This window comes from Bos javanicus, chromosome 6 (assembly GCF_032452875.1).
Source record: "Bos javanicus breed banteng chromosome 6, ARS-OSU_banteng_1.0, whole genome shotgun sequence".
In the NCBI taxonomy this organism is placed as follows: Eukaryota; Metazoa; Chordata; class Mammalia; order Artiodactyla; family Bovidae; genus Bos; species Bos javanicus.
The window spans coordinates 89,159,894-89,227,722 of record NC_083873.1 but is presented as its reverse complement, the minus strand read 5'-3'; the positions used below and the strand labels follow the sequence as shown (position 1 = coordinate 89,227,722).

The following is a 67,829-nucleotide window of genomic DNA, read 5'->3' as shown; positions in this document are numbered from 1 at the left end:
ATCCACACAGTCAAAGGCTTTGGCATAGTCAATAAAGCAGAAATAGATGTTTTTCTGGAACTCTCTTGCTTTTTCCATGATCCAGCAGATGTTGGCAGTTTGATCTCTGGTTCCTCTGCCTTTTCTAAAACCAGCTTGAACATCAGGAAGTTCACGGTTCACATATTGCTGAAGCCTGGCTTGGAGAATTTTGAGTATTACTTTACTAGCGTGTGAGATGAGTGCAATTGTGCGGTAGTTTGAGCATTCTTTGGCATTGCCTTTCTTTGGGATTGGAATGAAAACTGACCTTTTCCAGTCCTGTGGCCACTGCTGAGTTTTCCAAATTTGCTGGCATACTGAGTGCAGCACTTTCACAGCATCATCTTTCAGGATTCGAAATAGCTCAACTGGAATTCCATCACCTCCACTAGCTTTGTTCGTAGTGATGCTTTCTAAGGCCCACTTGACTTCACATTCCAGGATGTCTGGCTCTAAGTCAGTGATCACACCATCGTGATTATCTGGGTCGTGAACATCTTTTTTGTACAGTTCTTCTGTGTATTCTTGCCACCTCTTCTTGATATCTTCTGCTTCTGTTAGGTCCATACCATTTCTGTCCTTTATCGAGCTCATCTTTGCATGCAATATTCCTTTGGTATCTCTGATTTTCTTGAAGAGATCCCTAGTCTTTCCCATTCTGTTGTTTTCCTCTATTTCTTTGTATTGATCACTGAAGAAGGCTTTCTTATCTCTTCTTGCTATTCTTTGGAACTCTGCATTCAGATGATTATATCTTTCCTTTTCTCCTTTGCTTTTCGCTTCTCTTCTTTTCACAGCTATTTGTAAGGCCTCCCCAGACAGCCAATTTGCTTTTTTGCTTTTCTTTTCTATGGGAATGGTCTTGATCCCTGTCTCCTGTACAATGTCACGAACCTCATTCCATAATTCATCAGGTACTCTATCTATCAGATCTAGGCCCTTAAATCTATTTCTCACTTCCACTGTATAATCATAAGGGATTTGATTTAGGTCGTACCTGAATGGTCTAGTGGTTTTCCCTACTTTCTTCAATTTCGGTCTGAATTTGGCAATAGGGAGTTTATGATCTGAGCCACAGTCAGCTCCTGGTCTTGTTTTTGCTGACTGTATAGAGCTTCTCCATCTTTGGCTGCAAAGAATATAATCAATCTGATTTCGGTGTTGACCATCTGGTGATGTCCATGTATAGAGTCTTCTCTTGTGTTGTTGGAAGAGAGTGTTTGTTATGACCAGTGCATTTTCTTGGCAAAACTCTATCAGTCTTTGCCCTGCTTCATTCCGTATTCCAAGGCCAAATTTGCCTGTTACTCCAGGTGTTTCTTGACTTCCTACTTTTGCATTCCAGTCCCCTATAATGAAAAGGACATCTTTTTTGGGTGTTAGTTCTAAAAGGTCTTGGAGGTCTTCATAGAACCGTTCAACTTCAGCTTCTTCAGCGTTACTGGTTGGGGCATAGACTTGGATTACTGTGATATTGAATGGTTTGCCTTGGAAATGAACAGAGATCATTCTGTCATTTTTGAGATTGCATCCAAGTACTGCATTTTGGACTCTTTTGTTGACCATGGTAGCCACTCCATTTCTTCTGAGGGATTCCTGCCCGCACTAGTAGATATAATGGTCATCTGAGTTAAATTCACCCATTCCAGTCCATTTCAGTTCGCTGATTCCTAGAATGTCGACATTCACTCTTGCCATCTCCTGTTTGACCACTTCCAATTTGCCTTGATTCATGGACCTGACATTCCAGGTTCCTATGCAATATTGCTCTTTACAGCATCGGGCCTTGCTTCTATCACCAGTCACATCCACAGCTGGGTATTGTTTTTGCTTTGGCTCCATCACTTCATTCTTTCTGGAGTTATTTCTCCACTGATCTCCAGTAGCATATTGGGCACCTACTGTCCTGGGGAGTTTCTCTTTCAGTATCCTATCATTTTGCCTTTTCATACTGTTCATGGGGTTCTCAAGGCAAGAATACTGAAGTGGTTTGCCATTCCCTTCTCCAGTGGACCACATTCCTGTTGGCAAAGTAATGTTTCTGCTTTTTAATATGCTGTCTAGGTTGGTCATAGCTTTTCTTCCAAGGATCAAGTGTCTTTTAATTTCATGGCTACAGTCATCATCCGCAGTGATTTTGTAGCCCAGAAAAATAAAGTCTGACACTGTTTCCACTGTTTCCCCATCTATTTCCCATGAAGTGATGGGACCAGATGCTATGATCTTAGTTTTCTGAATGTGGAGTTTAAGCCAACTTTTTCACTCTCCTCTTTCACTTTCATCAAGAGGCTTTTTAGTTCCTCTTCACTTTCTGCCATAAGAGTGGTATCATCTGCATATCTGAGGTTATTGATATTTCTTCTGGAAATCTTGATTCCATCTTGTGCTTCCTCCAGCCCCGGGTTTCTCATGATGTACTCTGCATAGAAGTTAAATAAGTAGGGTGACAATATACAGCCTTGACATACTCCTTTTCCTATTTGGAACCAGTCTGTCCCAAGTCCAGTTCTAACTGTTGCCTCCTGACCTGCATACAGATTTCTCAAGAGGCAGGTCAGGTCATCTGGTATTTCCATCTCTTTAAGAATTTTCCAGAGTTTGTTGTGGTCCACACAGTCAAAGTCTGCAATAGTAGATCATTTATTTTTCTGTCAGTGGCATGATTATCTGATGTTATGATCAGTCTATAAATATTTAAAATCATTTAGTTAACACTGAAAACTATTCAATATATTAACTTTTGGCAGGGATTTTTTTTTGGAGGTTTATTCGGTTTTAAGAAAGTTTTTGTAAATTTCTTTTTATCTCTATTTTCTTAAAATTGTTTCCTGAGCTTTCTGAAAGTAGTACTCACTAAATAAATGACAATAGGATTGCCAAAATTGCAAAAGAATAAGGAAATGAGAAAACTTTTCTTAGAAAGAATCACATAAGAAATTTATTTTGGAAACGAAATCATCATTATGACATTAACGTATAAACGGAAACAAAACTTAGGAAGCCAGAAGATGAATGTAAGTAAATTGCAAAAGAAAATAGCACGCATAGCAGAAAGATTTCAACTAGGAAAATTACGACTCATCATAAAAACTTGACATTGAGAATAATGTCCATGGTATTTTCCAGTGTTCATTATTTTCCAATTTTTTAGCCAGAAATATTTTTGCTTTTATTTTCACTTTCCAGGCTTCTTCCATATACTCAGGTAATCTTGGAGACAGAGGATTCTGAATGATATTTATTTCACAGAGGTGGCTCTGCTACTGTATGATCTAGCTAGTTCATTGATTGACATTTCTGAAGTGGTTGACGGTATTAAAGAAATATGAGACCCAACTAGGTATGGTGGAAATTATGGCAGATGTAGAGAAAGTATGGCTTTGCTGTATTTTAAATATGTGTATATTACATATATGTATGTTACATATGTTTATCTTATGCATCAAATGTGAATATCAATGATCAATAATGTCTAATAGCACATATTATAGCATCTGTGTGTTATTGAACCATGTAGATGTACAGATGAGGGGAACTCTTAAAAGTTTCTCTAACAGTTATAAGTGCAACTAACAAAAAAATTTTATAAATCATTTACTGGGCAAATGCATGAGTGTGTTATGATGTCTGTGGATAGTTTAGTGAAATCTCTGAGGTTAACAAGGTCAGGAGTTGGGAAGATTCAGCCAACTCTCTATTGGAAGGTGCCTTATCCAGCACCCCGCTGCACCATTACACAATAGTACTAACTGTGCTTTTGTTTCCTCCATGCAGTTAATATCTGACAATCATTTATTTAGCACCAACACAGTCAGGCATTTTTCTGGAAGTGGGAATGAAGAGAGGTTAATGGGCATGACCCTTACTCCTTAATCTAAAAAAGGGAAACAGATAAATAATCACAGTGCAGTCTGGTTGTAATTCTAATGAGAGTGTACATAAATTGCTTTACTTCTTTTTGCCCAGAAGATCCTATCATCATCCCTAGAATTACCAGAAAAAGAAGACTTTTTCCCCAAACAGCTGATAAGTGCGACCTGATTGTCCCCATGCAGCTCATTCACTGCCCTCCTTGCAAGTTTATTACCTCTCACCGTAACACAGGCTAGTAATACCATAATCTCTTTTTTATGTTTGCCTCAGCAAGGAAATAAATATTTGACAAGGTTGTATCCAAAGTTTATTCCTTTACCTTGCTTTCTTTACTAAATAGACAGTGAAGCCAGATTCCCAATCAATAGATGTCCTGTGGATTTTATAATCTTGTAGATATGCTGGTTGATAAACATTATGGTTTTATTATTTGATTTTCTTTTAGTTGTTACCACACAGGGAAAACACAACTTGTGCCTATCATATTAACAGGTTGCTATGCTATACTGCAAGGAGATCCAACCAGTCCTTTCTGAAGGAGATCAGCCCTGGGATTTCCTTGGAAGGAATGATGCTAAAGCTGAAACTCCAGTACTTTGGCCACCTCATGCGAAGAGTTGACTCATTGGAAAAGACTCTGATGCTGGGAGGGATTGGGGGCAGGAGGAGAAGGGGATGACAGAGGATGAGATGGCTGGATGGCGTCACTGACTTGATGGACGTGAGTCTGAGTGAACTCCGGGAGTTGATGATGGACAGGGAGGCCTGGCGTGCTGCGATTCACGGGGTCCCAAAGAGTCAGACACAACTGAGCGACTGATCTGATCTGATCTGATGCTATGCTAAGTCACTTCAGTTGTGTCCGACTCTGTGTGACCCCATAGACGGCAGCCCACCAGGCTCCCCCATTCCTGGGATTCTCCAGGCAAGAACACTGGAGTGGGTTGCCATTTCCTTCTCCAGTGTATGAAAGTGAAAGTGAAGTCGCTCAGTCGTGTCCGACTCTTAGCGACCCCATGGACTGCAGCCTACCAGTCCATGGGATTTTCCAGGCAAGATCTGCACTCAAATTTTGGATTATGGTTCTGTGGGGGAGGGGCGGGCAGTTACAGCTTTTTGACCACATTCTTAATGGGTTGCTTCTTAGTTCAAGGATTGTGGCCACCACTGTTTGCAAATGATATGTGCTCTAGGGGTAAAACTCTAAAGAAAGGGAAGAAAAGTAGCTTTTACTTATTAAGTTCCAATTTTGACTCAGGCCTGGGATGGTCCTTTCCAGAGTCCTATGGGGTGGACATTACTACCCTTGTTTGGCAGGTGAGAAAACTGGGGAAACTCAGGGTCACACAGAGTCAAAAGATGTAACCCAGACTGTCTTATTCAGAAGCTTGCTGGGTTAAAACCAGCAACCACAAAAATAAAGAAGAATCACACAGGATGAAGAAATAAGTATGAAACCACTAATTAAATTCAGTGAATGTCTTTGCTTCTTTCCCAACATGTTCTAGAAAGCAGGTACTTTTGGCCCTCAATTCAGTTTTCATTAGACCCCCAAACCAAGATGCATGTGGCTGAAGCAGAATGGACAAGGGATATAAGTAGAAGCTGTAAAGGACATAGAATCTCTACAATACAGAAAATTACCTACTTGGTGCTACATCTTCCCCTCAAATACTGGCATTCTCATGGGCTTCTCTGGTGGCTCAGATGGTAAACTTATCTGCCTGCAATGCAGGAGACTCATGTTCGATCCCTGGGTTGGTGAGATCCCATGGAGAAGAAATGCAACCCACTCCAACATCCTTGCCTGGAGAATTCCATGGACAGAGGAGCCTAGCGGGCTACAGTCCATGCGGTTGCAAAGAGTTGGACATGACTGAATGACTAAACTAATACTTTCACTTTCATGGCATTCCCAAAGACTTCATTACCAGATCCGGCCTGGAGACAGAGATTGAAGGCAGATGAGGCAAGGAGATTTAACAGTTCTGCTGATTCTGAGCTTTCTTGACCCTACTGACTTGCCAAGCATCTTGAGAAGCACAAATTAGAGTGTGGAATGTTAAAACTTGACTGTTTAATCAAAGATCTAGACAATGTTTTTCGGAGAAGGCAATGGCACCCCACTCCAGTACTTTTGCCTGGAAAATCCCATGGACGGAGGAGCCTGGTGGGCTGCAGTCCATGGGGTCGCACAGAGTCGGACACGACTGAGTGACTTCACTTTCACTTTTCACTTTCATGTGTTGGAGAAGGAAATGGCAACCCACTCCAGTGTTCTTGCCTGGAGAATCCCAGGGGCGGCGGAGCCTGGTGGGCTGCCATCTATGGGGTCGCACAGAGTCGGACACGACTGAAGCGACTTAGCAGTAGCAGCAGACAATGTTTTTAAACTACAAGTTATGATCCATCAGTGGATTATGAAATCATTCTATAGGCTTGTGACCAACATTTTTTTAAGTGGATAAAATAGGATAGGGGTTTCAAAGAGCAAGACATGAGGTCCTCCAAAGCACAAATCCTTTTTGTGCCCCCTATTCTTGTTTGTAGGAAATAGGTTTCATTCAGCCTCCTAGACCTTCCCTGAGTTCCAAAGTTCAGATTCCAACAAATGTTTACGGGCATGGGAGGGGATGCAGAAACAAAGGAGGAGCAGTCAAGAAACAATAATGCAGTCATGGGGCAGGGTCCTGGTTCCTCTTCAAGTAATATATATATATAAATACCTTTGAGTTCTTCTGCAGGAACTAAGGCCCCCACCCAGGTGGAGGATGGTAACTTCATACTGAACCCAAGATTCCTGGAACACCACCATGCTAACTCACCACTGACCAATTGGAAGAAAGTCCGCACACAGGGGAAGATAATGAAGACTTTGACCTCCTTCCTCAAATGATTCCTCCTCCCTTTAGAATCTTCAGAGCTGATTTTTGAACACAAGTTCACCTTCTCTGCAGGTTGCCAGACTCTTGAATGAAGAACCTTTCCTTTTCCAACCAACACTCGACTCTCAAATATTGGCTTTTGAGCAGTTAGCAGCCAAACCTGAGTTTGGTGAGAAGTATAGAAAATAAAACATCAAAATACAATACTTGTACAAAACAAGTATAAGTATTTTAATGTAAACTTATTTTAGGCACTTGTGTCTAACACTGAATACATGCATATACAGTCTGCATGTGTGTAAATATAGTGAAAGTGAAAGTGTTAGTCACTTAGTTGTGTCCTACTCTTTGCACACCCATGGACTGCAACCCCATCCTCTGTCCATGGAATTCTTCAGGCAAGAATACTGGAGTGGGTTGCCATTCCCTTCTCTGGGGATCCTCCTGACCCAGGGATCAAACCCAGGTCTCCCAGATTGCAGGCAGATTCTTTACCGATTGTCTGAGCCACGAGCATTGCCCCATTTGTATATAAATCGATGCCAGATCACATAGGTTTATTATTTCCCTGGCCATGTAAAAACTTATTTTATTACCCCAAATTGAAATAAGAATACTTCCTAACAAATTTCAACATGATGAAGTAATTATTGTGTTCCTTTTATGATTGTGTACAATAGTATTTTATTGAAAATTAACATTTTACGTTATAACAGTATCAAATAACTAATATTTTGAAAAATAGAAAGAGCATCTTTGAGTAGTGAAATTACATAAAAAATTTTTTTTCTCCTTATTTCCTCTGTATTTCTATGTTATCTACAGTGAGCATGCATTCATTGCCTTTTATAATGATAAAAAAATATGAGTATATCTTTATAACCAACTAAGACCTCAATACTCCGTGCACTCAAGAGGAAGTATTTTTTACCACAAAGGCCTTAAAAGGGAAAAAAATGCAAAAGAATATCCCAGAGCCAAATACCCTTTGGTGGCTTTGTTTGTTGATAGGGTCTATGGCTGTAGTAAGCGCCTAGTTTGTGGACAGTTTCTGCTGACTAATTCCTGTCAGAAAAAAAAGAAAGAAAGAAAAAAGTTCAAGTCCATTCAATCTTTATCACTCCACGAATGTTTGAACAGCAGGTAGCTACAGTAAATTGTTACCTGATTGCCACTTCCTGGCAGGAAAGCCCTCTCTCAGCACCATTGTTGATAAAGGCGGCAGCTTGAAAGTATTCTCAGGATGGTTAGCCACAGTGATTCTGAAGGGAGGATTAACTAGACCCCAGAACTGGAGGACTTTGTAAAACTGTTTTGGTCCTTTGGCCCTTTGAGTCATACTTAGGAATTACTGAATCCAACTATCTATGTTTTTTGACGCAAGCAGTAAAAGAAAAACAGGCAAAAAAAAAAAAAGTATTTTACCATGAACACCTCATTTCCAATGTATCCTCTCCCAAAGTTCATTTAGCTTCAGAAACATGTTGCTCTTACAACTTGTTTTTTTTTTTTTTTATAATTATCACCAAGAATCACTCTGTTAAATGCCTTATTCGGCACTCCAAGCTGACGGGAATTGTGTGTTAAGAGCAATGTTGATAGAAATAATAATATCTGTAATAGTTGCTAATTTTTAAGTACAGACTACATAAGAGGAGTTATGCCAAGTGTTCGCATCATCTATTTGGTCCCCACAATAATCTATGAATTAGACATTCACCCCATTTCATAAATGGGGAAACTAAGGCCTAGAGGGCAAGTGAGTATAGCACATCCTGTGGACCGTGCTAAGGACTTTGGACCTGGAAGATAATTTGGGTGAAGATGCACAAGGTGGACCAAAAATGAAAAGCACCAAATGAGTGAAACTAGTTGAAAGACCTCTCCTTGTGGACACTCTAGTTCTGCAGAATGATAAACATGCTGAGGACCTAATGGTCCTGTGTCTTTTTTATTTTGTCATCTTGTGACTGTTTCATTCTTCCTTTTTCCCCTTGGCAAATACCTATACCACCTCCAAGAGCTGGTTCTGGGGTCAGTTCCTCTCTGAAAAATGTGCTTGTGTGAAAGACAGCCCACCATGAAAGCAAGAGCACAGAGTTGGAAGTCTGACCTGCTCAGACTTCAGCAAAGTGGTCTTGAGAGACTCAGTCTTTCTGAGACTGTTACCACAACTCTAAGATGGAAATAATATTACCTAGCATGCAAAGTGGATATGGAAATTTAGATGATACTCTGAAATACTTTATAAACCTCTGTAAATAGTATCATTTGTGCTAAATTGCTTCAGTCGTGTCCAACTCTTTGAGACCCTTTAGCCCCCTAGGATCCTCTGTCCATAGGATTCTCCAGGCAAGAATATGGAGTGGGTTTCCATGCCCTCCTCCAAGGGATCTTCCCAACCCAGGGACTGAGCCTAACTTTCTTGCTTTTCCTGCATTGGCAGGTGGATTCTTTACCCCTTGCACCACCTGGGAAACCCAGTGTCTGTTTAAGGAGGTTGATATCTCAAAGCCTTCTCACTTCCCGCACCTCAAGAAGACTGAATAGGGCATTCTCCACTTTCTCTTAGCAGTCTAAGCCTGCCTCTACACAAACACTACCACCTTAGGTTGAAATGGCATTAGGTCATGAGGCAGAGGAACCAGAGATCAAATTGCCAACATCTGCTGGATCATCAAAAAGCAAGAGTGTTCCAGAAAAACATCTATTTCTGCTTTATTGACTATGCCAAAGCCTTTGACTGTGTGGATCACAATAAACTGTGGGAAATTCTGAAAGAGATGGGAATACCAGACCATCTGATCTGCCTCTTGAGAAACCTATATGCAGGTCAGGAAGCAACAGTTAGAACTGGACTTGGAACAACAGACTGGTTCCAGATAGGAAAAGGAGTACGTCAAGGCTGTATATTGTCACCCTGCTTATTTAACTTATATGCAGAGTACATCATGAGAAATGCTGGACTGGATGAAGCACAAGCTGGAATCATGATTGCTGGGAGAAATATCAATAACCTCAGATATGTAGATGACACGTACAGAGTTTTACCCACTGGGCTCCCAGGGAAGACCCCAAGAACTGTTTTTTAACATTTCATTTTTGTGAAATGTCAACATTATCAAAGGACCAATACTGAGTAAAATATCTTAATTTCATGCTCTGAAATATATTTCCATTAAGTAGTAGAGAATTCTAGTTTCATTTTTATCAATTTTCTATCCTAGAGTGCAGTATAAATTTTAAGGGGATAAAAGCAGAGTCCACTATATTTAAATTTTTTTAGAAAAGCAGCCCAGAAAGTTTAACTGCAATTAATATTTATTGGCAAAGTTAATTGTGACATTAATAGGTAAATAAGTAGTTATTAAGAAATATAATCATGGAAATATGCAAATTGTATCAGCCAACATATACTAAGTAAAATCAGTCTTTATTAAACCAAATCTTCTTTCAAAATATATTTTTGCTTAAAATTCTGGAGATTTTTCTTCATATGAAATTGTGATGTCAACGTTATTTCTTTGCTCTATTGAGGCATGCTATCAAAACTTCATTTCTTTTATTTATGTAGAGTTTCAAGGACAATAAAAACATTAGATGATTTGTTTTCCACAAGTAGATTGAAAATTTAAAAAAGAAGAAGAAGAAACATTTTCTATAGCAAAAGTAGAGATTTAGGCAACTAACTCTTCAAAAGCCTCTTGATTATTTTCTTATACAGAGGATTCTGCTGGTCCAGGCAAATTTTCCTTCCCGTCTTCAGCGTAGCTCTGTCAGAGAAAGAAGAGAGGTGCGTTTCAGTCCTCGGGGTTTGAATTTAGAATTAGACTGGCGGGGAGGCGGCGGGGTTTAGAGGGACGGTAGGGAAGGGGAGAGCAGAGGGTGGGCACGAAAGCAACAAGTTCCAGGACTCACATCAGTTGGGGGCTGGGGCAGTGGAGCCCGGCCCCGATCACTTCCAGGCTGGAGATGTGCCTGGGGTTAATCCCCGAAGTGGTCTTCAGGCACACGCATTGGAGGTCCTCAGACTCTCCACCTTCAGAGTCCGCTGGGAGCGGGACGAAGGTGGCAGGGAATGACGACTCTGTGAATAGTCAGAGGGACCTTGGGGATCTTCTCACTGCCTTGGACCTTCATTTCCTCACCCACAAACCACATCCCTCTGAAAGAGTGTTGCCGGCTAGGTGATCGAGCGCACCGGCCAGCACGTGGCACCGCGCCTTCACACGTAGCAAGCGCTCGGGAAATCCTAGCTGGGATCCGGAGATTACGGACTCCGTTCCTGGGACTTCCCGGACTCTCTGCTGCCCTGGACCTCTCCCCGCCCTGCTTCCATCAGCGCTCACCTTGGGCCAGGGCGATGGCCGGCAGAAGCAGCAGCCCCAGGAGCAGCAGCCCCGGGCTGGACCGCGGGCGGGAGGCGCGGGGTCCGACTGCCTGGTTCATCGCGCTCAGGAGTGCCAGCCGGAGCCGAGAGCCAGCGCAGGGGCTGCAGGGCTGGAGCTCCGCAGACTCGTGGTTCCCCACCCTCTCCAGACCCGTTTTATCCCCGCCATCTGCACGCTTCTTCGGAAGCTTGGGGTGGAGGGTGGGGAACCGCGGTGCGGAAACAGACACTTCTGCAGAATTCGGCTCTGGACAGACAAGATTAAGCAAGAAAAAAGAAAAAAAGCCAGAGACCAGCAGTCTTACTGGGAGCTGGTGGCAGGATCCGACCCCCACCCTGAATTCACATACATTCGTACAGTCAGAAACAGTACTTCAACCTTATAAAAATGTCTTTATTATTCATCTATTTATTGGCTGTGCTAGATCTTCCCTTGCTATGTAGGGGCTTTTGCCAGTTGAGAGCAGGGGCTACTCTTCCTTGCAGTGCTGGGGGAGCCTCTCATTACAGTGGCTGCTCTTGTTGGAAAGCACCAGCCCTAGACACAGGGGGCCGAGTAGCTGCAGTGCACTGTGCCCTGCAGCATGTGGAATCTTCCTAGATCAGGGATGGAACCTGTGCCCCCTGCATTGGCAGGTGGATTCTTAACCGCTGGATGACCAGAGAAGTCCCTAAAAGAGTCTGTTTTCTTTGTTATGCGCAATAGTAGAGTCACTCTGCAGTCACTGTTTTGCAATTTGTGCAGCAGGAGTTTCTGTTTCCTTCTCCCAACTGCCTCCTCAAAAACTGCTCCTTCACTTCTGTTTCTTGTGGATGACCATTGAGTTGAACCTGGCAGTTGTATGTCTGCAAGATGTGCGTTTTGTCATGGTATTCTGCTGCTAAAAAGTTGAATTTGGTCTCTAGGTGAGGACTTGGTTCCAGAAGTTAGGTGGATGTGGAAAACTTCCTCAGACTCTTGAATGGGATCTCCCCAGCTTTATCAACCATCAGCCAATACATCCTAGGAAGCAAAATCTGTTGTTCTCATAAGTCCTCTTATTCTAAGAAGAATTGTAACATGACTATTTGGATTCATTCTTTATGTAAAAACTTTACTGCCCAGGTATTTCATCATTTTGCTCACCCTGAAAGAGAGACCAAGGAGAGTGTTCAGGTTTTCCAGCTCCTGCTGCCCCCAGGGACAGGGTGAGGTAGGCTGCACCATTGGCGGGAGTAGTGGTGCTCTCAGGAGGACACAGAGCATCTGGGAGCTGACTGTGGAAAAGAATGCACCAGAATCCTGCACAGAAAAGTTCAGGGATCCATGCGGACTGATCTCTGCTGGCCTCAGCCTGCAGCAGCTTGAAGTAGGGTTTCAGTTCCTGGCCAGAGATTAATCAGGTGGTGGTGGGGAGAGCATCAAATACTTGGTCAGTGACAAGGCACTGGCTTTTCAGCTTTGCACAAAAAAATTCCCACAAAGAGGAAAAGTAGTGAAACAAGTGAAGTGTTTCTTAGGAAGAAAAAAAGAGTAGAGTATATGTGGATAGACACACGGGTGGACTCAGTGAGAGGGTCTTGCTCTCCTGGTAGTTTAAATCACTTACATGGGGCATTTCTTCCAGGTTTCTTTTGGCCAATCATTTTTATTTTCCTGGTTCAGAGTCTGTATTTGGTATATCTCACAATCCTCCCATGTGTATGCATGCATCAATTAACCAAGATGGATTCTGCTGAAGATGTCTATGGGTAGTTAGCATCACTTAATATGGAAGGGCACCTCCTCCCTTTTTGACTTCCAAGGAGCCTTTCTGTATATGCTGCTGCTGCTAAGTCACTTCAGTCGTGTCCGACTCTGTGTGACTCCATAGAAGGCAGCCCACCAGTCTCCCCCGTCCGTGGGATTCTCCAGGCAAGAACACTGGAGTGGGTTGCCATTTCCTTCTCCAATGCATGAAAGTGAAAAGTGAAAGTGAAGTCGCTCAGTCATGTCCAACTCTTTGGGACCCCATGGACTGCAGCCTACCAGGCTCCTCTGTCCTTGGGATTTTCCAGGCAAGAGTACTGGAGTGGGGTGCCATCGCCTTTTCCTTCTGTATATGACTGTAGCTCAAATCATAAACTCTTATTGCAAAATTCAGACTGAAATTGAAGAAAGTAGGAAAAACCACCAGACCATTCAGGTATGACCTAAATCAAATCCCTTATAATTATACAGTGGAAGTGACAAATAGATTCAAGGGATTAGACACAGTGCCTGAAGAACTATGGATGGAGGTTCATGACATTGTCCAGGAGGCTGTGATCAAAATCATCCTCAAGAAAAAGAAATGCAAAAAGGCAAAATAGTTGTTTGAGGAGGACTTAAAAATAGCTGAGAAAAGAAGAGAAGTGAAAGGCAAAGGAGAAAAGGAAAGATATATCCATCTGAATGTGGAGTTCTAAAGAATAGCAAGGAAAGATAAGAAAAACTTCCTAAGTGAAGAAATAGAAAGGAAAACAATAGAAAGAAATAGAGGAAATGCAAAGAAATAGAGGAAAACAATAGAATGGGAAAGACTAGAGATCTCTTCATGAAAATTAGAGATAACAAGGGAACATTTCATGCAAAGATGGGCACAATAAAGGACAGAAATGGTAGGAACCTAACAAAAGCAGAAGATATTAAGAAGAGGTGGCAAGAATACATAGAAGAATTATACAAAATAAGATCTTAATGACCCAGATAGCCATGATGCTGTGACCAGTCACCTAGAGCTAGACATCCTGGACTGCAAAGTCAAGGCATCACTATGAACAAAGCTAGTGGAGGTGATGGAATTCCAGTTGAGCTATTTCAAATCCTCAAAGATGATGCTGTGAAAGTGTTGCACTCAATATGCCAGAAAATTTGGAAAATTCAGCAGGGGCCACGGGACTGGAAGAAGTCGGTTTTCTTTCCAATCCCAAAGAAAGGCAATGCCAAAGAATGTTCAAACTACTGCACAGTTGAGCTCATTTCACATGCTAACAAAATAATGCTCAAAATTTTCCAAGAAAGGTTTCAACAGTAAGAGAACTGAGAACTCCCAGATGTATAAGCTGGATTTAGAAAAGGCAGAGGAACCAGAGATCAAATTGCCAATATCCATTGGATCATAGAAAAAGCAAGAGAATTCCAGAAAAGCATCTACTTTGCTTCACTGACTATGCCAAAGGCTTTGACTGTGTAGATCACAACAACCTGTGGAAAATTTTTCAAGAGATGGGAATATCAGACCACCTTACTTGCTTCCTGAGAAATCTGTATGCAGGTGAAGAAGCAGCAGTTAGAACTGGACATGGAAAAACTGACTGGTTCCAAATTGGGAAAGGAGTACCTCAAAACAGTATATTGTCACCTTCCTTATTTAATTTATATGCAGAATACATCATGCATAATGCCAGACTAAATGAAGCACAAGCTGGGATCAAGATTGCTGGGAGAAATATCAATAACCTCAGATATGCAGATGACACCACCCTTATGGCAGAAAGAGAAGTGGAACTAAAGAGTCTCTAGATGAAAGTAAAAGAGGAGAGTGAAAAAGCTGGCTTAAAACTCAACATTCCAAAAATGAAAATCATGGCATCCAGTCCCATCACTTCATGGAAAATAAATGGGGAAAAAATGGAAACTGAGAGACTTTATTTTCTTGGGCTCCAAAATCACTGCAGATAGTGCCTGCAGCTATGAAATTAAAAGACACTTGCTCCTTGGAAGAAAAGCTATGACCAACTTAGATAGCATATTAAAAAGCAGAGACATTACTTTGCTGACAAAGGTTCGTCTAGTCAAAGCTATGGTTTTTCACATGTATAGATGTGAGAGTTGGACCATAAAGAAAGCTGAGTGCCAAAGAATTGGTACTTTTGAACTGTGGTGTTGGAGAAGACTCTTGAGAGTCCGTTCAACAGCAAGGAGATCAAACCAGTTAATCCTAAAGGAAATCAGTCCTGAATATTCATTGGAAGGACTGATGTTGAAGCTGAAGCTCCAATACTTTGGCCAGCTGAAGCAAAGAACTGACTCATTGGAAAAGACCCTGATGCTGGGAAAGATTGAAGACAGGAGGAGAAGGAGACCCGAGAGGATGAGATGGTTGGATGTTATCACCGACTCAATGAACATGAGTTTAAGCAAGCTCCGGGAGTTGGTGATGGACAGGGAAGCCTGGTGTGCTGCAGTCCATGGGGTTGCAAAGAGTTAGACACGACTGAGCGACTAAACTGAACTGAGTTCAGGCAGGGCTCCTGACTTAGAGAATGAGAAATATGTGGCCTCTCATCTTCTATGTGGGCAGGGCCCAGCCTCCTCCCTTCAGCCTTCTTGCTATTTTTGTCTTGGGGTATCAGTCCACAGAAAACAAACTCCAATTGTTTGCTCCAGGGCTTTTCTATCTCCTGCCTCAAGACCATCTTCCCTTCCCTTAGAAAGAATGACTTTGGTTTTGATTAGGGAAAAACACACCCTCATCTCAAAGCCAGAGGCTCTCTGTCATACTGATTAACTGTGGTGAACGGCCTTGGAAGCCCACTGCATGGACCAAGCTGACCTCCTAAGGCTCAGCAGGACCTGACCTCTGCAGGGATGTGCGCTTGAATTCCTAGACCTGGAATGTGCTTTCTCTTACTCTCTCTCTTACTCTCTCATCTAGCTAAGTTCTACTCATATTTCTAATGTCAGCTGAAATATTACCTCCCCAGAGGGATCTTCCCTGACAGCTAAGCAACTCATGTTCCCTTTTGTTGTCATGTAGCACCCACTGCTTCTCCTGTTTGTCACAGCTCGTATAAACACAGACACATGATACTCACACAAGATATGCATATATATTTAAATGTGTTTAAAATGGTTTCTCTTCCTAGATGAAAAGTTCCATGAGCTGTGAGATAGTATTGTCTATCACTATTCTAACTCCCTGTTAAAAGGAAAAGTGAAGTGTTTTTTGCTCCGTCATGTCAAATTCTTTGAGACCCCCCTGGACTATAGCCCACCAGGCTCCTCTGTCCATGGGATTCTCCAGGCAGGCATACTAGAGTGGGTTGCCTTTCTCTTCTCCAGCTCCCTGGTAGGGAATCAATATAAAGCACTGCATTAGTGAAGATGATGAATGTTGAAAACGATAATGATGAGGCTTTGACATATTCAAGTGCCATTTCTTTGTGCAGTAGGAGCATACCTCTATACGAACGTGTGGTTGTAATGATTTGTCAGCCTGTCTGCATCTCCCACCAGACAGTTATCTCTTCAAGGACAATTCTCCGTAACTTATAGGTCTTTGAATACCCAGCATCTTCACAATGGCTAGTACAGCAAGTGGTGTAAGTCATATGTATTTATGGAACTGAAACTTGAGATCCCATTTGGGTTAGCACAGAGGGAATGGATAGAAGAGTGTTTAGCATACGGATGGGCAACATACTGGATTTGTACAATCTGACCCCCAGGTTTCAATATGTGCAGTGTAAAGAAACTCAGGGAGTAATCGCAGTTAACTCATTCTTTCTCTGCATCTAAATAGAATAATTCAATATGTGCACACAAAAATAAAAGACATATGCACAATGAAGAGGTATTAGCATAGTGTAAAAACTGTGTCATGTCCCAGAAGGTGGCCCTCCTGGATTTCAGTAGGAGATCCTAGAGAAATGAATGAGTTGCTGAGCTATTTTAAATTATTGGTGAAAAACTGATGACTGTGAGTGCTTTATTTATTAAATGTTTATTTATGTGTATTATTTGTTAACTATTATTTAATAAATGTGTTTATTTTGTACACAAAACATTTAAGGCATTAAATCTATAATGATGAGAACATAATAAAAAGAAACCTAATAATGCATAGACTGTGAACTAAATGCTTCATACATGGGTGCTCCCTAAACTCCATGTGCAGGTTGGGGTAGATGAGCTGATGTCTTCTATAATAATCATAGGATGTTTAGTATGCTATTTATGTATCAAGTCTTATTTTCTGTGTCAATACCATTATGTGAAACATAATATAATCTCTTCATTAGAGAAAGAAAAATCAAGCAAAGTGTTAAGATGTTGTGGTTAATAGCACAGTTTCAAATCGCCCCTCTGTCACCTATTTAGTTATTAGATTCTGAGGCAAATTTCCTAATTTCTTTGAACTTCGATTTTCTTCTCTGTAGCACTGCTGCTGCTGCTGCTGCTAAGTCGCTTCAGTCGTGTCCGACTCTGTGCGACCACATAGATGGCAGCCCACCAGGCTGCCCCATTCCTGGGATTCTCCAGGCAAGAACACTGGAGTGGGTCGCCATTTCCTTCGCCAATGCATGAAAGTGAAAAGTGAAAGTGAAGTCGCTCAGTTGTGTCCGACTCTTAGAGACCCCATGGACTGCAACCTACCAGGCTCCTCCATCCATGGGATTTTCCAGGCAGGAGTACTGGAGTGGGTTGCCTTTGCCTTCTCCCTGTAGCACTGGGGATGCTAATTATAATAATAATAAATACTAACATTGGCCTATGGATTATTGTGTGACATGGATTATTTTCAGCACTTTGAATTTATTAGCTCTTAATTTTCACATCAACTCCATGAGATAAGCAATATTATTATGCCATTTTAGAAATGAAGAAACAAGGCACGGAGAGTTTATGCAATCTGACCAAAGTTACACAGCTAGTAAGTGGTGGACTAAGTTACCCCGTTATTCTGTCTTTAGAGGATGTGCTCTTAACCACATCATAGCTATATTGTAAGAATTATATAATTCTTTACAATTATTTAATTATAATGCATGCAAAACAATTATTTTATCTGGCATATTAATATTGTTATTAATATTATAATATTAATAGCTGTTAATAAAGTTTTGCTATTACTATAGTACATTAAAAACAGCACAAATCATAAACTAGTGAATTTTGTTGTTCATATTGTTAAATACCAAAGTTTTTAAAAAAGATGTCTTTTCCCCCTAACAATTCTGTTAAAAGTAATAATATAAGACAACAAAGCAATAATAAGTTTGATTTTATGTTAATATTTCTGTAAGAATAGTATATTTTAAGGGATTAGAGTGAAAGAAATTCTGTTGATTATAAAATAATAATTATAGTCTGGTAAAGTTTAAATCCTCTCTTGTCCTTATTTGCAAGGCTGATTCTAATACAGAAAATGTAACCATGTAGATATTAAGTAAACAAAAATATACAAACATGTTGGGATAAAACATTCAACACCAAGGAGAATCTGCTGTTATTATTGAAAATATTGTATCACTGAAGATATATATGATATCATATGTCATCACATATTGTTTGCTCTACTGGTATTAAATGTGTCTACTTTAAAGTAAATAACCACTGCTCACAAAACTCACATTCTACAATTTTATTATTGTTAGGATTTGAAGGCTAAAGTAAACACTGGAAAAATCTTTCAGCTAATGTTTTGAAACAAGACATCCTAGGACTAACACAATGAAAAATCTATTAAATATCTAAATGTATTAATAAACATTTATTCAGCAAGTGCTCCATGCTGGGCTCTGTGTGGTTTCTAATATCACTGACCGTTACAGAATCATCATGGTCATGTCCAGTCTATCAGTACAGTGGAGCACAATAAGTTAAGACAAATGGTTTTGGAAAGAAACTTTTAAAGAAAGAAATGCAAAACACATTACCACATTTAGCCAAGAGTTAGGGAGTAAAACATATATTGTATTTTGAAACAAGCCTTGGTTACTTTCCTTTTTATTAATTTTTAAAATGTTTATACTATTTTAAAAGGTTACTTTCCATTTAGAGTTATTACAAAATATTGGTTATATTCCTCCTGTTATACAATACATCCTTGAGACTGTCTTACACCCTAGCCATGCTTAATTTTATCTTCTCCCTGTCATCTATTAACCAGCCATCTCAGAGCAAATTGTGACTTTTTGAGACAGAATGGAAAACATATCCAAAGTTTAATATGGTATGACTAGGTATCCTGGATAAATAAGAACTCTAGAAAGCCAAGATTTCAACTTCTGTTCTTCTTGGGAGATAAAAAGGTTTGACAGAAAGTGAAAAAGATTAAGCAGCTAACCCACCATCTTCCAATATTTTCTGGACTATTTTCTTGATTCGGGGGCCTTCCGGATTCAGGCAGATTTTCTTCCCATTCTTCAACTCGGCTCTGCAAGAGAGAGTAGAGTTATCTGTGAGCATCCTGGCCATCATCAGAAGGGATCCAGCAGTGGTGGTAGGGAGGACGATGGAGGGCTTCCTTAGGGTGGCAATACTAGAGAAGCAGAGACTTACATTACTTCGACTTTGTTGCAGTGGGGTCCTGCCCTGTTGACCTCCAAACTTTGGATGTTACTGGAAGGAATGCCAGAGATGGTCTTCACACACAAGCAGCGAAGTTCAATATGTAGAAATCTCTCTTTACTGCTAACTAGGGCAGAAGATACGATTCTTTTTTTTTTTTAGAAGATATGATTCTATTAGTGGTCATAATTATCTCCTAGATCTTATATATTGATGAGTACCTCCTTCGAAACGCCATTGTGAATATGATCGACCTGTCAACCTTTACTAAAGCACCGAGCAGAATTCTTGGCACAGGTCAAGTGCCCACAGAGTGCAGCATCTCCATTTGTAATTATTCATATAGTGCCCTTCTCTAGTCCCAGGGGCACTAAGGCAGTCCCTCCCCCAGACACAGCTGCAGCAGAAGCAGCCTCAGGTTAGGAGAAGCAGAGAGTCTACTATTCACCTCTCCCTAAAGTTTCTCTTACGTTTTCCATTGGTGGAGGGAACCAGCATCACCAGGAGCAGTGACATCAGCAGCAACACCTGTAGGACAGGAAGCGGGCTGGGCACGGTATATGAGGAGGTGGCGTCAGGTCTGAGGCTCATGGTGGAAAAGACTTGTGTTAGAGTTGTTCCCAGGAGGGTGAACTTCTGCTCAGGAGTCTACAGCTAAGTGGTTTTCACAGTTGCCTGATGTCTTTTATACACCCTGCCTCAAGGCCAGTAAGGAGAAAAAGGATAGGGATAGGGGAAGTGAGGGTGTGTGGTAACACAAGTGTAAGAGTGGTCAAGTTGTGCCCAACACAGATAAATGCCAGGCAAGTCAAATTCCTGCTAAATTTCATTTGCTGCATCCCTGCACATGCTCACCCCCCTTTCTCAATATCCATCTCCCTTACACATATTTAGGCAAGAACTAGACTGAAATATTACATATATTTTCTCTGAATAATTATGTAATATGCCCTGCCTTTCCTATAATGCAATTCAGAGGCCTTATAGACATTTTAGGTGTATCTGAAAGCATAAAAATGTGGCCCTTGGAAAAGAGAATTATCTTCCCTTTCCAGTTGCCAAGGAAAGCAGAGGTTACTATCTTGGTTGTTGCTAAGTGCTGGGATTCATTAGGAGTATGTGGATAAAATAGGAGCCAATTATTATCAAAACAACTTTATGTATTAGTTTATGGATCCTTTCTGTCTTCCAAATGTATTATCTTTTATAATTTCATCCAGAAACTAGAAGCAAACTCATCCTCCCTTGTATTATAAAATAAACTTCTTACTTTTTTCTATCATCTGAGTCCACTTAATCTAACAGAGAAATGTATGATACAATTCACTGTAAAAGATTTATAAACTGTAGATAAAATATACAAGTTCCTCTTCATCATTGCTCCACATTCTGGGTCTCCAGTGGTAACCATTGGTAAAAATTTGGCATTAGTTTTCTATTCTATCTACATTTATATATATACACATATACATAGATCCACATATATAATACATAAAGATATACATATAGAGAGATAGACATAGATCATTTTTTATACAGTTGGAGTTATACAGCTTTTGTTCTATAAAATTATGTCTTCATCATCCTTTCATGTTACCTCAATGTCATTTTTCTCCATTCTTTTCAATGTCTGCATAATGTTCTATAGATAAGCAATTGTCATCCACCCTCTGTCCTACTGGCAACCTTGTAGGTGTTTCTGGTTTTGCACTTATGGATTGCAGTAAGATCTTTATTAAAGTCTCAAACTCTAATTAAGGATCTTGATCTCAAACCCCACGTGATATGGACAAAGCCTGGCAAATGTACAGGAGGGGGCCCACACATCATATACTGGCTGGTGTACGCTGTCATCTGGATCTCTGACTCATCTATAAGATTGCTTCCTCAACAGGACTATACCCTTGGTTTTGGGTTTGTTTTTTTTTTGTTTTTTTTTTTAAGGTTTTAAAAAATGACATTTCTTAAAATTTCAGTTCAGTTCAGTTGCTCAGTTGTGCCTGACTCTTTTCGACCCCATAGATTGTAGCACGCAAGGCCTCCCTGTCCATCACCAACTCCCAGAGCTTACTCAAACTCATGTCCATTCGGTTGGTGATGCTATCCAACCATCTCATCCTCTGTCGTCCCCTTCTCCTCCCAGCATCAGGGTCTTTTCCACTGAGTCCGTTCTTTGCATCAGGTGGCCAAAGTATTGGACCTTCAGCTTCAGCATCAGTCCTTCCAGTGAATATTCAGGACTGATTTCCTTTAGGATAGACTGATTGGCTCTCCTTGCTGTCCAAGGGACTCTCAAGAGTCTTCTCCAACACCACAGTTCAAAAGCATCAATTTTTGGCTCTGAACTTTCTTTATGGTCCAACTCTCACATCCACACATGAATACTGGAAAAACCATAGGTTTGACTAGATGGACCTTTGTTGGCAAAGTAATGTCTCTGCTTTTTAATATGCTGTTTAGGTTGGTCATAACTTTTCTTCCAAGGAGCAAGCGTCTTTTAATTTCATGGCTGCAGGCCATGCCACTGTCTGCAGTGATTTTGGAGCCCCCAAAATAAAGTCAGCCACTGTTTCCATTCTTTCTCCATCTATTTGCCATGAAGTGATGGGACCAGATGCCATGATTTTCATTTTTTGAATGTTGAGTTTTAAGCCAGCTTTTTTACTCTCCTCTTTCACTTTCATCAAGAGGCTCTTTAGTTCTTCTCTTGCTGCCATAAGGGTGGTGTCATCTGCATATTTGAGGTTATTGATATTTCTCCCGCCAGTCTTTACTCCAGCTTGGGCTTCATCCAGTCCAGCATTTCTCATGATGTACTCTGCATATAAGTTAAATAAGCAGGGTGACATACAGCCTTGATGTACTCCTTTCCTGTTTTGGAACCAGTCTGTTGTTTCATGTCCAGTTCTAACTGTTGCTTCTTGACCTGCATATAGATTTCTCAGGAGGCAGGTCAGGTGGTCTGGTATTCCCATCTCTAAGAATTTTCTACAGTTTGTTATGATCCACACAATCAAAGTCTTTGGAGTAGTCAATGAAGCAGAGGTAAATGTTTTTCTGGAACTCTCTTGCTATTTCAATGATCCAACAGATGCTGGCAATTTGATCTCTGGTTCCTTTGCCTTTTCTAAATCCAGCTTGAACATCTGGAAGTTCACAGTTCATGTACTGTTGAAGCCTGGCTTGAAGAACTTTGAGTATTACTTTGCTAGTGTGTGAGATGAGTGCAATTGTGTGGTAGTTTGAGCATTCTTTGGCATTGCCTTTCTTTGGGATTGGGAAGAAAATTGACTTTCTAGTTCTGTGGCCACTGCTGAGTTTTCTAAATTTGCTGGCATATTGAGTGCAGCACTTTCACAGCATCATTTTTTAGGATTTGAAATAACTCAACTGTAATTCCATCACCCACAACTAGCTTTGTTCATAGTGATCTTTCCTAAGGCCCACTTGGCTTTGCATTCCAGGATGTCTGGCTCTAGATGAGTGATCACATCATCGTGGTTATCTGGGTCATGAAGGTCTTTTTGTATAGTTCTTCTGTGTATTATTGCCACCTCTTCTTAATATCTTCTGCTTCTGTTAGGGCCATACATTTCTTAAACGTTAACATGTACATAATAGGCAACTGAAAAACACAAGAAATAGAAAACAGTCATCCGTAATCACAAGCAGCTTACCGCTTGATACTAAGCATCCATTTTTATGTAAATAAGATCATGCAGTTATGTATCATGCTTTCTCACACATGAATACTTACCATTTCACTATCCCACAGCTATATGAGTATTTTGATAACCAAGAATATACTATACCAACTCAGTGCGGGAAAAAAATGCAATCCTGCTTTAGCAATAAATATTTCATAAGAGACAAAAATAGCAACAGCTCTCTGCTGCTGCTGCTGCTGCTGCTGCTAAGTCGCTTCAGTCGTGTTCGACTCTGTGCGACCCCATAGATGGCAGCCCACCAGGCTCCCCCGTTCCTGGGATTCTCCAGGCAAGAACACTGGAGTGCGTTGCCATTTCCTTCTCCAATGCATGGAAGTGAAAAGTGAAAGTGAAGTCTCTCAGTCGTGTCCGACTCTTAGCGACCCCATGGACTAGATAAAGATATTGGTAGAGTTATGATTAAAATACTACATTCCCTTAGTGCTCAATTAAAAATGGGACACAGAGCAACAGAGTACACGAAGTATAATGCTTCTAAGAGGATTCATTATCCACGCTAAACTATTAAAGTATTAGCGAGGAAGTATGTTTCCATTGAATTTCTTAACAAAATGTTCCTGTGATACAGCCTAGAGATGTACACGCATCAGCGGTTATCATCTAAATACAAGTATGACACACTCATATACATCCCTCCTTTTATACTTCCTTCTGCTCATCTGCTGCCAACCTAATGAACAAGTCCCGACATACATTTCTTAGAGATGGTTTAACAATTCCATATCTAAATGATTTATTTTTATCAATTATAGCAAATATATTTGGACTTCCCTGGTGGCCCAGAGGTTAAGATTCTGCTCTCCAAATGTAGGGGCCAAGAGTTCAATCCATGGTCAAGGAAGATCCTGCATGCCTCATGACATGCCAAATATATATATATATATACATGGCTTTCCAGGTGGCTGAGACGGTAAAGCATCTACCTACAGTGCGGGAGACCCAGGTTCGATCCCTGGGTCAGGAAGATCCTCTGAGAAGGAAATGGCAACCCACTCCAGTACTCTTGCCTGGAAAATCCCGTGGACGGAGGAGCATGGTAGGCTGCAGTTCGTGGGGTCGCAAAGAGTCGGACACTACTGAGCGACTTCACTTTCACTTTTCACTTTTCCAGGTGGTACTAGTGGTAAAGAATCTGCCTGCCAATGCAGGAGACACAGACAGGGGTTCAGTCCCTGGGTTGGGAAGATCCCCTGGAGAAGGACATGGCAACTCACTCCAGTATTCTTGCCTGGAGATTCACCATGGGCAGAGGAGCCTGGCGGGCTACAGTCCATGGGGTCCAACAGAGTCCAACATGACTAAAGCAACTTAGCATGTGTGTGTGTATATATATATTTGAAGTGAAAGTTGCTCAGTCATATCCAACTCTTTGTGATCCCATGAACTATACAGTCCATGAAATTCTCCAGGCCAAAATACTGGCGTGGGAAGCCATTCCCTCCTTCAGGGGATCTTCCCAACCCAGGGATCGAACCCAGGTCTCCTGCATTGCAGGCGATTCTTTATCAGCTGAGCTATATATATGTATATATAATATACATTATATATATATAATTATACATTATATGCATCATATAAATAATATATATAAATATATATATATATATACACATATATATTTTGTTTAGTCGCTGAGTTGTGTCTGACTGTGACCCCATGGATTGCAGCCCGCCAGGCTCCTCTGTCCATGGTAATTCTCCAGGTAAGAAACAAAGATATTTACAAATTGATTAATTCATTAGCTCTACTTTTTATCATACACTGTCACCTCAGGATATCTAAAAATCTTAGATGTTGCAAAATAATGAACCTTGTCCACAATAAACATAGGTAGGTACTTTACAAAAATGAACATATAAATCTATGGTTACAACCTAAAACTGTCTTCGAGATATGGAAACGTTAGCCAGGAACCCTTCCCTTCACCTTTCCTCTTACCTGTCCTCCAGCATTCTGGGGGACAGCACTATATCTAACTCCAAGAGGTGATTAACAGAGACACCCCCAGAAAACTTGGGCTTCTCTGGTAACTCAGCTAGTTAAGAATTTGACTGCAATACAGGAGACCCTGCTTCAATTCCTGGGTTGGGAAGATCCCCTGGAAAAGGGAATGGCTACCCACTTCAGTATTCTGACCTGGAGAATTCCATGGACTGTGTAGTCCATAGGGTTACAGACAGTCGGACATGACTGAATGACTTTCACTTTCACTCCCAGAAAATACAGCCCTTCCTAAAAATTAAGGAAAGGGTATCAGTTAAGGGGTTATTTTACTACCTCTGCTTTTAATATACTTTGGGCATTCAGTCATTTCAGTCGCTCAGTTGTGTCCGACTCTTTGTGACCCCATGAATTGCAGCACGCCACCAATTCCTGGAATTCACTCAGACTCACGTCCATCGAGTCAGTGATGCTATCCAGCCATCTCATCCTCTGTCATCCCCTTCTCCTCCTGCCCCCAATCCCACCCAGCATCAGAGTCTTTTCCAATGAGTCAACTCTTCGCATGAGGTGGCCAAAGTACTGGAATTTCAGCCTTAGCATCATTCCTTCCAAAGAAATCCCAGGGCTGATCTCCTTCAGAATGGACTGGTTGGATCTCCTTGCAGTCCAAGGGACTCTCAAGAGTCTTCTCCAACACCACAGTTCAAAAGCGTCAATTCTTTGGCGCTCAGCCTTCTTCACAGTCCAACTCTCACATCCATACATGACCACTGGAAAAACCATAGCCTTGACTAGCCAGACTTTTGTTGGCAAAGTTGTCTCTGCTTTTGAATATGCTATCTAGATTGGTCATAACTTTTCTTCCAAGGAGTAAGCGTCTTTTAATTTCATGGCTGCAATCACCATCTGCAGTGATTTTGGAGCCCCAAAAAATAAAGTCTGACACTGTTTCCACTGTTTCCCCATTGATTTCCCATGAAGTGATGGGACCAGATGCTATGATCTTCGTTTTCTGAATGTTGAGCTTTAAGCCCACTTTTTCACTCTCCACTTTCACTTTCATCAAGAGGCTTTTGAGTTCCTCTTCACTTTCTGCCATAAGGGCATTAGGGCTTACTTATTTTTTAATTCACAGCAGTATTAACTAAAACGCACAAGTAGAATAATGATTACATAATCTGAATGTGTGTGATTCCTGAGCACTGACTGACCCTTCTCTGTCCATGTGGAATGCAGAGGCATGTGGAAGGTTTCTTTGAATGCCTCATGTATCCTGTAGTGTGTAGGATAACGCACTGTACCGTAGGTCATAGCTAAATAGTGTTCGTGAATAAATCAGCTATTCTCATTAAAGGAAAGTTTCTCTTTCCTTTCTGATCATTCACAGTTCTCAAACTAGACTTCACATGAACCCCAAGTGCAAGTGGTATAAAAAAGTGATTTGGGAGGCTGGGAAGAAAGGATGGACCCCCCAGACACAGGTCATCTTCCTCTTACAGCTTTGTAGAAATCTTACATAATATTTAAGCCTCCTATTTTCCTTTCTGCTTATTTATTTATACCTTCAAATTCTAGAAGGAAGTCTTAAAATGTTAAGTGTATCAAATTACCTTTTATCATAAAAATGACTATGTAAATAATTTTTCCAACTTTAAAAAAAATTTTAAGCCACTTTTTCCTGTTTATCAGTTCCTGACTATGTCTGTTTAAGTTCTTAGTTCCTGCTTTACTATGTATTCCTTATTTTTCTCCACCCTAATAGTTTTCTTCTTATAACTTGCAGTCTAGCAGTAGAACATATTAAATTAACATGACTTCCCCCCTTTTAGTCTAAAATTCATAGTCTAGCAGGTAAACTAGAGGAAAATTCATAATCTAGCAGGTAAACTCAAGGAAAATCTTAAACTGAAAATTAGTATTCTTGTAAGAAGGACCATGTGAAGTGAATTACAGAGAGAATTTCAACAGGAAACAGGACAAGGGGAATAAATTTCCTTCTAGTTCTTCCTGAGTGATGACTGTATAACCTTTCCCCATTATTGTGATTAAAATGTTGCAATATTCACAAATACTGTGAATTAAAAATAAGACACAAAGCAACGGAGTACACAGAGTATAATGCTTCTAAGAGGATTCATTATCCGATCTAAACTGTTAAAGCAGTAGCAAGAAAGTATGTTTTCAGTGAATTACTTAACAATATATTTCTATAGTACAGTCAAGAGACGTGAACGCATCAATGTGCCTGCATTGACTCACAAATCAGATCTATCTGTATTCAAATGTAAGTTCAAAACCATTTCCAGAGTAAGACATAAAAAGTTTTGGCATTATTCATAATCTCTTTCTTTTTCTGTCCTTCTCATCTCTTCCCTCCACTACACATGCTGTTTACTCTTCTTTTTAGTTTTAGTGCTTCCCTGGTGGCTCAGAGGGTAAAGAGTCTGCCTGCAGTTACAGGATACCTGGATTTGATCCCTGGGTCGGGAAGATCCCCTAGAGAAGGAAATGGCAACCCACTCCAGTATTCTTGCCTGGAGAATCCCATGGACAGAGGAACCTGCTGGGCTATGTTCCATGGGGTCGCAAAGAGTCAGACACACCTGAGCGACTTCATTTTCTTTTTTTCTTTTCCTCCTCTTACGAACACTAACCACATTTCCTTTCTGGTTCGCTTCGATTAGTCACAAGTTCCTAATCCTTTGGGGGAAACTATATGGAATGTCTTCTGAGCTAACAATGCTACTTGAGTTATTTGATACCAGGAAAGAGGTAGCGTGTAGCAGAGGATCATCAACTCATTGTCTTAATCAACAAGTGTATTTTGTCACAAAAGACACATTGTCAGCAAGGTTTGTGAGGCAGGATGAACGTATTTCTTGAGTCACTAAAATTTCACAAGCCTATTAGTCAGCATTTGAGGTAAAATGCTTTTTGCTAGTTTTCATTTATTCAATAAATATTAAGTATCTGCTATGTGCCAGGCAAAAAAATGAGACCTCAAATATTTGTGCAAAGCAATGGGATGTAAATACTAATTTCCTCCTACTACGATGCACTACTACTGCTACTATTGCTAACTGTCCTTACTGTCGTGTGCATAACTTTTTTGATTTCCGTGAAGAGAAACCTAATACTGACACTAATAAGTGGACTGTACAGAAATGGGTAAAAAAAAATTTTAAATCAGTTATTTAAGCAAAAGAAATTAGCTTATACAAAGTTACAATTTAAAAGAATGCTAGAAAATTAGTGTCAGAGCTTCTTCTGTTTAAAAATAATTTGACAGCTTTTTATGAAACATACTTTGTCACCCTGTTTTTTTTGTGTGTGTGTGTGGTAACTTACTTTATCTCTTTTTCCTTTAAGTCATTGTATTATAAATAGCAGTGTCATTCAGGAAATTAGCAAGCTTTCTAAGACTAAAAGCAGAACTTATCTGTTAGCTATTTTAAAAGAAAATGTCTAAAGATACTGGAGGGACATCAGCCTTTAAAATTAAGACATATATTATTTCTGCTTTATGCAGACTGTTTTAAACTGACATCTCCCAAGTATGAAGGGAATAAGCTATCACCTGCAAGTTAGTAATAAAACAATTGATATAGATCTTAGAAATGATAAAATGGAGAGTCAGTTTGTTAAAGCACTTTAATCAATAAGTTGAAATACTAGCCAACAAAATATTTCCTATAAGTGCTGAAATCTAATATGTTTTCTGCATAACTTTAAGTGGACAAAAGTGATCCAGACCTCAAATGTTCTTGTTTTAGTCAACTAAGTTGTGTCTGACTCTTTTGCAACCGCATGGACTATAGCTCAACAGGCTCCTCTGTCCTTGGGATTTTCTAGGCAAGAATACTAAAGTGGGTTGCCATTTCCTTCTCCAGGGGATCTTCCTAGCCCAGGAATCAAGCCCACATCTTCTGCACTGGCAGGACTTTTTTTTTTTTTTTTTTTTACCACTGAACCACCAGGGAAGACTTGACTTCAAATACTCTGGCACTAATTTAACTGTGCCACGACCCAGGGGTGGTGAGACATGGGGTAGGAGTGGAGGGAGAGGGGAAAGAAGAAGTTGGAGGTGGAATATCTTCTTGGGTGCTATTACACAAGAACATTGCAAAGTTCTGCAGGCATGTGGATTTTTAATGATGTTGATTGTGGCCATTTGTTGAACATTAGATGCATGATGATCATTTTTCAATCCTCTTTTGCTATATAACAGGCCATTCCAAAACTTAGTGGCTTACAACAAGTCTGTCATTTCTGATAATTCTGCGTGCTAATGAGAGGTCGAAGAGCTGACTCATTGGAAAGGAGCCTGCTGCTGGGAAAAACTGTGGAAGAAAGAGGGAAAGACCAAAGAAGAAGGGGGTGGCAGAGGATAAAATGGTTAGACAGCATCACTAACCCAATGGCTTCCCAGGCGGTGCAGTTGGTAAAGACTCTGCCTGCTCAGTGCAGGAGACAGAGATGTGGGTTCAATCCCTTGGTTGGGAATATCCCCTGGAGGAAGAGATGGCAACTCAATCCAGTATTTTTACCTGAAAAATCCAATGGACAGAGGAGTCTGGCAAGCTACAGTCCATAGGATTGCAGAGCCTGACAGGATGGAGCATGCGTGTACCCTGCACCAAGTCAATGGACATGAACTTGAGCAAACTCCAGGAGATTAGTGGAGGACAGCAAAACCTGGAAGGCTTCAGTCCCTGGGATCCAGAGTCTGACATGACTTAGTGACTGAACAGCAACAACGAGAAGTACTTCTGCTTTCATCTTGCCTGAGTACACTTGAGTGGGGGTGGTCAGAGGGCAACTGGAAGGGCTGAAAAGTCCAAAATGGCCTCATTCACCCGGAAGGTGGTTCGTCCTGGCGACTGACTGAGATTTCTGCTTCAGCACCTGGGTCCTCGTGTTCCTCCTCCTATAAGTAGTATCATGATATTTCTCAGGAATAAATGAAGGAAGAAGGAAGGAAGGGAGTGGGAGAGAGAAATGAGGGAAGAGAAGAGTAGGAAAGGGAGAGGAAGGAGAAACAAAGAAATGAAAGACAAGAATGTGACTTCCTTGGTGGTGCAGTGGTTAGGAATCCACCTTCCAACACAGGGAACTCGAGTTCAATTCCTGATGGGGGAACTAAGATCCCACATGCCAAGGGATAACTAAGCCCACTTGCTGGAATTGCTGAGTCCATGTGCTTCAACAAGAGAAGCCAGTGCACCTCAGTGAACACCCAGCACAGCCAAAACACAAAGAAAAAGAACAAGAGCCTTCCACTCTCCTCCCCTTCCCATCCCCTCTCCTTTCTTCTCCTCCTCCTCCTTCTCCTTCCTCATGAAGAACGGCCAGCATGCCTTTTCAGGATCCTCTGAATGGCGCACCATGGCTTTTTTCCGTATCTGTGGTGGCCCCAGATAGCACAAAACAAACATCATCTCTGGGTTCAGCTCACCGCTTGAGGATATTGTCTTGCCCAAAGCTATGCCCACTCAACACAGGTAGCCCACATCAAATGGCTGGCCAATGGGGGTATTCAGGGGTCTGTCTGCCTGCCACAATTCAGAATAACTCTACAAGGCCATCCCAGCTCCAGAGCTTCTCATAAGCTCCCCCTGAATCTCCTGTTACAGCGGCAGTTCTCCATCTACCCACTGCTGCTTCCTTACTTGCTAAGAGATGTTACTTTTTAGAGCAGTCCTAAATACATTTCCCGCAGGTAGATCTCCTCTCAGAGTTTGATTCTAGGCAATGCCACTTAAGATGCTATTTTTCTCTTTAAAAATAATCTAGTTTCTTTTCATGCAACTTTCAAGAGAAGCTTTGTCAGAGAAAACTGAGTATCTTTGCTGCCAAAGGACCTTAACTAAGGTTGAGAGCTTCTCATCTTTGTTATCCTGGCATCATAAGATCCCGTACAAGGTCTGGTATGAAACAAGATTATCAATAAATGTCAATACTGATGATTCATTGATTTATCAATGATAAACATGGGTAAACATTCAATATGGATGAATGTTTATAGAAGGGAAATACATCATACATTTTTTTGATGTTGTCACATCATCGACAGAAAATATGTAGCATTGTTTTCAGAGGATTTCTGAGAAAGACTGGTGGAAAAAAATAAGATTTCTTAAAGCACTAAAAATTAATCATTCACACACATGTAGAAAGGATAGTAATAAATATGAAAAAAAATTTAAAAATTTAGCTTTCAGTTTTCTCATTTAAAGAGGAATTTGAGTTAGGAGACTCGAGAAAGGAACTACATTTATCAAAAAACGACTTTGTTCCTGGTTAGTCCTTATTGCCTGAGAGATAGATATTATTGTACTGATTTTACAGATGAGAAGACTGAGGGATGTAGAGGTTAAATAAATTGCCAAAGTCACATAGCTAAAAATACAAACTAGACTTGAGATACAATTGTTTTGACTTTGCTCTTTATCACAAACTACAAAGGAATATCGCTGGTCTCTCTTACTGGGAATGAATCAAATCAACTATTTTTCTCTTTGTCAAATCTGAGAAGTGGGTCAGAAATAATCATCATACATTTATGTGGTAGTGGAAACACATCCATTAAGAAAATGGATTTTTCAGAGGGTGGGGGATGTTCTTCCAATTTCTCAATATTTAAGAAATTGGAATCTATAGGCTTTGTAGATGTGAAGTTTTGAAATTAACTCTGTTTCTCTGTGTCATTATTTCACTCTACATATTTGAAGTATGAGCAATCCTTTTCAGGAATATATTATTAATTTTTCTGACTAAAAGCCACCAAGGACCATCAGTCAAAATCAGAATCACATGCATGCTCCTTGTCTTCCGTGACTTAGTCAGTGAGGCAAGCTGAAATCCCCAGATGCTTCTGCTGCCTGGTAAATTTCTCAGTATGTAACATCCAGGAAAGAGTTCGAAGTTATGAACAACATGAGAATTAACCACAACAACTCTTTTCCTTATGCAAGAATTAAAACTATGATAGATAAACTAAACCACTAGTCATATTTTATCATAGATCTTGTCATATCTTCAGGAATTGAAAGATTATGTGAATGTGACACACCCAGAGGCAAACAAGAAAATCTGGTAGAATGAACAGCATTGATTGTACACTGAAAATTGTCTGGATTGGGGGAGTAACATACAGTACATTTTATCTGAGCATTTGTTCAATTCCCAGTGATTTCATATATGACAGTGAATTTCAGAGGGATAACAGAGTGAACATAGTATGTAGAGACTTGGAGGAAATATAAGGTATATCCTTAGAAGACAAATATTAGATTAATTTCCCCTGAATCTGTTCCAGTATTCTTGCCTGGAGAATCCAATGGACAGAGGAACCTGGAGGGCTCCAGTCCACGGGCTCGCAAAGAGTCGGACGTGACTAAGCATCTGAGCATGTGCACATGTTATTTTTGATCTTGCTAGAGTGTCTTTGATTGTCTTTGTCTTTGATTTTGCTGGTGGCAGGATCAAAAGTAGCATCAGGGTTGATGAATAGTAGCTGTCACTGAGGTTCTTGTGTAGATTATACTTTGGTAATATACTGTGATCAATTTTATTTGTAGAACGGCCAGTTATGGCAAGCCCATAACAAATACAACTTCAAGAATATTGCAGTGAGGTTAGTCTATGATCTACAAGCAAACTAAACTTTTAAATCTTGCTTCCGAGGAAAAAAGATCTTGAATTATGATAAAGAAGTACTTAGTAATGTTTATTTCTTCACATAGCTTGTGTTTTATCCATTAAAAAGGCATTTAATACACTTTCATTGGCCATTATCAAGCACCTAATGAGTATTTTGGAGCTGATATAATAAATGAGGGATTGTTTAAAAGACTGAAATTTATAATTCAAACTTTTATAGTGGCTTGGTTTGAGTTTTTAGTGTTTCCTTAGTATAAAGATATAAATCATGGGTTTAAAGGAAAATTGCTATTTGAGAGAGCAATAAAATACTACAGAAGTTTAATTTTTTTTTAATTTGAGGTATTTTGTGCTTTTTAATATTGCTGAAAAAATTTGTCAGCAAATTCGTCTCTTTGAATCTACTCTAGGTGCTATCATATCTTTGTATCTCTGCTTGCCTTACACACACTCTATTATATAGATATATTAATATGTAATCATAGAACATCTGTTAATCTAGTTGATATTTTATATATATGGAGAGAGATGAAAAGATAGAATTACTTAGGTGAAATATGGGTATGTTAATAATACATTAGTATACACTATTAAACATACATACATGTTAATATAAGCATCAGTTCAGTTCAGTTCAGTTGCTCAGTTGTGTCTGACTCTTTGCGACCCCATGAATCCCAGCATGCCAGGCCTCCCTGTCCATCACCAACTCCCGGAGTTTACACAGACTCATGTCCATCGAGTCGGTAATGCCATCCAGCCATCTCATCCTCTGTCGTCCCCTTCACCTCCTGTCCCCAATCCCTCCCAGCATCAGAGTCTTTTCCAATTAGTCAACTCTTCACATGAAGTGGCCAAAGTATTGGTGTTTCAGCTTCAGCATCAGTCCTTTCAATGAACGTCCAGGACTGATCTCCTTTAGGATGGACTGGTTGGATCTCCTTGCAGTCCAAGGGACTCTCAAGAGTCTTCTCCAACACCACAGTTCAAAAGCATCAATTCTTCAGCATTCAGCTTTCTTCACAGTCCAACTCTCATATCCATACATGACCACTGGAAAAACCATAGCCTTGACTAGATGGACCTTAGTTGGCAAAATAATGTTTCTGCTTTTGAATATGCTATTTAGGTTGGTTGTAACTTTCCTTCCAAGGAGTAAGCGTCTTTTAATTTCATGGCTGCAATCACCATCTGCAGTGATTTTGGACCCCCCAAAAATAAAGTCTGATACTGTTTCCACTGTTTCCCCATCCATTTCCCATGAAGTGATGCGACCAGAAGCCATGATGTTAGTTTTCTGAATGTGGAGTTTAAGCCAACTTTTTCACTCTCCTCTTTCACTTTCATCAAGAGGCTTTTTAGTTCCTCTTCACTTTCTGCCATAAGGGTGGTGTCATCTGCATATCTGAGGTTATTGATATTTCTTCTGGAAATCTTGATTCCATCTTGTACTTCTTCCAGCCCCGGGTTTCTCATGATGTACTCTGCATATAAGTTAAATAAGCAGGTGACAATATACAGCCTTGACATACTCCTTTTCCTATTTGGAACCAGTCTGTTGTTCCATGTCCAGTTCTAACTGTTGCTTCCTGACTTGCATATAAGTTTCTCAAGAGGCAGGTCAGGTGGTCTGGTATTCCCATCTCTTTCAGAATTTTCCACAGTTTATTGTGATCCACACAGTCAAAGCCTTTGGCATATATAACATATTAATATAACATATTAATATAAGCATATATAACATACTAATCCAATTAGAGTTTGAGTGTATGTATACTAATTGGATTAGTTGCTCTCTTTTTGTTTTCTTGCTTTTCCTCAGAATGAGCTATTTATGTTAAATTGCTCTTTCCATACCAGCGAGACAGTGGGATTTGCTTAGGTCACTAACCTGTTTAAGCCCAATGTGTTACTGTGTGTTAGTCACTGTCTTAAGAACAGAAGCGAATATGATAAATGTAGTCCTCCCCTTACGAAGTTTACAGTGAAGTTGGAATGCTGCTGCTGCTGCTGCTGCTGCATCGCTTCAGTCGTGTCCGACTCTGTGCGACCCCATAGACGGCAGCCCACTAGACTCCTCTGTCCCTGGGATTCTCCAGGCAAGAACACTGGAGTGGGTTGCCATTTCCTTCTCCAATGCATGAAAGTGAAAAGTGAAAGGGAAGTCGCCCAGTCGTGCTTGACTCTTAGCGACCCCATGGACTGCAGCCCACCAGGCTCCTCCGTCCATGGGACTTTCCAGGCAAGAGTACCGGAGTGGGGTGCCATGTGTATAGTCTCCATAGGCTCTACAGTCCTGTTGGTGACAAAATGTTATGAAGGAAAAGAACAGTCATATGACAGGATATAAAAGGGGCTTTAATCTAAGTGGGAGAGAAGGGTCAGAGAGGCCTTAAGTGACAGGTAAACTGCCTTTGGAAAAAGGACGGGAGTTAGTCAGGTGAAAGTGAGTGTTCTGTGTTATAGGTTGAAAGGACTATGCTTACCAAAGCTCTCGTTGGATTATTTGTAGACAAGAAAGGGAAAAGGGTAAAGGAATTACAGTTTATTTAGCACTTACAATGAGCCAGGTGATTGATTTTAGGATACTATCTACAACCTGAGTTTCAAGATAACTTATTTAATTAAGTCAATCTGTATCAGGTATTGAAGATACAGAGATGAATGAAATGTGGGAGATGCTCTGGGAGAACTCTAGTAGAGTAGGGTAAAAATCCTTTTAAGCAACTAAAAGCAATGCAATATTGGCTATTCCCGTGAATTCAGATACTTAGAAGACACTATGGGAACATCAAAATGGAAACCATAAATTCTGCTGGTAGTGCCAAGGAAAACTTGAAGGAAAAAATGAAGGAAGTATTGTTTGAATAGAGCTTTGAAGGGTGAATAAGCTTCCTTCTATAGAGAGAAAAATATGAAGGCCTTTCCAGGGACAGGTCCTACCAAAGGCATAGACCTGGAAGGAACATGCCCAGTAGGGAAACTAAATTCTTGACTGCAATTATGCTACGGAAAAATGACTTTGAGGTAGTAATCAGGAGTCATAAGACAGAACCTGATTTGTCATGCTTTGCAACTTGTATTTCATGTTTAGGAAACAGGGAGTCAGTAAAGGATTTAGGGTAAGGAAGTCTTACCTATTTGTGTTTTCGAAAGAGCCCAAAGGTTGTTGGTGCTATGAAGGAACTGGAAGGGAAGTGAGCTTGGAGATAGGTTGAACTAACACAAGGACATTGGGAAATGAGGGTCCTGCTGCTAGTCAAAGAGGAGCATGGTTAATTTTTACAATTTGGTAATGTAGAACCAGGGGCTTCCCCAGTGGCTTAGCAGGTAAAGAATCCACCTGCAAGGCAGGAGACACAGGAGATGCAGGTTTGATCCCTGAGTTGGGACAATCCCTGGAGGAGGGCATGGCAACCCACTCCAGTATTCTTGCCTGGAGAATCCCATGGACAGAGGAGCCTGGCAGGCTATAGTCCAAAGGGTCTCAAAAAGTCAAATATGACTGAAGTGACTTAGCAAGCACATGTGCAATGTAGAATTAAGGAGGAATGACATTTTTGTAACAGTACAATAAACTATGAACTTGAGTAAATTTTATAAATCTTTTATTTTTTCCAAAGAACAAAAGAAGCACTATAAACCATTGAGATACATTTAAAAAGTACAATTTTAACATAGTACTTGTGATGCATATGTAATTCTTTGTAACAAAATGGTCAAACACTTAAAAAGATACAGTATATATGTCTGCACATTTTAGCAAGGCTGTGCATTTTTTATAAACTACATGAGTTTATATTCAAAGACCTTGAATATGCTTTCAGAACTTTCAAAGTATAGATCATTGTTAAGATTGCCTTTACTCTTAAAAACCTAAAGGGATGTATTTCTATAAAAACTAGAAATAAGGAATTTACCTAGTTCCTAGATTATTTATTAGTCAAAAATACATGCTTAGTGGCTAGAAATACAATACTCCTGATAAAATAGCTAATAAATACCATATAAAATCAAAGGTTTAATGAGTAAGTCATGACATTATGCCATACTAGGAAGACATCAAATGTCTAAATTTACAGAAAAAGAATATATTAGTCCTTATAGAACTCATATATTTAGAAATTCTAAATAAGGAAATATATTCTACACAGATAACTGTATAACACTCATATTTCTAATGCAGTATAACTTAAATATCTTCCAAGGGTCAAGAGTAAGAAAATTCTCTAACATATTCCCCAAAAAACAATACTAAAGTTGTTCCTATTTCATAAGAGAGTGAGGATAACAATTTATCTCCATATACAGCATTCCAATGAAATTCCATTCACTCTCATACAGCTTTTCCCATGGCAGTATAAGAACTACATTCTAGAAATAACAGTAGTCACATTGAAAGGATTAACAATCAGTGATTTCTTAATTCACAATTTAGTCAACTCTTAAAGATTTCAATAGCATAACAGTTAAAATAACAGCAAATAAGGAGCAGGAAATAATATGCTAAACAGGACATAAACTGAGCAGAAAGCTGCAAGGGCAAGCATAGATTCCCTCTTCCTTTCTCTCTTTCATAGTAGGGAATTCGTACAGAAACCTAACTCATTGGAGAAAATGAGCCCTTGCTTCTTGTCTTCAGTGGGTCCAGAGGTCCCCAGAAAATTCTGCTGAAGAACTGGGCAACTTTTCTAACACATGGTCTTTTCTTTCAATTGTTCTTTCCACTGTTGAAAAAAAAAATTATATCAGTTTAACCAAATTTCCACACACTTGTCTACCCCAACTCGTTTTCAAAACAGGATTTAGGATCAATAAAAAGCAGAGGGTGGAGTCCTTAACAAACAAAATACATCTCAATAATGAGTTCTGTGTAACCTCCTAGGCAATTCTTGTTGAGATTCATGATAAGAGTTTCCCCAGGACCTTCGAAAACAACTTTCCCTTCTTCTCCGGAACATCCTTTTTATTTTAAACATGGTCTGAAATGTGGTCGCCAAATCTCAGAGAGTAAGGACTTTGAGAAATCCACACTCCAAGAGAGATTAAGAAACCAGAAAGAGCAAAGTGACAGATACCTGTCCAATATTTTCTGAACGATCTTTTTGATCAAAGGAGCTTCTGGGTCCAGACAGACTTCCCTTCCATTCTTCAAGGTGGCTCTGCAGAGGGAAAACGAGGATGCACCCGTGAACGTGGGGGCTGAAGACTAAGGCCGGCGGGGGGCGGGGGGGTGCAATGTGGGGGGAACCTTCCCTCTTGCAAAGATCACGGTGGACAACGCCGCGCACCAGGACTTACATCACTTCCACCTTGGAGCACTGCGGTCCCGCGGCGATCACCTGCAGATCACTGACCATTTTGGGATGAATTCCCGGTGTGGTGGTTAAACACACACAACGCAGCTCTCTCACAACGGCCGCGACAGGACCGGCTGGGATAGGAGAGACACCGTTATAGGGCAGGTTGCTGGGAGAGCTCTTCCCCAGCCCGCCCGCCCGGGACACTTCCCCACGCCCGGGACGCCGCTCCGCTCCACCCGCCGGGTGCGCTCGGCTGGTCTAGCGCTCTCACCGCTGGCGAGGGGCCCGGGCGGCGTCAGCAGCAGCAGCGCGAGCAGCGCGCACAGGGAGCCCGAAGGGCCGGAGACGCGGGCAGCGCGGCTGGATAGCAGTCTCATAGTGGCGAAGAGAGGACTGCAGAGGGCTCCGAAGGAGGGAGAAGGCGCGGGATCCGAAGCCAGAGCGCTTGTGACTGCCTCGGGTCTTCAGCGTAGCTTTTATAACCCTGGCCCCTTCCTCCAGGCAGGAAACTCAACCTTTAGGATGCTTGGGAAATTCCCTGAACTAAGTGGGGGGCGGGGAGAGGGGGCCGGGTGGAGGGGCCTGGAGGAGTGGGGTTTGAGGAGAGTGGTTGGGAGGAGCAGCCCGCAGCGGATCTGTTAGGTCGCCCAGCGGTGGCTGGAGTGGATGCTGCTTTCGCTGGAAGTAAGAAGCAATCCTGCGCAGATTTTGTCCATCCGGGCCAGCCCGGGCGAGCGAAAGCTAGCTTCTCCTGGGTGACAGGTGTCTTTTCAGAGATGCCCCTCATCTTCATCTAAACAGAAAGACTAGGCACAAAGTAAGCCGCTGGAAGGATTCTTTGGGGGGAGGGGGTTGTTTTTGTTTTGTTTTTCTTTCTGTTTTTTATTAATTTGGCTCTGCCCCAGGCGAGGTTTGAGGAGGGGCCGGGGGGGGGGGGGGGCGCGGACATGTGGTATCTCTGTTCCCTGACCAGGGATCCAACCGCAACCCTGCATTGGAAGCATGGAATCTTAGCCACTGAACCTGCAGGGAAGTTTAGCTGGGAGGTTAGATTTTAGAAAAATTTCTGAACTCTTTCCCAATTATTATTATAACTGTAATAATTGTTACTATTCAGTTAATGTAAGCTGTAACTCAAACTACACCAAACTGAAAAACCTTTCACTCCTGCTTGCCGGCAAACCGTTCTAGCTTCTTCAGATCAGTTTATAATTCTCTGGACTTCAGCCAGCAGTTAGGAGCCAAGATAAGATGATGAAAGTATCTGTACTCCCACTTGAAGTCAGTGGCAGGAACAGGCTGCAAAAGCAAGTCCACTTTCTGGGAATTCTATACATAGTTTTGCAAACATGCATATCAAGGTAGTTTAACAAAAATCATCAAAAAATCACCCACCAAATTGCCCTGGGAAAAAATGCCATGCTTTCAGCAGTTCAATACACTATGGAATTGGAAGACTCTATGGTCTTGGTTGGGGGTGGGATGAGTGCAGACTACAGCAATGCCCCAGAGCCCATCCTCTTGGTATGGCTCCAAACCTAACCAGATGTGTAATTGCCCCAGTTTGGAGAAGCCCTGGAGTCTAATGAGTTTAAGGGGCTCATCTGGAAGTTTGGTTCTAGGGATCTGAATCAGTTTGGCAGTGAGATGGCAACCCACTCACTTCACTCAATCAACTTCATGGGATGGGAGGATGACTCACACACACAGGCTTCTGGAACCATCTAGCTTCATAAGCAGTGGTGTGACCAAGCCTGTTTCCACAATCCTGCTCTAGTCCCAGTGAGCCTACAGCTGCTTCCTGAAGCTGTGGGTGAGGTAGCTTTTTATCTCCTCTGTAGAAGCAGTTAGCTTTTTTACTTGTTTTCGTTTTTGGCTGCACCATGTGGCATGTGGGATCTTAGTTCCCTGACCAGGGATTGAACTCACATCCCCTGCATTGAAAGTGTGGTCTTAAGCACTAAACTGCCAGGGAAGTCCAAAGAACTCTGAAGTTTTAACAGCTGGGTCTTTCACATGTCCAGTTTCATGGCAGGCATGGCAACGATATTGGAATGGCATGTAGGCTTTCTTTCATGGAAATCTCACTAGATCCTATTCTGGATTGTTCTCAAGACTTGTGTCCTCACAGCTGGCAAGCCAAGGCAATCAGTGAGCATGATGACAATCAGAAATCAGTCATGGAACAAAATTCTTTTCCTTGTCTCCCATGACCCTGGAAAATTTTCTTAACACCTCCACACATCTTCCTTGGTAGGCTATCACTTCCATTGATGAGCAGGGAGGAGGTTTCATAGACCTTTAGAACTTTTAGTCTAGAAGAAAACTTAGGAAATTCCCTAAAGAGGGCTGAGAGGTTTGACCTCATTTTGTGGGAAATTAAATGGGAAGTTCTCTATCCTGCGTAGCTTCCTGATCCCATCAGCATCATACCTGACTCAACTAATGCAATCCTTCATCCTTCTAGGGAGTGGTGACCTGGGAAAATAGCTTCAGACTTATTATATCACCTTTTTAGACATTGTGTGTATGTGTGTGTTAGTCACTGTTTTGTCCGATTCCTTGCGACCCCATGGACTGAAGCCTGCCAGGTTCCTCTGTCCATGGAATTCTCCAGGCAAGAATCTGGAGAGGGTTGCCATTCCCTTCTCCAGGGGATCTTCCCCACTCAGGGATTGAACCTGGTCTCCTGCATCGTAGGCAGTTTCTTTACCATCTGAGCTACTAGGGAAGCCCTTTTAGACATTAGACTGTATCTAAAGACAAAAGCTTCACTGATGTGGATCAGATAAAACTTCAAAAATGTAATTAAAAATCTTGGGAAATTAAATTCAACTTAATCACGGGGGGGGGGGTGGTGATGGTGGGGAAACATACACGGTATAAGATTTTGTGGGAGGAAATTGTTTAATGACTCAAATAGGTTATTGAGTTTTTATAAATGTGTGTGTGTGTGTGTGTGTGTGTGTGTGTGTGTTTCAGATCCAAATAAGCTGTTTTAGGTATAAAGGAACACATGAATTAGTTTTGGCATCAAATGGTAAGATCACAGAAAGGTCATGAAATGTAATTTCCATTTCCTCTGAACACTCTTACAGATTGTATGCTTCACCTGGTTTGCACCCTGAATCAACTTACCTTGGGTTGCTTACAGAATATAAGGCAAAAATAAATATTAATATAGCTAGAAAGCAGGTAATAGGAAGTCCTCACTAGAAATTGGCTGTTGGGTTGCCAAGAAGCAGCAGGTAACTTAACCTAAGTTCTCACTGAAGTCATTCAGGTGCATTGCCCATTCTGGCTCCTGTCTAGGCATTCCCGATGTAGACCTTGTGCAAAGGCAGATAGAATGTGGCTGGTCTGAAGACTTCCTACAGTTGACAATGACACTCAGTACCACAGGAGGTGGAGCACTTCAAAAGTAATTGCTTCTTTATTGCAAGTCTAAAGGGAAGCCATTTTGGCCTGCCTGCACCCATGGGCAGGTAGTAGAGAAAGACACTGTGTTACTTTTCTCTCAAGGTATAACAAAACAATCCACAAAATGACATCCTGCTAGCCTGAAAGGTTGACTGTTTGTCAAAAGCAACCTTTAGTCATAACACCACAGAGGAATGTGAGGGGAATTAAAACATCCTTGATGGTTTGCAGCTCTCAAAACATGTTCATGATCTTTCAAGCCTCATATTGCTTCTCAGAGGCAGGTAAGAAATATTTTCTTATCATTTTTCAACTTGGGATAGAAAGGCCAGAGAGTTAAGAAATAGAAAATTTAAGATTGGAAGTCAAGCACTAGAGAATCCACCTCACGAAAATTTTAATAGTTTCCAGATTACGAAGCACTTTCTTCATAGTATTGGCAAACACTCTGTGGCTCTCCACATCTGGTTAACCTCTTTACTTTATTGCCCAATAATCATATTTTAAGCTGTTGAAATCCACAGTGTATCTACTCCTGAGGTCACAATGATGTCAAACATCCAAGAGGCTTTTAGGCTAACCAGTCAAAAACTGCTGCCTGCTTTCTAAGTCCTTTTCTTTCTTCATGACCAGTTCAAAGTCTTAGCTTCTCAGAGAAGGTTTATATGATAAGGCCATTGGAAATGTATTCCTTCCACTTTTGATCTTTGAACAATTAATGTACTTGTAAACCTATCTCCTGAGACAGAGTTAATTATTAATTATTCCATAATTTTTCTCTTGTCTCTCCCAAGTTAACCATAAACTTTAAAATCAGCCCTGATGTTTTATATTTCTCCCATGACGTCCCATAATTCCAAGTTCAGTAGCAAGCAGTCTATGAATATTTGATGGCAAATATTGATAACTTTTAAATTTTGTAGTGTTAAGTAGATCTTAAAGTTAATGAGGAAAGAATAGGGTGGTTTACTGTCATTAATCATTTGAACTTATCTATTTGGAATTGGCTTTTCTTGATGTTGGAAATTGTTTCTGCTTAGGGACTATACAGATGGTATTTTCAGTCTTTGGACTCCGAACTATTCAAAAGAATGTTCAGAAACCAGCAGGATATTTGATATTAAAAGAAAAAATATACTCAACAAAAGTATTGACCAAAATACATATTTTATGTAACTTAGTGATTGTCGGAGATAAGTGATCAGGGAAGATTCTGACTAGGTTATACTGTGTTGAATGTTAACAGTATGGGGATATTGTTCTAAATTGATTTCTTCCAACAAATCAGAGAGGCCTTTAATGATTTAGTATATGACTTAGGCCATTTAGTTTGTGACAGGCCGTTTCACATATTTTTCTAAGTTTCTATTTTTTTAATGTCTACTATTCTTTGTATTACCTTTAAGAAATGGTATATATTGCAGTAAGAAAAGATGTAGACATATCATTATCAAGTTAAGCACATCAAAGATAGCAGTTTATCAATCAGTAAGAGCTGAAGTGGAAAATAGTTACTTGTTTGCATACAAGTAACAAAAGAAAAGGAAAAGGCCAGTTACTTTGGGGTTAACTTGGCAACATCAATGCAGTTCGTCTCCTTCCACATTAGGCTTGACAGACCAATGAAAAAGGAGCATCATTTAGGGATTAACTTGGCTTCAAAGTTGCCCCAGAATTACTATATGTCAAGAATGTTTTCCCTACTTTTGTTCATGATATAATTTTCCTGCTACCCATTTACAATTAAATCTGCTTGCTGCTGCTGCTAAGTAGCTTCAGTCGTGTCCAACTCTGTGTGACCCCACGGGCTGCAGCCTACCAGGCTCCTCCATCCCTGGGATTCTCCAGGCAAGAACACTAGAGTGGGTTGCCATGTCCTTTTCCAATGCATGAGAGTGAAAAATGAAAGTGAAGTTGCTCGGTCATGTCTGACTCTTCGAGACCCCATGGATTGAAGCCTAGCAGGCTCCTCCATCCATGGGAGTGTCCAGGCAAGAATACTGGAGTCGGGTGCCATTGCCTTCTCCTGGGGTAAATTAGTACTGAATTTTGATTGAGTCTAGACTAAGCAAGGCTCCAAGTAACAGTAGGTGGGCTTTTCCTTGCCATCTCCTGGGCATACGGGGTAGCTAGTTATTTTTGTTCAGCTTGCAATCCTGGCCTGCCAGAAATTTTTTGACAAGAGATGACTACACAGGAAATAAACAAAAGATAAGCATTAAAATGTTAAATGTTGTCAAAAGCTTTGGGCTTCTCAGAAATGGGAAGTTTTCAGAAATTTGGTCTGGGCTCAGCAAGAAAAGAAAATCTTAGAGGGGATCAGCTAATTTAAATAGCTTCATTTTTTTGATACTACAGAGATCCTTTGTGGAAGTTAGACTTCTAAGATTGCACTTAATGATGGTCATTTACTATACTGTTTTTGAACACCATTATCTTCGTAACATTTTTAAGGAGAATATCCACTTCTGCGTGAACTTACAATATCATTCATTCTTATTTAATATATATTAGAACATAATTGATTGCTGTTTTAATAATAATAATTGTGATGTGCTTATATGTGTGTAATTTATGTACTTCCTAGAGAATCAGAACTCTGTTGGCCTCCCTTGTCACTACTTGACAAATACTGAAAGACTCAACATTTGACAAGTAATACTTTGGACACCTGATGCAAAGAACTGACTCATTTGAAAAGACCCTGATGCTGGGAAAGATTGAAGGCAGGAGGAGAAGGGGATGACAGAGGTTGGATGGCATCACTGACTCAAAGGACATGAATTTGAGTAAGCTCCAGGAGCTGGTGATGGACAGGGAAGCCTGGCGTGCTGCAGTCCATGGGGTCCTAATCCTGAATATGATGGTATTAGGAGGTCAAGCCTTTGGAAGGTGAGGAGGGCTGATCTATCATGAATGGGATTAGTGTGTACATAAGAGAGGCTCCACACTGCTTCCTTACTCCTTTTCATTGTGTGATAACACAGTGAGAAGGCACCATCTATGAACCAGAAAACAAGATCTCACCAGACACTGAATCTTTCAGGACCTGGATCCTAACCTTCCCAATGTCCATAGCTGTAAGCAATAAATTTCTGTTGTTTATGAGCTACCTAGGAACTTTGTTATAACAGGCCAAAGGGACTAACACAAACAGTAGCAACACCAACAAAACAAAATTAAAAACAGAAAACTAGGAATGGACTATATAGTGACATTTACCACAAAACTTTCCATAAACCTTATCATGAATAAGCACTTTTATGCATTTTTGAAATATTATTTTCATAAAAATTGGGAATTAGGAAATTGAGCCCAGTGACATAAGAGGTGTTGCAATGCCAAACCAAAAGTCACAAAATCCTAGAAATTCTGGCTAATGATGGACTATGAGTAGCTTACTAACCTGTTGGGGTTTTAAAGCATGGCTTCCTCTGGAGGGTAAACTGACCAGACCATTAATAAAATGTTTTGCTTTGAATCATTTTGGTTAAAAAAATTTTTTCAGTTTTAGTAAATCAGACGGAAGTAATTTTCTTTGGAACAGAATGTTCCTTGGGAACAACTTTCATTTTTCCCTAGTTTAAATTTGAGAACTAAACTGGTGAATGCTATGACCAAGGACTATGTCATAGAAAAGAAAAAATAATAGTGGCTAAGATATTAGAAATAGACTAAAGCTGGTTTTGCTCACAATATGATTATGCACAAGTAATTTTTTAATAATAAATGACAGTTTTGAAAGTTTTATATGAAGTATATCCAATTAGCTTTCCATGAAGATTTGAAAATAAAATCATAACTTAGATTGAAAGAGTACAGTTAATGAAGGGAAGAATTGACAACCTGTATTTCATTAAAATGAAAACTTTATTTCTGCAAAAGACATTACCAAGAGAAAGAAAAGTCAGACCACGGACTAGGAGAAAATATTTGTGAAAAACATATTTGATGAAAGACAATTGTCAAAAATACCCAAAGAATTCTTGAAAGTCAAAAATAAGAACACAAATAGCATGATTAAAAAATAGGAAAAAAGATTTTAGAAAAACTTTACCAAAGAAGATATACAGATAGCAAATAATAGGAGATACTAAATATTATTAAAAGATATTCTATATTATATATCATCAGGGACATGCAAATTAAGACAACAAGAGTGAAATACCACTACACATCTATTAAAATGATCAAGATCCAGATACTGACACCACCAAATGCTGGTGAGGATGTTAAGTAATAGGAACACCCGCTCACTGGGCTTGGGAATGCAAAATGGCATAACCAGCTTGGAAGACAGTTTGGCAGGTTCTTACAAAACAAAACATATTTTCTGTTTACAATCTCTCAATCATTCTCCATTACCTAAAGAAGTCAAAAGCTATGTCTACACAAAAACTTGCACACAGGTATATACAGCAACTTTATTTGTGATTGCCAAAACTTGGAACCAACCAAGATGTCCTTCAATAGGCAAACGGATAGATAAAGTATGATATATATAGACAGTGGGATATTATTCAGTGCTTAAAGGAAATGATCTATCAACCTACAAAAATAAGGAAACTTAAATGCCTATTATGGAAAGAAGCTAACCTGAAAAACCATACATACTGTATATTCCCACTATAAGACATTCTCACTGGAGAAGAAGAAGGCAAACCATCACTTCATGGCAAATTGTTGTTGTCGTTCAGTTGCTCAGTCGTGTCTGACTCTGCAACCCCATGGACTGAAGCACATCAGGCTTCCCTGTTCTTCACCATCTCCCAGAATTTGCTCAAACTCATGTCCATTAAGTTGGTAATGACATCCAACCATCTTTCACCCCCTCCTCCTCCTTTCCTCAATCTTTCTCAGCATAAGGGTCTTTTCCAATGACTTGGCTCTTTGCATCAGGTGGCCGAAGTAGTGGAGCTTAGCTTCAGCATCATCACTTCCAAGGAAATCAAGGGGTTGATTTCCTTGAGGATGGACTGGTTTGATCTCCTGGCTGTCCAAGGAACTCTCAAGAGTCTTCTTCAGCACCACAGTTCAAAGGCATCAATTCTTCAGCACTCAGTCTTTTTTATCGTCCAGATCTCACATCTATATATGACTACTGGAAAAACCATAGCTTTGACTATATGGACCTTTGTTGGAAATGCTTTTTATTTATTTATTTATTTTTATTTTTTAAGGTTTTTCATTTCATGTTTATTGTCAGTGCTTTGATACAGAACATTCTGTAATAATTAGTGACATGTCGATACCAATGGATATTTTTCAAACATCAAGTACCAATATTTTTTGGTAAATACTGATTTTTACCAAACAAAAGAACTAAACATAAGTTTTAGGAGATGATTAATACCATCAGCGTAATTCACCCAAATTATAAAAATGACAACACTTAAAATCATGCACATTATTTCATCATTTCATAAAACTTTTAAAACTTCTACAAACTTTCCCAATATAAAAAGATTCCTCGAAAATGTCATAATAACATTAAGCTACAAAAGTCATTCTGGAAATTTAGGGAGTTATTTTTCCAATTTTAGCTCTAAGAATTTTTTAAAATCTGTTAAAAAATATATAGTGAGGAGTGTGTTGAGAGAGGTGGAGAAATAGGAACTTCTAGTTGATGGATTCAACAAATCTGAAAATACTTCAGTAATACAGAGGAAAAACTTCAAGAGCAAGAATATATTATAAATTAAAAAAGTCTTTTAGCCAGATGAACAGATGAGCAGCTCTTTCATCAATTGCACCCATGGGCGAGAGGTCTTCTTGAAGAATGGTTGTTTATAGAATCTTCTGTAAGATAGAGTTGGCTACATCCAGTGATTCATCTTTTACTAGAACAATATCATAAGAGTCCATGTACTTTTCTAAAAGCTCATCCACTCTATCATTTAGATACCCAATTTTCAGGATGTGTTCCACATTGGCTACTCCATCTGCCATTTTTAAGTCCCCTTGGGAGTCTCCCAGGAGAATTATGTTGCTATTGTTTTTTAGTTGATTGAAATATTCTGTATTCTTCAAGGAACCATCATGTTTGTTAAACACATGAATTAATTCTCCTTTAAATCCTTTGAGCAGCCCATTGTCATCAAAATCCATGAAGTTGGACACCACTTTGACATTTGGGTAATATACACCAGCTTGACGGATAACTTCCTCCAGCACATCACCGATACCAGCCGAAAATATGAACACAGGAATACCGTATTGTTGCAGCTTATCAAAGAAATTCTCATATCCTTTCTTGAGCATAATGTCAGATTCTTCCACAATTTCTTTAAGTTTGGCTTTCGGTAAAGCCTGTTCAACAAGCAAACTATGTGATTTAGTATACCATTCTACTATATAAGGGTACTTCTCTTCTATAGTAAGAACAGGATCAACTTCAATAGCATAATATTTTTCCTTTAGTTGCAGTAACTTTTCTCGACATTCATCTGTGATTAGCTTATAGTTGTCAATGACATTATGACATGATGGGCATCTTTTTCCTTTGTAGGAAAATCGACTCAGTGTCATATCAAAGTCTGTTATTCTCTGAAGTTTAGCAGCTCCTCCTTTGATAAGACCACAGATAATTTCTTCTATTCTTGTAGGGTTCTTGATGTGAACTGAATTTTTCTGGATTTCCGGCATCATTTTGATGATCTTGGTCTTCCGGCCTGTCTTTCTCTTCAAGGTGAATATGTACTGGGCCAGCACCACCCCCGCCACCAGGGCGCACACGCTGGCGCTTGCTACCACGCCCACCCTTGCCACCGCCACTCGATCCATGGACCTGGCCTCTTTTGCCTCGTGATTCGAGAAGAGCTGGAAATGCTTTTTAATAATGTCTCTGCTTTTTAATATGTTGTCTAGGTTTGTCATAGCTGTTCTTCCAAGGAGCAAGCATCTTTTAATTTCATGGCTGCAGTCACCATTTGCAGTGATTTTGAAGCCGAAGAAAATAAAGTCTGTCACTATTTCCATTGTTTCCCCATTTATTTGCCATGAAGTGTTGGGACCAGATGCCAGATCTTCATATTTTGGATGCTGAGTTTTAAGCCAGCTTTTTCACTCTCCTCTTTCACCTTCATCAAGAGGCTCTTTAATTCCTCTTTGCCTTGTCATAAGGATGGTGTCATCTGCATATTTGAGGTTATTGATATTTCTCCCAGCAATCTTGATTTCAGCTTGTGATTCATCCAGCCCAGCACTTCACCATGATCTACTCTGCATATAAGTTAAACAAGCAGGGTGACCACACAGTCTTGATGTATTCCTTTCCCAATTTGGAACCAGTCTGTTGTTCCATGTCCTGTTCTCACTGTTGCTTCTTGACTTGCATACAGGTTTGCAGGAGGCAGGTAAGATGGTCTGGTATTCCCATCTCTAAGAATTTTCCACAGAATTTTCATGGTAAATTGATGGGGGAAGTGGAAATAGTGACAGATTTTATTTTCTTGGGCTCTGCAGCTTTTAAATCACTGTGAATGGTGACTCCAGCCATGAAATTAAAAGATGTTTGCTCCTTGAAAGGAAAGGTACGACAAACCTAGACAGCATATTAAAAATCAGAGACATCACTTTGCCAACAAAGGTCCATAATAGTCAAAGTCATTGTTTTTCCAGTAGTCATGTATGGCTGTGAGAGCTGGACGATAAAGAAGGCTGAGTGCTGAAGAACTGATGCTTTCAAATTGTGGTGCTGGAGAAGACCCTTGAGAGTCCCTTGGACTGCAAGGAGATCCAGCCAGTCAAACCTAAAGAAAATTAAACCTGAATGTTCATTGGAAAGACTGATGCTGAATCTGAAACTCCATTACTTTGGCCACCTGATGCGAAGAGCCAACTCATTGGAAAAGACCCTGATGCTTGGAAAGATTGAGGGAAGGGAGAGTAGGGGTAACAGAAGATGAGATGGTCGGATGGCATCACCAACTCAGTGGATGTGGGTTTGAGCAAACTCTGAGAGATGGTAATAGACAGGGAAGCTTGGCATACTGCAGTCCATGGGGTTGCAAAGAGTCAGACATGACTTAGCAACTGAACAACAGCAATATTACATTCTGGAAAAGACAAAACTATGGAGACATTAAAAAGATCAGTGGTTGGCAGGGGTTGAGGGGCTGGGTAGAGAGAGCATAGAGCATTTTCAGGGCAGAGAAAATGCTCTGTATGATATTGTAGTGATGGATACTTGTCATTATGCATTAGTCCATACCATAAAATATGTAATACCAAGAGTGAATCCTATTGTAGACCAAGGATTCTGAGTGATAATGATGTGCCAGTGTAAGTTCATCAGTTGTAAAAAATGCATCACTCTGATGGGAGAATTTGTTAATGGGGAAAGCTATGCTTGTGTAGAGGCAGGAAATTTCTATACTTTCCTCTCAATTTTCTGTGAACCTGAAACTATTAAAAAAATAAGCTTTTTTTTTTTAATTAGAAAAAATTTTTGAACAAAGTGTTTTTTAACCATGATTGTTGCCCTATCTAGATTCTTCTTATATATCAATGCCACTAACTTTCTGTGACATCTTATTACTTCTTTAAGTGAAAATACCAAGACCATCTTCTTCTTCATATGACTGTTGAGAAGAAGAAAGAGGATAGCTATGAACCTTTTATTTTTTATATTTCAAATTGAGATAAAATTTACATGTGAAATGCATACATCTTAAGTGTACAGTTCAATGAGTTTTGAAATATGTAGACAAGTAATCAAGATATAGAACATTTCATCACCTCAGAAAATCTGTGTTCTTTTCCATGCAGTCTCTCTTCTCCAGAGGAACCCATTACTGTTATTAGTTTGGCTGTACTTGAATTTCACATGAATAAAATCATTCAATATGTATTCTTTTGTGCCTTGTTTCTTTTGCTTGACTTACTATTTGTGATATACATCTGTGTTATTGTCAATATTAGTAGCTACCAGGGTCCAGCTCCGGTTGGATCCAGGGATTCCCTCGGGAGGACAGCGTCAGCGATTAAAAGAATAGAGAAAGAGATAAGGAAAGAATTTTGCAGTTAAGAAAATAGAGGAGAGAAAAGAGGCTGATATTCCTGGCTGATATTCCTTGGTTTATGCAGAAAGCCAATAAAGCCCCAGCACGGGACTTGCTCTGTTCACGTAGGCCGCAGTTGCCCTCTCAAATCGCTGAAGGTGCCCCATCTTAGGCACCTTCTCGAGTGGGTCTTAGAAGCCCAGGCAGAAAAGTGAACACAAAGAGCCCCTGCACTCCAGGGGATCAGCCTGAAAAGGAAAAGGAAAGAGAAAGAATGACACGGGGAGACCAAGCCTGATGAGCAAGGCCCGTAGCTTTATTTTCAAAGGAAGCTTATATACCTTAAGTTGAGCATAGAGGGTGTGAAATCATGCAAAGTCAGCAGTCTGATCCTTATCGAGACCAGGCTTTCTTTTCTGCAAACTTATCCTATACAAATGGTTTAGGTGATTTACATCATCTTCTGGCCAGAAGGCCTGTTAACATTTTATGACTCTGATAAAGGTTTGTCAGCCATAAGACTTATTTTCTCTAAGAGTAATTATTTTAAAGTTTGGCGCCATCCTCCGAAGGTGTTAGATAAAGTTGCATTCCTATAGGGCAGAGGTGCAGTGGGTTTACAACAAGGAAAGAATTTATTACCTTAAGGGTCTAAAGTTGTTAGCACCAAGGCCACTACTTATTTTTTCTATGTACCAACTGTATTAATTAATACACTTTCAAGGATACAATACAAGGGGTGTGGAAACTTGGCAGCAAGCATTGGCTCAACAATGAAATCTTCCACTAGTTCTAACAATTTCTAACTCTCCGAGAGGCTCTATACTATTTGAATATCTTAAGCTTCCCGTGCCTCTCGCAGTTGGGAGACTGTAAACAATCGTATGAGTAGCTGTAGGAGTCCGGGTAAACCTGTCAGGCAAGTTAGCCATCTGAGGGGTTTGGATTGAAACACTCCTATTATGCCCAAGAGGCTAATTAGCTAGAGCTCTAAGTTGATTTCCTTCAGAGAAAGATGATCGGGGATAGCCCCCCGTTAATGTCAGAGGAGTTGGTGAAAGTCGTAAAATAGTAAAACAGACAGATTCTGGTTTTGGGGTAGATGCTCAGGCAGGTCCAGGGGGGCTCCTCAAGTCCTGACTCGCCTTTGCATATCAGGCCTCTCTGCATGACCTTTGTCATGGGTGGGAACTCTCGTGCTGGCTCCCTGCAAGTAGCTATTCCTTTTCATTCAGTTGAATGTTCCTTAAATAATTCATATGAGATTCAGGTGTACAAATACACCAAAATTTGTTCACCCATTCATCTGTGAATGGACAACTGGATCATTTTCAGTTTGGAGTTAACAATTTGGCTTTATGAGTAAAGTGTCCATGAGTAAAGTATACATTAAACATTGTATATATATTTTTGTGTGTTCTCAGAATAAAGATGGCCATAAATTACTGTTGTTTCTCTCATTTTAATATGACACCTATTTTTCATACCCTTGAATCTGAACTGTTGCTGTGAATGCTTCAGATCAATATAATTTGGCGGAAGTGCTGCTGTGTAACTTGTGAGTGTTTATCTGCTGTGTCCACCATTGTCTTCTGGAAAGTTCCTTCTAGGAACTCAACCATTCTGCTGTGTAAGGCTCAAACTATGTGCAGAGACCACAGGGAAGAGAATCCAGGCACTCCAGCGGATGTCCCCGGTTAGGTTCCCAGCTAAAACAAGCACCAGTTGACATCCATGTAAATGATTATCTTATGCATTTCAGCACAATCAAGTTTCAAAAGACTGCGACTTCACCTATATGGAGCAAAGAACCACCTGAATGAGTTCAATCAGCTCAGATAATTCTGAGACAAAAAGCAGCTATTGTTTGAAGTCATTCGATTTTGAGGTTTTTTTTTTTTTTAAAAAAAAAAAAAACACAGGAACAGATGAATAAAATAAATATTTTTATTTTTTGGATTAGTACCTAGGAGTGGAATTGCTAAGTCATAGGAGAGGCACTCCAGTACTCTTGCCTGAAAAATCCCATGGGCAGAGGAGCCTGGTAGGCTGCAGTTCATGGGGTCACAAAGAGTTGGACACAACTGAGTGACTTCACTTTCACTTTTCACTTTCATGCATTAGAGAAGGAAATGGCAACCTACTCCAGTGTTCTTGCCTGGAGACTCCCAGGGATGGAGGAGCCTGGTAGGCCGCTGTCTCTGGGGTCGCACAAAGCCGGACACGACTGAAACGACTTAGCAGCAATAGCAGCAGCAGGATATGTATATAGTCAGCTTCATAAAAGACCTAAATTGTTGTTATATTCCCACCAGTAAAGTAAAAGTGTTCTGGTTATTCCACATCCATATATATTTTTTTAAATTTTAGCTTCTGGTGGAGACATTAATTAATTAATTTTCATTTTTTAGTAAAAAAATATTTTGATGGTGCCACAAGGCTTGTAAGATCCTAATTTCCCCATCAGGGATTAAACCTGTGCCCTTGAAATTGAAAGCATGAAATCCCAACCACTGGACTGCCAGGGAATTTCCTGGGAGAGACATTTAATGGAAAACCATTGTACTGTTAGTTACTATCTCATGATTATTAGTGATGCCAAACACTTTTCCAGGTGCCTTGCTACTTGTAAGTTTTCATTTGGGCAATATATTTTCAAATATTTTGGCTATTTTGTTTTAAAATAGTGTGTCTTTTTATTATTCATTTGTAGAAGTTAATTATATATTCTAGTACGAGTCCTTTGATTGATCGATATAATGTGACAATTTCACCCAGTCTACAGTTTAAGTTTTTATTTTCTTAAGAATGTCTTTGAGGGGCAGAAATTTTAAATTCTGATGAAATTCAATTTAACCACATTTTTCTTTGTGTTTGCCTGCTCAGTCATGTCTGACTCTTTGTGACCCCATGGACTGTAGTCCACCAGGGTCCTCTGTCCATGGATTTTCCAGGCCAAAGTACTGGAGTGGGTTGCCATGCCCTTCTCCAGGGGATTTTCCCCACCCAGGAATTGAACCCGTGTCTCCTGCATCTCAATTGCAGGTGAATTCTTTACCACTGTGCCACCATTTTTCTTCAACGATTAATAATTCTTTGTATGACCTCTCTAAGAAATCATTATCACTCCAAGGTTGAAACATATTCTCCTGTGTTTTCTTCTAGAAGCTTTATCCTTTTAGCATTTTTTGAGTATAACTGATTTATAAAGTTGTGTTACCTTCTGCTGTACAAAGTGAATCAATTATATATATGCATATATCCACTCTTAAGATTCTTTTCCAGTATAGGTAATTACAGAGTATTGAGTAGAGTTCCCTATACTATACAGTAGGTCCTTATTAGTTATCTATTTTATACGTATTCATGTGTCTATGTCAATCCCAATCTCCCAGTTTCCCCTCCCTCCTTTCCATCTTGGTAACCATAAGATTGTTTCCTATATCTGTTACTCTATTTATGTTTTGTAAATCAGTTCATTGTACTATTTTTTAAAGATTCCATCTATCAGTTCAGTTCAATCGCTCAGCTGTGTCCGACCCTTTGTGACACCATGAACCACAGCACGCCAGGCCTCCCTGTCCATCACCAACTGCCGGAGTCTACCCAAACTCTTGTCCATTGAGTCGGTGATGCCATCCAGCCATCTCATCCTCTGTCATCCACTTTTCCTCCTGCCCTCAATCTTTCCCAGCATCAGGGTCTTTTCAAATGAGTCAGCTCTTTGCAACAGGTGCCCAAATTATTGGAGTTTCAGCTTCAACATCAGTGCTTCCAATGAACACCCAGGACTGATCTCCTTTAGGATGGACTGGTTGGATCTCCTTGCAGTCCAAGGGACTCTCAAGAGTCTTTTCCAACACCACAGTTCAAAAGCATCAGTTCTTCTGTGCTCAGCTTTCTTTATAGTCCAACTGACATCCGCATATGACTACTGGAAAAACCACAGCCTAGACTAGACAGACCTTTGTTGGCAAAGTAATGTCTCTGCTTTTTAATATGCTGTCTAGGTTGGTCATAACTTTCCTTCCAAGGAGTAAATGTCTTTTAATTCCACCTATAAATAATATCATATTTGTCCTTTTCTGTCTGATTTACTTTACTCAGTATGACCATCTCATGGCCCATCCATGTTGCTGAAAATGGCATTTTCTCATTTTTTGTGTGTGAGCTTTTATGTTTATGTATATGGACCAAGTCAAATTAAATTTTTATGAATTGTTCCAAGTAGTGCTTGAAATTTATTGCTTCAGTTTTGCTTCCATGTAGATATCCAGTTATTCCAGCAAAAGTTTTTGAAATGTTTTCCAATTGAATTTCCTAGGAACCTTTATCAAAATTCAATTAATGGTATGTATGTGTGTCTATGTTTGTATTTATTTGATTTCATGGACCTACTCCTCTTTCCTTATACCAATCAAAGTGTCCTTATTAATGTACCTTTGTAAGTCTTGAAATCAAATAGTGTGATTCTTTCAACTCTGGTCTTTTTCATAATTGTATGGATAGTGATAATTCCTTTACTTACATAAGTATTATAAATGATATGTCATTTTTTTCAATAGAGAGCTTGTCAGAATTCTTGTTTGATATTACACTGAATATATGTGTCAATTTTGGGATAATTTTTATGTCTACAACATTTAGTCTCCAAATCTGTGAACATGATATTGACATCTTTTCACTTTTTTAGATCTTTTCTTCTATGTTTTATAATTTACAGTACAGAATTCTTATATATATATATTGCTAAATTTATTAAATATTTTATTGTAAATGATATTTAAATTTTAAATTTATAATTATTTGCTACTGGAATACCAAAAAATGGATTTAAACACATCGACTTTGTATCCTAAAATCTTACTGAATTCATTCATTAGTTCTGGTAAATTTTGTACTTTTCTAATTCTATTTCTCTTTTTTCTTTTCTTTTTTTCTGTATATTAGATCTTGCATATTTGTCTTGTAACTGGAAATTTGTACCCTTTACCAGTATCTCCCCACTTACCCCCCGAAACCATGATAACCACCATTCTACTCTCAGTTTCTCTGAGTTTGGCTTTTTGTAGATTCTATAGGGTAAGTGATATTATACAGTATTTGTCTTACTTTGGCTGACTTATTTCACTTAGCATAATGTTCTTGAGTCCTTCCATGTCACAAATGGCAGAATTTCCTGTCTTTCTTATGGCTGAATAATACTGCGGTGTCTGTGTGTGTGTACATATATATCACATTATGTATAACATTTTTTATCCATTCTTCTGTCAGTGAACACAAACTTAGGCTGTTTCTATATCTTGGCTATTATGAACAATGCTGCAGTGAACAGGGGTTACACAGATATTTCTTTGAGATTGTGATTTCATCTCCTTTGGCAGAACTAGGATTGCTGGATCATATGGTAGTTGTATTTTTGACTTTTTGAGGAGGCTCCAAACTGTTTTACATAGTGGCTGCATCAATTTACATTCCTATTAATAGTACAAAAGAGTTCTGTTTTCCCAGATCCTCACTAATACTTGTTATCTTTTGTCTTCTTGTAGTAACCATTATAGCAGGTGTGAAGTGATAGCTCCTTGTGGTTCTGATTTGCATTTCCTTGATAAGTGTTGTTGACCATCTTTTCATGTATTTTTTTGCCATTTGTATCTCTTATTTGGAAAAAAAAAATGTTTATTCAAATTCCCTGCCCATTTTAACATCAAATTATTTATTTTTTTAGTTGTTTGAGTTCCATGTATATTTTAAATAAAATAAATTGTGTTTAGTTTTTAACTGTTTTTGGCAGAACAGTCGCTCCATCATGGCTAGGAAAGGAAAACCTGAAAAGCTTTGTATAAAGAGCTAAGTAGTCTAAACTATTCTCTCTAAGATTACTTTATGTTAGTAAAGTTACATAAGATGATATTTAAGGAAAGTCCTCCAGGGTAACTTCATGGGTTGAGAAAGTTAATATGTTCATTCATCTGGGCGTGTACCTAAACATTATTTTTTTCTCTCTGTCCCTTTCAGCCTTTCTATCTCTCAAGTCTTTATCCCAGATTCTAGGAGGACTGTCACATTGCCTTAACTTAAAACTTGTTAACTTTACTTCTGTCAGTGGCAAGAGATTTTCATTATGTGTATAATTATGCTCATTTCATTTTTTTCTTCTTACACATTGTATATTGACAATATGCCACACCATGTCATGACTAAGGGTGATGTTTTCCCATAGTGAGTTCTTCTATGCCTTGAATTCTATAACTGTCCAGGGTACAAATATTGAGTTTTACGGAGGAAAGAAAAATTGCTGTGTCATTTTGTAACAGTGTTGGATTCTGTTGGAACCATCTTTAGGTCTTAAGAAACAAAACCACAGTGGATGGCCTTGTAAATGTGGGGATGTGAAAAGCAGACAGTTAAAAGAAAAGGAAAAAACACATTTCTGAAAGGAAGTTGGAAAAAGATAATCTCTAAGTTTAAAGGCAATCTCTAAGTGAAAAGGCATTAATAAAAATTTGAGAGTTCAGAGATTTAAAATTTGTTTCTTCAGTAAAATTTTTCAAAGACATCTCCATCTAACCTAAACATCCACTTGGAGAGTGATTTTTTGGTCTATGGTGATAGTAGAATAAAAAATGTCTAGATTTCTTAAGCTGTCCTTAACACTGTCTGTGATCCAAGACTAGTTATAGGGCAAGTTTATATATAAAAAGGAAAGTCTTCTTTGTGGAAGAGATTATCCTAGGGAAAAAAATTCAGGGCCAAGTTGTAACTTTTTCTTCCGTATTGCATCTCTGAGTATGTTATATCATTCGTTGTTATGCTAGCCTGATAAATAATGGGGGAAGCTGTTTGGGATATAAAACATTGATACAGAATATTTGAATCTAATCAAATGTACTATAGAATTCTCTATTGACTCAAATCTTAGAATATTAATCTGCTTTTAATAAAACATTGTAAACAAAGTTTTTTTTTAAACCTTTCAAGTAATTTTCTGTTTATTTTTTTTAAGGCAAGAAATGGATTCATTTAGAGAGACACCCATTTTATATGCAGAATGTGGTCCATTTCAAAAGGTGAGAATGGCCCTGGAAGAAACACACTCCACAGACAGATACGGGTCATCTCAGAAGGTGAGAGGCTTAATTTCCTGTGTTTCATATTAAGTCTTTGATTATTTAAACAGGCTAGGTCTTACAGTTATGTAACTGTCCATATTTGCCTACAAAGTCTTCATTGTCATTTTGGTTAAATGAATGACAAAGTATTATTTGTACAGTGACTTATGATCTTATATGATCAGATGTCTTGATATTTTTGACACAATTCCTAAAATCAATTTTTCCTTATAAAAAAGGAGATATTAAACCAACTAGACTGATTCAAGAAATTACCTGAGAAGTATTGTCAAATAAGAAGTCATACTAAGCATTCTGATGTCTTGTATGGATTTATAAGTGCTCCAGAAATTATGTAAAATTCCTGGAGAATCTGATGTGTCTTACTATAATGTTTAATTTGACAAGTACAGTTTCCCTGATAACTTTAAGATCATAAAACAGAACTGGGTAAGGCTTCTGTGAACTGATAGAAAAGTTGGATTCAAGCAGAACAATAATACAGGACTGAATAAAATAAGGACCTAAAGATAAGTGCTAAAACTGTATAATTCTTGAAGAAAACTGAGATTCCCAAGGTGTTAGTCTTTATGTTCTTGGATTAGGCAATGGCTCCTTAAATAAGACACCAAAAGGACTAGCAACCAAAAAAAGTAGACAAACTGGACTTCATTAAAATGAAAGCCTCTTGTGTTTCAAGGGATATATTAATAAATAAAATGAAAAGACAATCCACATAATGGGAGAAAATATTTGCAAATTGTATATATGATAAGCATCTAGTATACAGAATATTCAAATAGCTCTTACAACTTAATGATAAAGAGACAAATAATCCAATTAAAAATGGACAAAGTATTCAAAAACACATTCTTTAAAGAAAGAAGATATACAAATGGCCTATAAACACATGAAAAAATGTTCAACATTGTTATTGTTTTAAGAATATGAAAACTAAAAACTACAATCAGTCAGTTTAGTTGCTCAGTCGTGTCTGACTTTTTGCAACCCCATGGACTGTGGCATTCCAGGCTTCCCTGTTCATCACCAACTCCTGGAGCTTGCTCAAACTCAAGTCCATTGAGTCGATGATGCCATCCAACCATCTCATCCTCTCGCCCCCTTCTCCTGCCTTCAATCTTTCCCAGCATCAGGGTCTTTTCCAATGAGTCAGTTCTTTACATCAGGTGGCCAAAGTAAAGAACCTTCAACTTCAGCATCAGCCTTTCCAATGAATATTCAGGACTGATTTCCTTTAGGACTAACTGGTTTGATCTCCTTGCAGTCCAAGGGACTCTCAAAAGTCTTCTCCAACACCACAGTTCAAAAGCATCAATTCTTTGGCACTCAGCTTTCTTTATGGTCCAACTCTCATATCCATACATGAATACTGGAAAAACCATAGCCTTGACTAGACAGACCTTTGTTGGCAAAGTAAAGTCCCTGCTTTTTAATATGCTGTCTAGACTGATCATAACTTTTCTTCCAAGGAGCAAGTGTCTTTTAATTTCATGGCTGCAGTCACCATCTGGAGTGATTTTGGAGCCCCCCAAAATAAAGTCTGTCACTGTTTCCATTCTTTCCCCATCTATTTGCCATGAAGTGATGGGACCAGATGCCATGGTCTTCGTTTTTGAATGTTGAGTTTTAAGCCAGCTTTTTCACTCTCCTCTCTCACTTTCATCAAGAGGCTCTTCAGTTCCTCTTCACTTTCTGCCATAAGGGTGGTGTCATCTGCATATCTGAGGTTATTGATATTTCTCCCGGCAATCTTGATTTCAGCTTGTGTTTCATCCAGTCCAGCATTTCTCATGATGTACTCTGCATATAAGTTAAATAAGCAGGGTGGCAATATATAGCCTTGACATACTCCTTCCCAAATTTGGAACAAGTCTGTTTGTTCCATGTCCAGTTCTAACTGTTTATTCTTGACCTGCATATAGATTTCTCAGCAGGCAGGTCAGGTGGTCTGGTATTTCCATCTTTTTAAGAATTTCTCACAGTTTGTTGTGATCCACACAGTCAAAGCCTTTGGTATAGTCAATGAGGCAGAAGTAGATGCTTTTCTGGAATTCTTTTGCTTTTTCTATAATACAACAGATGTTGGCAATTTGATCTCTGGTTCCTCTGCCTTTTCTAAATCCAAAAGACAGAAATATTAGTGGTTTCCAGGGACTAGGCAAAGGGAGAAAGGAAGAGTGACTGCAAATGGGGATGGAGTTTCTTTTGGGGGTGATGAAAATATTTTGGAAGTAGTGGTGAAGGTTGCACAACTTTGTGAACAAATTAAAAACCACCAAAAGTGTGCATTTTAAATGGATGAATTTTACAGCACAAGAATTTTATGAAGTATATCCCAATAAAACAATAAATAAAAAAAATTCTTGGGCCCTGCCCTAGAACTATTAAATCAAAATGGGGCACGTGATGGGGGAAGGAGTTGCTATGAATCTGTATTTAACAAACTCTCCAGAAGATTTCTGTGCATACTGTTTGAAAAGTACTCTTTAAAATTACTAGATAACAAAAAAGAGACTCTAGCTGACTCATGTTTGGAATGGAATTTCTGGCTTCTTTCACCAAGGATACAGAGAATAGAGCTCTTTATAGAGTTTCATAATAATAAAGTATCAGTCAAGAACAATAATAAAAGTAATGGCTACTATACGTGCTGATGGTTTTCTTCATGGCTCAGTGAGTAAAGAATCATCTGAAGTGCAGAAGACGTAGGAGACAAAGGTTCAGTTCTCAAGAAGATCCCCCAGAGGAGGAAATGACAACCCACTCCAGGTTTATTGCCTGGAGAATTCCATGGACAGAGGAGTCTGGTGAGCTATGTGCAAAGGGTCACAAAGAGTTGGACATGACTGAGTGACTAAGCACACACACACACCACATGTGCTGTGCAGATATAAAAAAAATCATATAACCATTCAGATGACAGCATCCCACATTCTCCAAGTTCTTTCTGTCGACTAAATGGCAGGTAAAACCTTTTATTTGTTTATTTATTTTTGGTCAGTTCTTTCTACTGTTGCCTTCAACAATAGTTTGAAATTTCCTTGGTTTGGTCTCTCTGAGTGTTCTTTCTCTCTTTCTCTCCCTGGTAGAAATTTTCTCAATTCAGATCTCCCTGTTTTCAGATATTTACATTTGTACCAGACTTTGTTTACTTCCAATTTGTTCATCTATATACTCAATTTGTATTTGTTGAAAACTTTCACTGTACTAGGAGTTTAACATACAGTGATGAATAGGGCTGGTCAGTTTCTAATCTAGTAGGAGAGGTTAAAATAAACCAGGCAAAGAAACAAGATAGATTTTGTGATAGATGCTGTGAAGAAAGTAGAGTAAATTTCATAACTTGATAAAAAGAATGTAGACTGGGAATACTTATATTAGAATCAGTTCAGTCTTCCAGTCATGTCGGACTCTTTGTGACCCCATGAATTGCAGCACACCACCAACTCCTGGAATTCACTCAAACTCACGTCCATCGAGTCAGTGATGCCATCCAGCCATCTCATCCTCTGTCGTCCCCTTCTCCTCCTGCCCCCAATCCCTCCCAGCATCAGAGTCTTTTCCAGTGAGGCAACTCTTCGCATGAGGTGGCCAAAGTACTGGAGTTTCAGCTTTAGCATCATTCCCTCCAAAGAAATCCCAGGGTTGATCTCCTTCAGAATGGACTGGTTGGATCTCCTTGCAGTCCAAGGGACTCTAAGAGTCTTCTCCAACACCACAGTTCAAAAGCATCAATTCTTCGGCGCTCAGCCTTCTTCACAGTCCAACTCTCACATCCATACATGACCACAGGAAAAACCATAGCCTTGACTAGATGGACCTTTGTTGGCAAAGTAATGTCTCTGCTTTTGAATATGCTATCTAGGTTGGTCATAACTTTCCTTCCAAGGAGTAAGCATCTTTAAATTTCATGGCTGCAATCACCATCTGCAGTGATTTTGGAGCCCCCCAAAATAAAGTCTGACACTGTTTCCACTGTTTCCCCATCGATTTTCCATGAAGTGATGGGACCAGATGCCGTGATCTTCGTATTTTGAATGTTGAGCTTTAAGCCAACTTTTTCACTCTCCACTTTCACTTTCATCAAGAGGCTTTGTAGTTCCTCTTCACTTTCTGCCACAAGGGTGGTGTCATCTGCATATCTGAGGTTATTAATTAGAATCAGATCAGATCAGTCACTCAGTCGTGTCTGACTCTTTGCGACCCCACGAATTGCAGCACGCCAGGCCTCCCTGTCCATCACCAACTCCCGGAGTTCACTGAGACTCACGTCCATCGAGTCAGTGATGCCATCCAGCCATCTCATCCTCTGTCGTCCCCTTCTCCTCCTGCCCCCAATCCCTTCCAGCATCAAAGTCTTTTCCAACAAGTCAACTCTTCACATGAGGTGGCCAAAGTACTGGAGTTTCTGGGCATCAAAGTGTTAACATTTAAGCTGACACCAAAAGCATAAAAGTGACACAGTCCTGCAACCAATCAAGAGAAGAGGACTCCAAGCAGAAAGAGCAATAAGATCAGAGGTAGGAAAGACCGTGTTGTGGTTTTTTGTTTTTTTTTTAAAGGGGACACATGTATGCCTACGGCCAACTCATGTTGATGTATGGCAAAAACCATCACAATACTACAAAGTAATTATCCTCCAATTAAAATAAATAAATACAAATTTTAAAAAAGTTGGTGATGGCTGGAGTTTAGTTATAAAGGGGAAGATCACTGTGAGTGAGGTCAGATAGGTAAACAAGTGTCAGGTCATGCAGGAACTTCTAGGCCAGGGTAAAGAGTTTATATTTTATTTTACTTGCACTGAAAGATCTTTCAAGGATTTTATGTGGCAAGAAGATATGATCTGCTTTATGTTTTTACAAACTTTTGGTTCCTACATGGAATCAGAGTAGCATAAAATTTGGACACAGAACACAATATGAAGGCAATTATAACAATTTATAATGTCAATGAATCAGCGAACTAAAATGGACTGGAATGGTTGAATTTAACTCAGATGACCATTATATCTATATCGGCAGCCGAGAGTGCTGAGCTGCGACAGCGCAGGAGCAGCCAAGAGGAGCTACCCCCACCAGAGGCCAGGGGCGGCAGCCAGGAGGACCTACCCCACACCCGAGGCCAGGGGCGGCAGCCGGGAAGAGCAACCCCACATCCAACGAGTGGTGGCTGCATGGGCTGGACAGCCAGAGGACCTGTTCCACATTCAAGGTCAGGAGGGGTGGCAGTGAGGAGTTACCCCTCGTCCAAGGTAAGGAGCAGCAGCTGCGCTTTGCTGGAGCAGCCGTGAAGAGATACCCCACATCCAAGGTAAGGGAAACCCAAGTAAGATGGTAAGTGTTGCAAGAGAGCATCAGAGGGCAGACACACTGAAACCATAATCACAGAAAACAACTATCTAATCACACCAGGACCACAGCCTTGTCTAACTCAATGAAACTAAGCCATGCCCTGTGGGGTCACCCAAGACGGGCGGGCATGGTGGAGAAGTCTGACACAATGTGGTCCACTGGAGAAGGGAATGGCAAACTACTTCAGTATTCTTGCCTTGAGAACCCCATGAACAGTATGAAAAGGCAAAATGATAGGATACTGAAAGAGGAACTCCCCAGGTCAGTAGGGGCCCAATATGCTACTGGAGATCAGTGGAGAAATAACTCCAGAAAGAATGAAGGGATGGAGCCAAAGCAAAAACAATACCCAGCTGTGGATGTGACTGGTGATAGAAGCAAGGACCAATGCTGTAAAGAGCAATATTGCATAGGAACCTGGAATGTCAGGTCCATGAATCAAGACAAATTGGAAGTGGTCAAACAAGAGATGGCAAGAGTGAATGTCAACATTCTAGGACTCAGGGAACTAAAATGGACTGGAATGGGTGAATTTAACTCAGATGACCATTATATCTACTACTGCGGGCAGGAATCCCTTAGAAGAAATGGAGTAGCCATCATGGTCAACAAGAGTCTGAAATGCAGTACTTGGATGCAATCTCAAAAACGACAGAATGATCTCTGTTCGTTTCCAAGGCAAACCATTCAATATCACAGTAATCCAATCACAACAATCCAGTAACGCTGAAGAAGCTGAGGTTGAATGGTTCTATGAAGACCTACAAGACCTTTTAGAACTAACACCCAAAAAAGATGTCCGTTTCATTATAGGGGACTGGAATGCAAAAGTAGGAAGTCAAGAAACACCTGGAGTAACAGGCAAATTTGGCCTTGGAATACGGAATGAAGCAGGGCAAAGACTAATAGAGTTTTGCCAAGAAAATGCACTGGTCGTAACAAACACCCTCTTCCAACAACACAAGAGAAGACTCTACACATGCATATCACCAGATGGTCAACACCAAAATGAGATTGATTATATTCTTTGTAGCCAAAGATGGAGAAGCTGTATACAGTCAACAAAAACAAGACCGGGAGCTGACTGTGGCTCAGTCAATATTAATTCCTTATTACCAAATTCAGACTTAAATTGAAGAAACTGGGGAAAACCACTAGACCATTCAGGTATGACCTAAATCAAATCCCTAATGATTATACAGTGGAAGTGAGAAATAGATTTAAGGGCCTAGATCTGATAGACAGAGTGCCTGATGAACTATGGAATGAGGTTCGTGCGACAGAGATCAAGACCATCCCCATGGAAAAGAAATGCAAAAAAGCAAAATGGCTGTCTGGGGAGGCCTTACAAATAGCTGTGAAAAGAAGAGAAGCAGAGAGCAAAGGAGAAAAGGAAAGATATAAAAATCTGAATGCAGAGTTCCAAAGAATAGCATGAAGAGATAAGAAAGCCTTCCTCAGCGATCAATGCAAAGAAATAGAGGAAAACAACACAATGGAAAAGACTAGAGATCTCTTCAAGAAAATTAGAGATACCAAGGCAACATTTCATGCAAAGATGGGCTTGATAAAGGACAGAAATGGTATGGACCTAACAGAAGCAGAAGATATTAAGAAGAGGCGGCAAGAATACACAGAAGTACTGTACAAAAAAGATCTTCATGATCAAGATAATCACGATGGTGTGATCACTTACCTAGATCAGACATCCTGGAATGAGAAGTCAAGTGGGCCTTAGAAAGCATCATTATGAACAAAGCTAGTGGAGATGATGGAATTCCAGTTGAGCTATTTTGAATCCTGAAAGATGATGCTGTGAAAGTGTTGCACTCAATATGCCAGCAAATTTGGAAAACTCAGCAGTGGCCACAGGACTGGAAAAGGTCAGTTTTCATTCTAATCCCAAAGAAAGGCAATGCCAAAGAATGCCCAAACTACCACACAATTGCACTCATCTCACACACTAGTAAAGTAATGCTCAAAATTCTCCAAGCCAAGGTTCAACAATACATGAACCATGAACTTCCAGATGTTCAAGCTGGATTTAGAAAAGGAGGGAACCAGAGATCAAATTGCCAACATCCGTTGGATCAGTGAAAAAGCAAGAGAGTTCCAGAAAAACATCTATTTCTGCTTTATTGACTATGCCAAAGCCTTTGACTGTGTGGATCACAATAAACTGTGGAAAATTCTGAAAGAGATGGGAATACCAGACCACCTGACCTGCCTCTTGAGAAGCCTATATGCAGATCAGGAAGCAACAGTTAGATCTGGACATGGAACAACAGACTGGTTCCAAATAGGAAAAGGAGTACGTCAAGGCTGTATATTGTCACCCTGCTTATTTAATTTCTATGCAGAGTACATCATGAGAAATGCTGGACTGGAAGAAGCACAAGCTGGAATCAAGATTGCTGGGAGAAATATCAATAACCTCAGATATGCAGATGATAAAACCCTTATGGCAGAAAGTGAAGAGGAACTGAAGAGCCTCTTGATGAAAGTGAGAGAGGAGAGTGAAAAAGCTGGCTTAAAGCTCAACATTCAGAAAACGAAGATCATGGCATCCGGTCCCATCACTTCATGGGAAATAGGGAAAGAGTGGAAACAGTGTCAGACTTTATTTTTTTGGGCTCCAAAATCACTGCAGATGGTGATTGCAGCCATTAAATTAAAAGACACTTACTCCTTGGGAGGAAAGTTATTGAAAAGCAGAGATATTACTTTGTCAACAAAGGTCTGTCTAGTCAAAGCTATGGTTTTTCCAGTGGTCATGTATGGATGTCAGAGTTGGACTGTGAAGAAAGCTGAGTGCAGAAGAATTGATGCTTTTGAACTGTGGTGTTGGAGAAGACTCTTAGAGTCCCTTGGACTGCAAGGAGATCCAACCAGTCCATTCTGAAGGAGATCAGCCCTGGGATCTTTGGAGGGAATGATGCTGAAGCTGAAACTCCAGTACTTTGGCCACCTCATGGGAAGAGTTGACTCTTGGAAAAGACTCTGATGCTGGGAGGGATTGGGGGCAGGAGGAGAAGGGGACGACAGAGGATGAGATGGCTGGATGGCATCACTGACTGGACGGACATGGGTCTGTGTGAACTCTGGGAGTTGATGATGGACAGGGAGGCCTGGTGTACTGCAATTCATGGGGTCGCAAAGAGTCGGACACGACTGCTCGACTGAACTGAACTGATAACAGCTTATGTAAAAAATAGGCAAATTATCATCTATGGGCCTGCCTCCTGTTTTTTTTTTAATAAAGTTTTATTTAAACACTGTCAACAGTGACTTTTTGCATATTATCTACATCTTTTTTCCAACTACCGTGGCAATATTTGAATAATTGTGATGGGGACTGTATGACCTGCAAAGCAGAAATATGTACTATTTTGTCCTTTATAGAAAAAGTTTATCAATGCCTGGTCTAGGTGAGAAATCTTGATGGGTAGACTAGGACGTTATCAGTGGAGATGTAGAAACGTCAGAAGATAATGAATATATACTTCATGTATATACTTCATGAGTTGGATACAGCCAACTAAAGTGAAGAAGAACTAAAGGAACCTCTTGATTAAGGTGAAAGAGGAGAGTGAAAAAACTGTCTTAAAACTCAATATTCAAAAAATGAAGATCATAGCATCTGGTGCTATCACTTCATAGCAAATAGATCTGGAAAACGTGAAAACAGTATTAGATTTCATTTTCTTGGGCTTTAAAATCAACCCAGACTGTGACTGCAGCCGTGAAATTAAAAGATGCTTGCTCCTTGGAAGAACAGCTATGACAAACCTAGACAGTGTATTAAAAAACAGACATCGCTTTGCCTACAAAGGTCCATCTAGTCAAAGCTATGGTTTTTCCGATACTCATGTATGAATGTGAGAGTTGGGTCATAAAGAAGGCTGAGAGCCGAAGAATTGATGCTTCTGAATTGTGGCATTGGAGGACTCTTGAGGGTCCCTTGGACTGCAAGGAGATCTAATCAGTCCATCCCAAAGGAAATCAGTCCTGAATATTCATTGGGAGGACTGATGCTGAAGCTGAAGCTCCAATACTTTGGCCACCTAACATGAAGAGATGACTCATTGGAAAAGCCCCTGATGCTGGGAAAGGAGAAGGGGACAAGAGAAGATGAGATGGTTGGGTGGTGTCACTGAGTCAATGAACGTTGAGTTTGAGCAAACTCAGGGAGATAGTGAAGGACAGGGAAGCCTGGCATTCTGCAGTCCATGGGGTCACTAAGAGTTAAACATGACTTAGCGAATGAACAAACAAAAATTCAAGAATTATTCCTAGTTGTTTAATGAAAATAACTGAGTGTATTGAGATGCCATTTATTGATATGTAAAAGACTGGGGAAGGAACATGTTTAGATGGTAGTAAAATTAAGAATTCTCTCTGAAGCAGAAAAAATTGAAATACCTTTGAAATATCCAAGTGGAATTGTCAAGGAGGTAGCTGTATATCAGTGTGGAACTCAGGGGAGTTGTCTGTGCTGTAACTGTGGTGTGGGAGACATCAGCACAGAGAACTATGTATGGAATCTACCTGGTGAGAGATCTGGAAAGAAGTCATGGTCTAGAACAGTGCCTTGAGGACCTCAATGTACAGTGGTCTCTGGTGTCAAAGTACTGGATTTATCCTCATGTTTTTTGTTTTGTTTTTTAACTTTAAACACTTATTTATTTATTTTTGGCTGCACCACTTGGTTTGTGGGATTTTTAGTCCCCTGACCAGGGATCGAACCTGGGCCCTTGGCAGTGAAAGCATGGTGCATGGTGTTCTAAATGCTGGACCACCAGGGAATTCCCTTATCCT

At 39.9% G+C, this 67,829-nt stretch overlaps 4 protein-coding genes across 4 annotated transcripts; all 4 read right to left on the bottom strand.

The window, feature by feature from the left end:
• Positions 1–10,082: 10,082 nt before the first annotated feature.
• LOC133249695 (platelet factor 4) lies at positions 10,083–11,389 on the bottom strand. The gene is made up of 3 exons (XM_061420459.1): positions 11,129–11,389; positions 10,698–10,866; positions 10,083–10,552 (listed from the first exon to the last, which is right to left on the bottom strand). The coding sequence occupies exons 1-3, from the start codon at positions 11,226–11,228 to the stop codon at positions 10,465–10,467; spliced, it is 357 nt and encodes a 118-aa protein (XP_061276443.1). The 5' UTR covers positions 11,229–11,389; the 3' UTR covers positions 10,083–10,464.
• Positions 11,390–18,521: 7,132 nt separating this feature from the next.
• PPBP (pro-platelet basic protein) lies at positions 18,522–20,188 on the bottom strand. Its single transcript, XM_061421235.1, has 3 exons — positions 19,936–20,188; positions 19,457–19,592; positions 18,522–19,331 (listed from the first exon to the last, which is right to left on the bottom strand). Exons 1-3 carry the CDS (start codon positions 20,054–20,056, stop codon positions 19,229–19,231), a joined length of 360 nt encoding a protein of 119 aa, XP_061277219.1. The 5' UTR covers positions 20,057–20,188; the 3' UTR covers positions 18,522–19,228.
• A 16,202-nt stretch (positions 20,189–36,390) lies between these two features.
• On the bottom strand, positions 36,391–38,569 carry LOC133249694 (C-X-C motif chemokine 6). The gene is made up of 4 exons (XM_061420457.1): positions 38,374–38,569; positions 38,101–38,233; positions 37,878–37,961; positions 36,391–37,526 (listed from the first exon to the last, which is right to left on the bottom strand). The coding sequence occupies exons 1-4, from the start codon at positions 38,477–38,479 to the stop codon at positions 37,511–37,513; spliced, it is 339 nt and encodes a 112-aa protein (XP_061276441.1). The 5' UTR covers positions 38,480–38,569; the 3' UTR covers positions 36,391–37,510.
• An 8,358-nt stretch (positions 38,570–46,927) lies between these two features.
• Positions 46,928–48,515, bottom strand: LOC133249693 (cytosolic 5'-nucleotidase 3A-like). Its single transcript, XM_061420456.1, has one exon. The coding sequence runs from the start codon at positions 48,498–48,500 to the stop codon at positions 47,310–47,312; it is 1,191 nt and encodes a 396-aa protein (XP_061276440.1). The 5' UTR covers positions 48,501–48,515; the 3' UTR covers positions 46,928–47,309.
• Between the last annotated feature and the right edge of the window lie 19,314 nt (positions 48,516–67,829).

Coding starts and splice junctions, on each gene's coding strand:
- LOC133249695 (XM_061420459.1), bottom strand. CDS start 11,228: ATGAACCAGGCAGTCGGACCCCGCGCCTCCCGCCCGCGGTCCAGCCCG. Junction 10,867..11,128: donor GGCCATCGCCCTGGCCCAAG/GTGAGCGCTGAT, acceptor GACTATTCACAG/AGTCGTCATTCCCTGCCACC. Junction 10,553..10,697: donor TGCCCCAGCCCCCAACTGAT/GTGAGTCCTGGA, acceptor TTTCTCTGACAG/AGCTACGCTGAAGACGGGAA.
- PPBP (XM_061421235.1), bottom strand. CDS start 20,056: ATGAGCCTCAGACCTGACGCCACCTCCTCATATACCGTGCCCAGCCCG. Junction 19,593..19,935: donor TCCCTCCACCAATGGAAAAC/GTAAGAGAAACT, acceptor CTTCTGCCCTAG/TTAGCAGTAAAGAGAGATTT. Junction 19,332..19,456: donor TGCAACAAAGTCGAAGTAAT/GTAAGTCTCTGC, acceptor TCTCTCTTGCAG/AGCCGAGTTGAAGAATGGGA.
- LOC133249694 (XM_061420457.1), bottom strand. CDS start 38,479: ATGAGACTGCTATCCAGCCGCGCTGCCCGCGTCTCCGGCCCTTCGGGC. Junction 38,234..38,373: donor GCCCGGGCCCCTCGCCAGCG/GTGAGAGCGCTA, acceptor CTCCTATCCCAG/CCGGTCCTGTCGCGGCCGTT. Junction 37,962..38,100: donor TGCTCCAAGGTGGAAGTGAT/GTAAGTCCTGGT, acceptor TTCCCTCTGCAG/AGCCACCTTGAAGAATGGAA.
- LOC133249693 (XM_061420456.1), bottom strand. CDS start 48,500: ATGGAAATAGTGACAGACTTTATTTTCTTCGGCTTCAAAATCACTGCA.